This window comes from Cyclopterus lumpus, chromosome 6, assembly GCF_009769545.1.
Source record: "Cyclopterus lumpus isolate fCycLum1 chromosome 6, fCycLum1.pri, whole genome shotgun sequence".
In the NCBI taxonomy this organism is placed as follows: Eukaryota; Metazoa; Chordata; class Actinopteri; order Perciformes; family Cyclopteridae; genus Cyclopterus; species Cyclopterus lumpus.
This window is the reverse complement of record NC_046971.1, coordinates 23724539-23796627: the sequence shown is the minus strand read 5'-3', so window position 1 is coordinate 23796627 and position 72089 is coordinate 23724539. Positions and strand designations below refer to the sequence as shown.

The 72089-nt window shown below is 40.9% G+C and overlaps 3 protein-coding genes across 3 annotated transcripts in view; all 3 read left to right on the top strand.

Annotated features, from left to right (window-relative positions):
• The first annotated feature begins 14732 nt into the window (after positions 1 to 14732).
• Positions 14733 to 38399, top strand: slc12a3 (solute carrier family 12 member 3). Its single transcript, XM_034535740.1, has 19 exons — positions 14733 to 15011; positions 15734 to 15874; positions 21420 to 21495; positions 21642 to 21737; positions 21947 to 22086; positions 22623 to 22733; positions 27346 to 27457; positions 27637 to 27767; positions 31660 to 31744; positions 33575 to 33732; positions 34126 to 34233; positions 34572 to 34695; positions 35293 to 35394; positions 35842 to 35997; positions 36117 to 36216; positions 36716 to 36827; positions 36980 to 37117; positions 38037 to 38143; positions 38262 to 38399. Exons 1-19 carry the CDS (start codon positions 14733 to 14735, stop codon positions 38359 to 38361), a joined length of 2376 nt encoding a protein of 791 aa, XP_034391631.1. The 3' UTR covers positions 38362 to 38399.
• Positions 38400 to 39874: 1475 nt separating this feature from the next.
• On the top strand, positions 39875 to 43665 carry LOC117732667 (solute carrier family 12 member 3-like). Its single transcript, XM_034535741.1, has 6 exons — positions 39875 to 40862; positions 40954 to 41065; positions 41488 to 41574; positions 42688 to 42820; positions 42977 to 43044; positions 43297 to 43665. The coding sequence occupies exons 1-6, from the start codon at positions 40715 to 40717 to the stop codon at positions 43436 to 43438; spliced, it is 690 nt and encodes a 229-aa protein (XP_034391632.1). The 5' UTR covers positions 39875 to 40714; the 3' UTR covers positions 43439 to 43665.
• A 17760-nt stretch (positions 43666 to 61425) lies between these two features.
• Positions 61426 to 72089, top strand: part of cetp (cholesteryl ester transfer protein, plasma) — a 42800-nt gene continuing 32136 nt past the window's right edge. Inside the window, exons 1-8 of the mRNA XM_034535209.1 lie at positions 61426 to 61477; positions 63652 to 66323; positions 66447 to 66601; positions 67136 to 67250; positions 67336 to 67467; positions 69439 to 69509; positions 70261 to 70348; positions 70458 to 70527. Of these exons, the coding sequence (XP_034391100.1) occupies positions 66253 to 66323; positions 66447 to 66601; positions 67136 to 67250; positions 67336 to 67467; positions 69439 to 69509; positions 70261 to 70348; positions 70458 to 70527 (702 nt within the window). The 5' untranslated portion in view covers positions 61426 to 61477; positions 63652 to 66252. The remainder of the gene's footprint in view (positions 61478 to 63651; positions 66324 to 66446; positions 66602 to 67135; positions 67251 to 67335; positions 67468 to 69438; positions 69510 to 70260; positions 70349 to 70457; positions 70528 to 72089) is intronic.

Here is a 72089-nt window from a genome sequence, read left to right as displayed (position 1 = left end):
TTGAGCACGGATCAGCCTTTGAGAATCCAATCATCGGGTTAATTTAAGGTGGCTAATAGGACATTTGATCGACTTAGTTGAACCACGTACGAGGAATAGGTCCCTGGTGAGACATTTATTTTTTTCCTCATTCCATGTTTCCTTTCTTGCAGCAATGGTATGTACTCTTGTCCATCTTTTCCAGAACAGATCAGCCAGATACAGAGTCTGTCTCATCTCCTTTTTATAAACACAATACTTTTTTCAAAGAGTCTTTTTTGTTCCTGTAGTCTCACTTTTTCTGCCAAACTGTCACACTCTTCTGGTTGTCTCTCTGACATCTCCTCTTTGTCATCAGAGAAAGTCTGAGTACAGTCTTAATTGTACTGTCTAATCAACGGTTCTTCCAACTTGTCGACGTCAACCCGATTAACAGTAGCAGTAGTATAGCCAGTCTTACATTGCTTTGCACTGTTTCCATGAAGAGGTCCATTAATCACCCAGTAGAGTTCTTACTGCATATGGTCCCTCTCCTAGACTGTTCATCACTTCCCATGGTTCCATTAACTTTGAGGCATTTGTGCCAATCAACAACTCAATATCGGTATTAATACGGGGAATCTATACACCTTCTAGGTAAGTCCACTTTGACAACTCTTCTTCAGTCATGATATTGGTTGTCGACACTGGCATTTTCTTCTGTGTGAACGTACTAGGAAACTAAAAAGCAAGTTTAGAGATTTCCAAGCCTTTCAGACTACAACTTGGAACAACTTCAACACAGTGTAACCCATCGTACGTAGATGAATCTTTGTTTTTCTTCCATTGATGTTCAGCCTTTCCATTAGTCCATTAGAACATCAATGGAAGAAAAACAAAGGAAGTACTGATACTTTCTGAACAGAAAGTGTCAGTACTTCTGCATCTGGAAATGCAAGTTTGTATGATTTTATTTCCCTTTGTACACTTGACATTCAGAGGTAAGATTAAAATGATGCCATTACTGCCCCAGCCCCTGAATGGCCACAAGTAGAGACAGTTTTGCCACTCAACGACAGTTCCTTTTGCTTCTTGCCTTATTTCCAATGTGCAGAATGCTTGGATTTCGGTTGCAGACTTCACAACATAAGCGTTCATTGCAATTCATACTCATGTGTCCAATGTGCAGGCAACCAAAGCAAACTCCTTTTTCTTTTATAAAATCCAATTTCTCCCGATGTGTTCTTTTTCTTAATTGTGGACAGATCTCGGATGCAGTTGCTCTCCATTTCTCTCTGAGCTTGTAAGGAAGTTTCTGTGTTGTTGTTTTCATGTTTGCTGGCATGTTGAGTTCATCTAAATACTGTGATTACTCCATAGCATTGCAACACTCTCGTAAGCACAATTCATACGCCTGTAGCCCTTTAACATCTTCTGCCTTAACAGCAGGCAATCCAATGATTTTGTCCACATAGGCAGAGCGGTGATCTTTAATTAATTTCCAAAGTGTGTTCGAAGAAGGTCTTTGGCCTCAGAATAACCTCTTTCAGGAGCCATATTTGACCTTTATTTAACCAGGTGAAATCAGTTGAGAACCAATTCTCATTTTCAATTATGACCATATGCTGGCAGCTACACACCAGATCTCGAGGCTGCCCCCTACTGAATTGCTCCAGGTAGTACAGTCTCCTCTGTTTTTAGCTTCCACACAATGCTCCAAAGCTCTGATGAATGGTCTAAATTTAAAAGGATCTCCATCGAAAGTAGGTATTTCTCAGTGTGGAAGAGACTGAGTTCTGTTTACGAGGAGTGCCCTTACTTCATTTTGTCTTTGTAACAGACTGTAAAGCTCTCCAGGTATTTGAGCATTGCCTTGAGATGGTATTGTTTGCTGGCCACCAGGATTTGCATTTGATTGATGTGATTATATTTGGTCAGATGTTTGCCACTTGTTCGGCTTAGTTTAGTCTGAATAGCTGCTTTTTTATGTTTGTTTGTTCGCTTCCATTGATGTTACCACTGTTGGCAGACAATGAATATTTCTCCTGAGATGATTCCTTTTGCTATGGTTTGTATCGTTCAGTATGAGGATTGAGTGGTGTTCCTTTAGTGAAATAAGATTCCATTCCATCTGAGTGTGCATTTGAAACATTGTCTTGATGCAACACTGCTAATTTAGCTGTAGATTCTGCTTCCTTTTGAGCGTTTGCTGGAAGCATTTAGTTTCAACATTTGAAATGCTATCCTTAGACTCCACATTAACCCCTTCAATATTGAGATCAATACTTTCAGTAGCGGGTCGACTTTCAATGTAAAGCCATTTGTTTACCTCCGTACTGAAGACCTTGACACTGAGCATTTTAAAGTTATACCACATTTCCTGCTTTCCCACCTCCACTTTAGGTAACAACATGATCAACGTTTCATGTTTTACTCTTGCTTCACCACAGAACGTTACACTTTTCAAATGTACCTACCTCTTTGACATAGCTTGTATCACCCATCAAACCCCAAATTACCTCTTTGAACTTGTGTGCTCTTTGAAGTTTCGTCTTTCTTTCTTTTTGCAGACTCATTTATTTTCTGTTAATTTAACAGTGCTTTTTAACGGAGTATTCCATATTACCTGCAGCAACCTGAGGCTCTGTGTCAGGTAGTTCTGAATCAGCAGCGTGTTCTTCCATTGTTAATGATGCAAATTCAATTCTGAATGTTCGCGTAGTTCATAGTCACCAGCGAAGTGTAAAGTCATGTGCGCACATAATCACAACAATGGCCATTTTTGTTGGAGGAACACGTACCTTTGGCCGGCATACAGGTGTTCCTCCGTGAGTGAACTGCCGCTCCAACTGCTCCAACCGCACCGTCGGCTAGCTCCTAGTACCTAAGGCAACTTCTACAATTGTTGTTGTTTAGCAAAAATTACAACTCAAAGAACCATACACATTGAACTTGTTGAACACCAGATGGATTTTTGAAAATGTCATTTCTTGGTTTCCTCATTATTGTACTTGGAATCATTTTGTTTTGCAGATATCCATTTGTATATTCTGTTGTGCACACAGGTTGTATCAAGGTAAAAACCTGAATAAACGGGAGGAGAAATATAACAAATCCAGGTTTTCACATATGGACACAAGCTCACTGAATGGTTTGATAAGTATTACATTAGTGTGATTCATATTCTTTGGCCTGCACACTAACCAGATCTCAACCTAATTTAACCTATGGGAGATTCTGGCCCTAGATGTTTGACTGTTATTCACCACCATCACCAACATCTTTTGGAAAAATATCCAGTAGAGTTTCACAGACTTGAAGAATTTATCACAAGCAGCATTGTAGCCGTTCTGGGGGCTCAGCTCTTTGCCATTTGCTTGTGTGTTTGATTAATTTAATATAGTTTGTCAAGCTGTTGTTTTTGTCAGATATATACATAGATATAAAACAGTACATGTGACATGTTGTAATAACTTTCCATCCTGCGATGGAACCATATGGCGGCCATCCTACCTGGGTCCAATATTAAACTTGCTTAAATTGGAACCTATGGCGAAAGAGGGTTATATTGTTTCTATCATCCTTGTATTTTTCTACCAATACAATATATCACAACAGAAAAGCATCGTAATTTATCAAAAGTAGATTTTTCTGAGCATTCATCACGCCACATTTTGTGGAGTTGTTGGGAATTCTCTAACTAATCAATAATTATGTATTTTTTGGTTTAGTTTACTTTGAACAACTTGCACCTAGGCACTGGTGTAGCCGAGGGTAATACATTGTTCCCCTTATCTGTGTTTAATGGTACTAATATTACATTCATAATATCTGTTCATATGTGTTCATTTTAGTAAATCACGCTGCCTTCTCATGGAAAGCAGTAACTAGATGAATAGTGACCTTGGCCCCGCTCTGTTACATTCATATTCCGAAAACTGTGTGTTTGTGTGTTGGTATGGGTGTGTGCGTATGTATGGAAGCGGTGTCTTTGTATTTAGTGCTGTGATAAAAATGCACTGTGTGTCTAAGAGTTAAACATAGTTGTAAATGACTGTGTACACAAAGGTCTCGAACAATTAAGCTGCTTGTATTGCTTTAACCCTAACCATTACATTTTAGCTGAACATGAAAGGAAAGAGACAAACATTTGCAGGGTTGGAGCAGGGATTTCCAAAGTGTGGTGGCTCTATGGATGGAACGTGAACTTCTGATGTTTTATGGTGGTTAAGTACTAAACCACAGATAAATAACCCTTTCTTCTGTCAGTTCACCGTGTGTGTGGACGTGAGAGTGGAGCTGAATACAACTGAACACTGATTTAGACATTTTAAGGCAACCAAAATTGTTACTGTTATCTTAAACCACACTATAAAAGGATTGGACAACGCTGTGGTAGCGGCCTATCAGTGGGAGCCACGCCCAAAAGCATACATACCCTGCTTTATGGTCTATATTTCTCTCAATGGGACGATAAATGAACATTGCTGCTTTTTTTTTAAAGAAAAATAATGCATAGTATACCTTAAAGTGTAAACTTTTTAGTGTCTATTTAAAAAACACTTTCTCAAAAAATATAACTAAGTTTTAAGATATTAAATATCCATCCATCCATCCATTTCCAATACCGCTTATCCTCATTAGGGTCGCGGAGCGCTGGAGCCTATCCCAGCTGACATAGGGCGAAGGCAGGGGACACCCTGGACAGGCCGCCAGTCCATCGAGGGCACATGTAGGGACATACAACCATTCACTCTCACATTCACACCTATGGGACATTTAGAGATCAATTAACCTGCAGCATGTCTTTAGACTGTGGGAGGAAGCCGGAGAGCCCGGAGAGAACCCACGCTGCCACGGGGAGAACATGCAAACTCCACACAGGACCGCTCCGACCGGGAATTGAACCCGCGGCCCTCTTGCTGTGAGGCGACAGTGCTAGCCACTACACCACCGTGCAGCCCAGATAGATATTAAATATAATTATATTAAATATAATTATATTAAATATAATTATTTCCGACAGTTCAACAGTGGTTAGACGAACACTTTTTTTTTAAATTGAAAATGTCACTTGCAAGAGATATATTCCAGTGGTGTTGTGGTATTCAAGGACCATTCTCAGACATTCTGTGGCTTCGGTGTATGAAAGAATGTTAATGTAAATTAAAGCTGCAAGCAGCATTGATTGGGCCCTCGCACCGTTGCGCATGTCAAGGATACTACTCAAGGATAACGTATAGTGTCTAGAAATAGACCAAAATTAACGCAACAATTACACAAATATCAAAATGGCTTAAGCATGGTCCCAAGATTTATTTTTAAGTTTACATGTGTTACAAATTGTGTATATCTAACGTAATGCGATCACTGCTTTGTCAAATTTTGTTGAAATGTTGTTGACATTTTGTAGGGGACACTATTGAGCCAAATTGCCATTTTGAAGGATTAAAATCATATACAACTACATTTAGGACATTAAATGTTTGTGCTATATTTAGAACATGTTTAGACCCTCAAACACATCTTTGTTTTTCATGGCACAGAGTGCGAAGCCACGGCAACAGGAGTTCGTTAACGTATAGCACCTATAGAAATCACATTGTCAAACATTCTGAGAGGGATGCCTTGGCTACATTTTGTAGGGGCCGGGAAAAAGTGTTACTCGATACCAGTTGTAAGAAGAAACAGTCAGATTTACTTTACAAATTGCAATCCCAAGTCTGCTCTTTGAACACAATGAGAGCCATCCTTATATACTTAGATAACGCATACTTAAACAGGAGTCTTCAGGCCTTAATGATGTCCGTGCCCTCAGGCGAATCTTCAGGCCATCCTTAATGACGTCTGTGATTAATCTTAACTTCTCCCGGCTATCTCGCAGATTATTGACATGAACCTTCTTCAGGCAAGGCCGTGAAAATACAATCGGTTACTAGGTCAACCATAGCGAGGGAGAGTTCACACAGAAGTCACAGACATTAGAATGCCTTGCATTAAACCTAAATTACATTTTCTCCAACAGGGCCCTATCGAGCCGACTTTCCACTCTAAAGCATTACAATCATATCAAGTAACTACATTTAGAACTTTAAATGTGTCTGCCAAGATTAGTTCCGTGTCAAGCATATGTTAGTCATTCAAAAGCATATTTGTTTACCTCGAAAAACGGTTACGCGTTTTTCATCAAGCTTTGTGGGCTGGTATTATGATCATCTTACATTTGTGTGGAAGTCACTTGATGTCGATCTGATTTACCTACTAAGAGAAGTGTGGTATATTCATCACATTTAGTTATATGGTTAGTAATTAAGTTAAAATGTCTACCCCACAAGTACTGGTCTAATTCCTTTACGCCATATATCAGTTCAAGAGCTTCTTTCTCTATTTAAGAACATTTTTTTCTCCGCTGGAGACGGTGTACGGGAGGCAAAAGCAATGGCTCGTACCTCCCTGTCTGGCATGGTGTGTTGGATAACTGCTCCGATGCCATAGGCAGAGGCATCGCATGCTAAAGTCAGTGGGAGACTGGGGTCGTAGTGAGCTAACACCCGGTCACTACTCAGCAGTTCTTTACAATTGACAAAAGCAACCTGTTCAACCTCAGTCCATTTCCAAATCACTTGTCCTCTGAGCAGTCTGTACAATGGTGCTAAGAGTGTGCTTTGCTGTGGCACAAAACTTCCATAGTAATTCACAAGTCCTAAAAACGCCTGGAGCTCTTTGACATTAGTAGGAGCCGGAGCCTCCTGAATAGCTCTCACTTTGTCCTTCGAAGAGTGTGTGCCCTGCTCATCCAGCACATGGCCCAGGTACTCTATTCGAGCTTTGCCAAACTCGCACTTGGAGCGTTTCGCTTGTAGTCCATTTTCTTGAAGCCGTTGTAGGACATGCTGAAGGTTGTGGAGATGTTCCTTCTCTGTGCATCCCATAATGAGCAGGTCATCAAGAAAATCTACCACTGGTAAGCCTTTTCATTAGATTTTACATAATCCGCTGGAAAATAGATGGTGCAGAGCTAAATCCGAAAGGAAGTCGGTTGTACACAAACAACTTTCTGTTAGTAGTGTATTTCTTGGAGTCATCATCCAGTAACACCTGCTGGTAGGCTGTAGCTAAGTCTATCTTGGAGAATATCTTGCCTCTACTAAGGGTTGCTAGGGGTAGCTTTCTGTTTCAACTGCCTGATTAACTGACACTTTATAATACCCACACAGGTGGAGTGACTTGTCTTTTTTTTCCACTGGCACATAGGTGCTGCCCATTCGCTCTGCTTAACTGGAGTTATAATGCTAGCTTCATCCAGCTTCCTAAGCTCTTCTTCTACTCTATCTTTCATAGCAAATTGAAGGGGTCTGTGTTTACAGAATTTAGGAGGTGTATCAGGTTCAACTCTGATTGAGGCTTTAATATCTAGTCCCCAACTCCTCTCTGAACAACTCAGAATATTTATCCAGCACCTCACTAAGCTTCATACAGATGCTTTATCTGCTCCCAGTTTAGCCTCAGTTTCCTTTGCGAATTTCTGCCACAGTGTTGTATGGGGTCAGATCAGTCTCAATAATTGCAAATGCACACAGAGACTTAAATGCGAACACAAAGATGTATAAATGCGCACAGAACAATTTACAAATATGTTTAATTTACAAATGCACACAAAAGGATTTACAAATAAATTAGACTCTCAAATGCACGCAGAACGACGTGTCTGTGTTTATTTATTTGTCAATCGCACTGCATTTGTTTGTGGATTGCTTCACGTGTGTGTGTGGATTTATGAGACTGTCCTGCCGTTGCTAGATCTGCAAATGCAGACCTATCTGTAGCCAATCAGATGTTGCCCTCATTTTCAACCAATCACATGAGCGTCATTCGTGTTATTTGCGCCTTAGAGGGGGCGTGGGTTATCTCCCTGGGTTTACTCCGTGGAAACAGTTAGAACTTCCGTCATCCACCGTGGACGAAATATCCACTATTTCGGCTTTATACTTGTTGTGGACATCCCACAAACGTCCGAACATCTAACGCCCTGGTGTTTGGGTTCATAACATCACCCGTGGGCTCACACAGCTCGGTGACTTTCACCGATGACGTCTGAATGACTGCCGCGAATGACTGCGGGCAAACTTTTCACTTTGCTCTATTCGCGCCGCGCCAAGATTTAAAAGATTAAACCAAACTTTCAATAACTTACAACAATGGGGGGGGGGGTGGTAACGCTACATTAATTGTGTATCCCTCTGAAAATTGCGCAACTGTAACGCTGGCAGCCTCGTGGGTAGGGGAGGGGGAGATGCGCTCATGTGATTGGCTGAAAATGAGGGCGAAAAAAAACCATTTGCGGATCTAGCCATGGCAGGGGAGTCTCATAAATCCACACACACGTGAATCAAACCACAAACAAATGCAGTGTGATTGACAAATACATAAAAATCCACAAACAAATAGAATCCACATAGAAATGCAGAAATGTATGTGTTTTTTCGTTTACAGAAACCTGGGGTTGTTCTTATTTTTCTCTTTTCTGGAACCAGCTTCCACTGTCATCTGAGAGGAGATTCTTAGAAAATGTACATTTCCTTAGAACGTTGTCACTTTCGTTATTTGTTCGCACTTGAAGTTCTATAAATAAGTGAAGGTATAGCTACAATATATAAATGATCTGTTGTAAGTAAAAGTCACTTTGTGGTGTCTGCACATATTTGGTGCTTTTAAATTCCAACTTACAGTAAACATTGTTTCTTTCAAGCATACTATCACTGCCGAGGTTCCTGTCAGTCGGGGTCGGGGCCAACATCGAGTGGTTGAACGTGGTAGTCAGGTCGTGGGTGGGAGAGCCTTTCCCTGGAAGGAAAAGTAGTTCAGTCTTGTCAGGGTTGATTTTCACGTGGTGTGCAGACATCCACTGTGAGATGTCAGTCAGGCAGAGATTTGTGCTGTTTTTCAGATTAGGGAAACAAGAGGATCAGTTGTATGTCATCAGCATAGCTATGGTAGGAAAAGCCATGCGAGCGAATGACAGAGCCGAGATAATTAGTGTACAGAGAGAAGAGAAGGGGACCCAGGATGGAGCCTTGAGGGACCCCAGTAGTGCGAGTGCAAGGTTCAGACACAAAGGAGGTTGTTGAGGTAAGATGAGGCAGTGCCTGAGATACCCAGGTCCTGAAGGGAGTAAATAAGGATCTGGAGGTTCACTGTGTCAAATGTCGCAGAAAGGTCTAGAAGGATAAGGACAGATGAGAGAGAGGCTGCTTTAGCAGTGTGAAGTTGCTCAGAGACAGCAGTTAATAAGATGGGTGAGAAAGGTAAGAAGGTCAGAAAAATGTAGAATGTGAGGGAATGTGGTCAAGGAGGCAGGATGTCGCTCATCCAGAATGCAGCAGCTCGACTGGTCTTTAACCTCCCGAAATTTACCCACACTACTCCGCTCCTCCGTGACCTTCACTGGTTACCGGTGGCCGCCCGTATCCGCTTCAAAACATTGGTACTTGCATACCATGCTGCGAACAGATCGGGTCCAGTCTACATCCAGGACATGGTAAAACCGTACACCCCACCTCGTTCACTTCGCTCGGCTTCTGCCAATCGGCTTGTAGTTCCGCCAACAAAGTCATGATTGTTTGCTGTCCTGGCTCCTCAATGGTGGAATGAGCTCCCCATTGACATCAGGACAGCAGAAAGTCTCTACAACTTCAGTCGCAAACTAAAAACACATCTTTTTTCGATTATACCTTGAATAGGGAAGGTAGCCCCGTAGGGGCACTTTAGCAGCACTTAAATGTGCTGATAGCACTTTGTAGTTTAACTTTATTGAAGAAATTGTACTTTCTTGATTCTTGTTGTTCTGAGGTTGTACTCATTGTTGAATGCACTTATTGTAAGTCGCTTTGGATAAAAGCATCAGCTAAATGACATGTAATGTAATGTCAGGCTTGCGGCGGTTACCAAGCTAAGAAGTTGATGGGGGTGGGGGGAAGAAAGCAAAGGAGATGAAGAAGTTGATGGAAGTGTAGTGTTTGAAGATGGATTAGTAAAGGAGTAGCGTATGTCATCTATCTTGTTTGTAAAGTAGTCAACGAAGGGGCTTGGTAGAAGGAGGAGGGGGACAAGGGGGTGTCAATTCAGGTGCTCATCTCTTCTTCCACCAGATCACATCACCTTAGTCCTTCAAAAGCTCCACTGGCTCCCAATACAGCAAATAATATGGACAGAAGCATTGTGGAAATCTGGATCGTAGTCCATGCCTGCTAATTATTTCTACATTTCTGTCATATTCATTGAATGTGTTGTAACTCTGTAATGCTGTTCATTCTGTCCACATGACATGTCATGTGGACAGAATTATTATACAAGTATATTAATAATTAGTAGGCATGGACCACGATCCAGATTTCCACAATCCATGAAACAGAAGAAGAGGAGAGGAGAGGGCCATGGCAGGAGGCAAGGCCACAGAGATTTCAGTAAGACAAAATAAATCAATGTGATTGTCTGATAATAATAATAATAATGCATTGAATTTATATAGCGCTTTTCATGATACTCAGACACTTCACATAATTATAACATCCTAAAAGCTAAAAATAAATAAATAAGAATAGCTAAAATACAGGTAAAACAAATAAAACAAATAGGGACTTTCTGAGTCGCTCGGACCCTAATAAAAAAAAAGTCACACATTAAAAGCAGTTTTGAACAGGTGGGTTTTGATTTGTGATTTGAATAAGGAGGCCCCGGGGAAGACCGAGGACACGCTGGAGGGATTATATCTCCCGGCTGGCCTTGGAACGCCTCGGGATCCCCCAGAATGAGCTGGAAAGTGTTGCGGGTGAGAGGGAAGCCTGGGTCGGCCTGCAGAATCTGCTGCCACCGCGACCCGACCCCGGATAAGCAGGTGATAATGGATGGATGGATGGAAGATCAGTGCAGTCTCGGATGAGTTTGGGGAGAGAGTTCCAGAGGGAGGGGGCAGATATAGAGAAGGCTCTGTCACCCCACGTCCGGTGCTTGGTCCTATGGGGGACAGATAGGAGATTGGCATCAGAGGAGCGGAGCCGACAGGATGGAGTGTGGTGGTGGAGCAGGTCGGTGAGGTAGGAGGGGGCCTGATTATGAAGGGCTTTGTGAGTGAGGAGAAGGATTTTGTATTGGATCCGTTATGGGACGGGGGGAGCAAGTGAAGGTTCTGGAGAACAGGGGTGATGTGATCACGGGAGCGGGAGTGGGTGAGCAGGCGAGCAGCAGAGTTCTGGATGTATTGGAGTTTGTTTAGGATTTTGGAAGATGTGCCAAAAAGAATACTATTGCAATAGTCAATTAAGGAGGTGATGAAGGCGTGGATTAAAGTTTCAGCAGCAGATGAGGAGAGTGATGGGCGGAGACGGGCAATGTGTTTTAGGTGGAAGAAGGAGGTTCTGGTGATTTTGTTTGATGTGATGTTCAAATGAGAGGTTGCTGTCAAACATGACTCAGAGGTTGCGGATGTGAGGGGAGGGAGACAGAGTGGAGTTATCGATGGTGAGGCAGAAGTTGTGACTGGTTTTGGTGAGAGATTTGGGGCCGATGATGATCATATCCGATTTATCAAAGTTGAGTTTGAGAAAAGTGGTTTGCATCCATGATTTAATGTCAGTCAGTTGGCAGTTGGTCAGAGTGGAGTGAGTAGTAGTGGTAATGGCCTTTTTAGAGATGTAGAGCTGGACATCATCAGCGTAGCAGTGGAAGAGGAGACCGTGATGACGTATGATGTTACCAAGATGGAGCAGGTATAGGATGAACAGAAGAGGACCAAGCACCGAACCTTGGGAGACGCCCTGAGACAGAGGAGCAGTAGAGGAGGTGCAGTTGTTGATGCTGATGAATTGTTGTCTGTTTGGTAGATATGATTTGAGCCAGGAGAGAGTAGTTCCGGTGATGTTGAGGGACGATTCGAGGCGGGAGAGAAGGATGTTGTGGTTGATGGTGTCGAAGTCTGCAGTGATATCCAGGAGAAGGAGAATGTTGAGGTGGCCAGAGTCTGAGGAGAGGAGGAGGTCATTGGTGACTTTGAGAAGGGCTGTTTCAGTGCTGTGCTGTGAGCGGAAACCAGATTGAAATGGCTCGAACAGATCATTGGAAATGAGGTGGGTTTTGAGTTGTGCAGCGACGACGCGTTCCTGTATTTTTGACAGGAAGGGAAGATTTGAGATGGGCCGGAAATTGCTCATGGTCTCAGGGTCGAGTCCAGGTTTCTTGAGGATGGGGGTGACAGCAGCCAGTTTAAGTGTGTCGGGGACTTATCCGGAGTTGAGGGAGGAGTTGATTATTGCTGTGATGAGTGGAGCGATGGCTAGGAGACATTCCTTGGTGAGAGTAGATGGTATGGGATCCAGGATACAGGTGGAGCTTCTCATTCCTGTTGTGAATGAAGAGAGCTCCAAAAGGGACACAGGGGAGAACTGAGAAAGGGGCTGAGGGATGAATATGGGGAGGGCGGTTGGAGATGGAAAGGACAATTTTTGTATTGAAAAATGAAAGGAAAGAGTTGCACTTGTCGACTGTAAAGGATTTGGAGGTGTTGTCCCTGGGTTTGAGAAGCTTGTTTATTGTTGAGAAGGAGAGCCTTTGGGTTGGCGGAGCCAGAGTGTATGAGGTGTGAGTAGTAGGTGGTCCGGGCTGAGATGAGAGCGTCTTTGTATTGTTGAAGGTAGTCAGAGTGGGCTTGGAGATGGACTGTTAAACCAGTTTTTCTGCAGAGTCTTTCAAGCTGGCACTTACGGGATTTCATTTGGTGGAGATCAGGAGTATACCAGGGAGCTGAGTGAATGAATGAGACCGTTTGGGTTTTAATAGGAGCAAGCTGATCAAGACAGGAGGAGAGTGTTATTGTAGTAATTTACGAGATCGGAGGGATTTTCAGACAGTGGGAAAGGGGAGGCTGACATGGTACTGGCAAGAGAGGCTGAAAGAGTTGTGGGGGAAATAGTTTTGAGATTTCTGAAGGATATGTTGCGCTTGGGGGGGCGGTAAATAACAGCAATTACCAGAGGAGTCGGACCAGAGAGTTTGAGGGCAATATGTTCAAAAGAATGAATGGCAGGAATGGGAATGGTGGTTGTTTTAATGTCCTCCCGGTGGACAGCAGCAACACCACCTCCCCGCCCCTCTGAGGTTTATCTGTGTATGTGAATCCTGTGGGGGTGGTCTGGTTTAGTGAGAAATAGTCCAGGGGTTTATGCCATGTGAGGCAGAGAAAATCAAGATTACTGTCCGTTATGAATTCATTCAGAATGAGGCTTTTGTTATTGAGCGGGTGTTGAGCAAGGCCAGTTTCAGGTGACGTTGCGTTGTGATAGGCTGTGAGGACTGAGGAAGGGGACCGAGATTGGACCGATTCAGGTGTGGTATGTTGTGATGACGTAACGAGGAAGTACGATTGCGACAGGACCATAGGGATGGGATGGAGTTTTGGTTGTAGGTGAACATGCGGCCAGAGCCTCTGTGTCAAGGATGGCCTCATACTAAATAATTTACTAATACAGCTTTAGATGACAGAGATCTGATATTTAGTGTCTTGCTCAAGGACACTTCGACATGCAACTATGAGGAGAGCGGGGATCGAACCGGGTTACGGGACGACCACTCCCCCATGAGTGGTCGTCCCGTACAGCCGACCCCCTAAGAGTGCAACTCTGCTTCCTGGTCTTAACACCAAGCCACAACAACAGGGGTATCAGATCAGGTAATATTTCTCTGTCAATCTGGAGGTTTTGATCCAATAGTGTATTTTTTTGTTTCATTTGTAGGACTTGTTGGCTTTTGTTGTTTGACCCATATAGAGACTAAAAGTCAGGATATTTCTCATGCTATTAGCCCCCTTTTTTATATGAGGGTGTCCCAAGATATGGGCCTGTCAGTGTGGTTTACATATGATGTGATGCATGATAATAAATGACATGTATATTTTAAAATGTATGTTTTTGGAAAATAGGGCAGTGTATTGCTGTCTCCATGAAAGAAAATAAAACGTAAAAAGTGTTCTTGTTTGAACTAGATCCTTCTTACATTATGGCAATGTTTTTTGTGTGATAGTTTCCCATAACAACTTAATTTTATAATTTTCTATTGAATGTATATTGGTCTTGTTTTAGGGAGGAAATATAAATTATTATTATTATGACATTAAAACTTTTTTTCTTAACAAGCATACATTGATGCAATTATATTGTCTAAATGAAAGTGATTTCATAGGTTGGTTTGTGTGCTTAATGATCTCCAATTATATAATGAGAAATAAAATGCAACTTCATGCAAACTAATCTTAAATTAATAAGAGATATATGCAATAACAAAGACACAAGCCTAACATAATATTAAGATGAGATGTGTGGAAAGATTCTTCTTTTCTCAAATCTGTTCATTCTGAAGCTTCTGGAAAAGGAAAATGTTGTAATTGTCAGACAACATTTTAAAAATACAGTTTATTTCCTGCATGGGCCAGCTCAGTCCAGAATAATGTTTTGGTTGATCCTGATATGTGGAATGTTCCATGCCATGCTTAATAGTTCCTGTAATGAGTATTGTTTGACTGTTTAGTGAACCAGTCTTCTGACATAGCCCCGGGCTCTTCCTTCATGGTAAAGGTCAAACACAGTATAAAACCACCACTCGCAATAAAGCCTCCTTCATACAGCTTAAATAACCGAATGGCCTCACCTCGACAGCTGTTGAAGAAAAGATTTAACACAAAACTTAGCTGTCACTTAAATACAGGAAACACAAATCTGCCATTCTGAATGGAGTTACCAGAAACTAGTGACAGTATTCATTTGGCTGCATACAGACCCAGACTTCCTCTTCAATCAGTCAATGTGAAGACAACACCTGGAGTGTTTGATGAGTCTGGTTACTATCACTGCTATGGGAGCAGTGTAGCATCCCTTGGATCTGATGCTCTAACTGGCTATGAGACTCTGGACGCCACGCCACACTATGACTTCTACGCCAACACAGAGGTGTTTGGCCGACAGAGGCGCTGCAGGCCATCTCTGTACCAGCTGCATGGCAACTCTGAGGTGAGGAGTCTTTCTCTGCAAATCTCAAATGACCAAAATTAATAATAATAAAAGAAATGCAGGTTTGGTTCACAATTTTAGCATCTAATTTAATTAGGTTTGATCTCTCCTTGACCTGACAATACTAGCTACATTACTATGAACAAAGGTGCTTTTAGCCCAAGTTTATATTGTAAATCAGAATCTTGCTACTAGAACTGCCTACTTAAAATTATTTTGAAACGTTTTTAATTCAGAAATCTAGTGTGAGACAAAGTCAGGAAAGGTGTTCCCAGTCCTGCTGTTTTGTTTGTGTGTTAGCATTTTAAGTTTGGACAACCAGTTTTATATACTTTATATTCTTTGATTGTCTGCAATAGCAACAGGCAATTTTCTTAAAAGAAAAAACTTCATTAAATATTAACTCGAATTTGGGATGAACTTTAGCTCAGCCGATAGTGTGCAACCCATGAGTCCTTGTGTTTAGTTTCAAAAATTACCTTTTAAAATAGATAATTCCATATGTTGAACTCATTTGTGTCATTCTTGATTTCTGGGACAATGTCTATTACCTCGAGTGTTGATTATCAACAACTTCTCAATGCAGAATAGTGCTTAATTCACAAGGAAAGTATTTCATCAATTTTTGGTGTTATCTGAATGTGGGTCTAAGATAAAAGATGTTAATTGTAAATGTGTGATTGGTGATTTTGGCCGATAAAGATAAACATTTATTTGACTAGGTTGATTCCAGACCTCCCTTATATGAGGAGACAATAGCTGAACACATGAGAGGAGAAGACGACAGCTCAGAGGAAGACGAGGAAGAACAAAAGGAGCCACCACCTGAACCTACTCGCTTTGGCTGGGTACAGGGAGTCATGGTAGGCAGGGTTAGACTCGTGTGGGATTTGTTGGATTTCTGCAGTTATGTGTATGTGCAGATTTTCTGTTAAAATGTGCACTGCATTTGAATTGAAACCTGGCTTGTGTTTGAGATGTGAATTAAGTTTCATCAGCTGAATGTCCTTTGACATGAAAAAAAAATGCAGTAATACTATTTATGAAACATTTACGATTAAATATTGTCATTGAAGGATGACCCTGCTCACCACTGAGCCACAGTCACCCCTAAAATATAGATACACACCACAGGTTAGATCAATGTAAAAAAGTGTGTGCAACAATTTCCTGATCCTGTAAAAAGAAGAATCACATTTTGATCTCAAGTTAAGAAACAATAATTGTGAAAACGTTCTTGAACTTTTATGCTAGAAAAACCACGGTGTCTTTGTAAAGTAATCACACTCCACTCAAATGTCACTTAGCTAGTGTCTCCCAAAGCATTTTTAGCCAACTCAAAGAACACTTTGATCAATAACTGGTCCAAAACTTGGATGGGCTGAACTAACTGCTGATGTAATGTGCTTTTTCCATACTGCATATCAAATTAGGACCATACAGTATATACTACTCACTACACACCAAGAATGACTTGGTGCCAAAAGAAGATGACCAAGAAACCTATACAACCTAATTGACTTTATGTATTCGATATAATTGGCTTTTTATAAAAATGTGCAGTTTCCAATGATAATTGTGTCCACTGGGTGTAAAAGAGACCCAACAATGAATTCAAAGACAGACAATTGTATTTTGAAGTAACATCACTGACCAACGCTGGTAGGGGCCCTGCCGACACTTGGGGAGTTAAGCATAGTGGTGCAAGTGAGTGAGAGAGAGAAGATGGAACGGGAGCTTTCAAGGGCGATATGGCAAAGGCAGGAGAACGGGAGGAGAGGAGGAGGAGCCGCTTCTCTGAGGGACACTGATCTACGGTCTTTTCTGCAGGACTGAGAGAATGACATTTGTGCTCACACTGTAAAAAAAGTCTGTATATTTTACAATGAAAAACCGTTAAATCCCAACAGTAATAGACCGTTAATTCAAAAAAGGTAATATTCCGTATCTACCACATTGAAACACCGTAAGTATATATATCAGCCCAAACCGTAATGTAAGCATGTATTTCTTGTAAAAAATAATTTTTTTTACTGTTAATTGTACTAAACAGTGCACTAATAACGGAAATACACCGTAATATGAACAACAATCAATACCGTAATTTTTACATTCATAACTTGTTTTAAATACATTCTGTCACTGTGCGGACTACTGTCCTGACAACTGAATTATAACGTATTATGAATATAACAGCCAGCCCTGTAATTTTCACATTTATTATTTGTAAAAAATACAGTTTGTCACTGTTAAATGTACTAACAATTGGACTTATTACAGTAATACACCGTAATATATACAACAGCCAACCCCGTAATTTTTACAAATTCTGTTTGTAAAAAATACAGTTTGTCACTGTTAAATGTACAAACAATTGGACTTATTACAGTAATACACCGTAATATATATATATATATATAACAGCCAACACCGTAATTTTTACAAATTCTGTTTGTAAAAAATACAGTTTGTCACTTAAATGTACAAATAATTGGACTTATTACAGTAATACACCGTAATATATATATAACAGCCAACCCCGTAATTTTTACAAATTCTGTTTGTAAAAAATACATTTTGTCACTGTTAAATGTACAAATAATTGGACTTATTACAGTAATACACCGTAATATATATATAACAGCCAACACCGTAATTTTTACAAATTCTGTTTGTAAAAAATACAGTTTGTCACTGTTAAATGTACAAATAATTGGACTTATTACAGTAATACACCGTAATATATATATAACAGCCAACACCGTAATTTTTACAAATTCTGTTCGTAAAAAATACAGTTTGTCACTGTTAAATGTACAAATAATTTGACTTATTACAGTAATACACCGTAATATATATAACAGCCAACCCCGTAATTTTTACAAATTCTGTTTGTAAAAAATACAGTTTGTCACTGTTAAAATGTACAAATAATTGGACTTATTACAGTAATACACCGTAATATATATATATAACAGCCAACACCATAATTTTTACAAATTCTGTTTGTAAAAAATACAGTTTGTCACTGTTAAATGTACAAATAATTGGACTTATTACAGTAATACACCGTAATATATATAACAGCCAACACCGTAATTTTTACAAATTCTGTTTGTAAAAATGAACAACAATCAATACCGTAATTTTTACATTCATAACTTGTTTTAAATACATTCTGTCACTGTGCGGACTACTGTCCTGACAACTGAATTATAACGTATTATTAATATAACAGCCAGCCCTTTAATTTTCACATTTATTATTTGTAAAAAATACAGTTTGTCACTGTTAAATGTACTAACAATTGGACTTATTACAGTAATACACCGTAATATATACAACAGCCAACCCCGTAATTTTTTACAAATTCTGTTTGTAAAAAATACAGTGTCACTGTTAAATGTACAAACAATTGGACTTATTACAGTAATACACCGTAATATATATAACAGCCAACACCGTAATTTTTACAAATTATATTTGTAAAACATACATTTTGTCACTGTTAAATGTATGATTCACTGGGCTCATAACATAAATATACTGGAAGATAAATTTAGAAGCCAACACTGTAATTTTTGCATTCATTATTTGTAAAAAATATAGTTTGTCACTGTTAAATGTACAAACAATTGGACTTATTACAGTAATACACCGTAATATATATATATATATAACAGCCAACACCGTAATTTTTACAAATTCTGTTTGTAAAAAATACAGTTTGTCACTGTTAAATGTACAAATAATTGGACTTATTACAGTAATACACCGTAATATATATATAACAGCCAACACCGTAATTTTTACAAATTCTGTTCGTAAAAAATACAGTTTGTCACTGTTAAATGTACAAATAATTTGACTTATTACAGTAATACACCGTAATATATATAACAGCCAACACCGTAATTTTTACAAATTCTGTTTGTAAAAAATACAGTTTGTCACTGTTAAAATGTACAAATAATTGGACTTATTACAGTAATACACCGTAATATATATAACAGCCAACACCGTAATTTTTACAAATTCTGTTTGTAAAAAATACAGTTTGTCACTGTTAAAATGTACAAATAATTGGACTTATTACAGTAATACACCGTAATATATATAACAGCCAACACCGTAATTTTTACAAATTATATTTGTAAAACAAACATTTTTTCACTGTTAAATGTATGATTTACTGGGCTCATAATGTAAATATACTGGAAGATGAATTTAAAAGCCAACACTGTAATTTTCGCATTCATTATTTGTAAAAAATAGTTTGTCACTGTTAAATGTACAAACAATTAGACTTATTACAGTAATACACCGTAATACATACAACAGCCAACACCGTAATTTTTACAAATTCTGTTTGTAAAAAATACACTTTGTCACTGTTAAATGTATGATTTACTGGGCTCATAACGTAAATATACTGGAAGATGAATTTACATTACATGTCATTTTAAAAGCCAACAATGTAATTTTCGTATTCATTATTTGTAAAAAATATAGTTTGTCACTGTTAAATGTACAAACAATTGGACTTATTACAGTAATACACCGTAATATATATATAACAGCCAACACCGTAATTTTTACAAATTCTGTTTGTAAAAAATACAGTTTGTCACTGTTAAATGTACAAATAATTGGACTTATTACAGTAATACACCGTAATATATATATAACAGCCAACACCGTAATTTTTACAAATTCTGTTCGTAAAAAATACAGTTTGTCACTGTTAAATGTACAAATAATTTGACTTATTACAGTAATACACCGTAATATATATAACAGCCAACACCGTAATTTTTACAAATTCTGTTTGTAAAAAATACAGTTTGTCACTGTTAAAATGTACAAATAATTGGACTTATTACAGTAATACACCGTAATATATATAACAGCCAACACCGTAATTTTTACAAATTCTGTTTGTAAAAAATACAGTTTGTCACTGTTAAAATGTACAAATAATTGGACTTATTACAGTAATACACCGTAATATATATAACAGCCAACACCGTAATTTTTACAAATTATATTTGTAAAACAAACATTTTTTCACTGTTAAATGTATGATTTACTGGGCTCATAATGTAAATATACTGGAAGATGAATTTAAAAGCCAACACTGTAATTTTCGCATTCATTATTTGTAAAAAATAGTTTGTCACTGTTAAATGTACAAACAATTAGACTTATTACAGTAATACACCGTAATACATACAACAGCCAACACCGTAATTTTTACAAATTCTGTTTGTAAAAAATACACTTTGTCACTGTTAAATGTATGATTTACTGGGCTCATAACGTAAATATACTGGAAGATGAATTTACATTACATGTCATTTTAAAAGCCAACAATGTAATTTTCGTATTCATTATTTGTAAAAAATATAGTTTGTCACTGTTAAATGTACAAACAATTGGACTTATTACAGTAATACACCGTAATATATACAACAGCCAACCCCGTAATTTTTACAAATTCTGTTTATAAAAAATACAGTTTGTCACTGTTAAATGTACAAATAATTGGCCTAATAGGAGACTTTTCTCACATTTTCTGGGATTGCCCTAAATTGCAGAAGTTCTGGGAGGAAGTAAAGAGGGAGATAAGTGAGATCTTGAACTTAGACAGTTCACAATCTATTGGTCAAAATTATACACTTGTATTACATATTGTTTTTTGTTGTTTTTTTTTTTTTGTATGGTGGTTGTAATCGTATGTAGTGTTGTATGACATACAACTGTCAAGTGACATGTTCTAATAAAAGTTCGAAAAAAAAAAATACTAATATTATTTTATACTAATTTTTTTCCAATCTTAGTTCTGATCAGAACTATCAAATATTTATTCATTTCAGAATTGTAACCCTTTAAATGACTTTAAGCTTTTGAGGTGATAAAAACATACACATTTATTATTTTCTCTATACCAAATGCTGTGCCGAATATTTACGAATTGATATACTTTTTTGTGGAATATTATACTTAGACTCACCTGTTCATTTCCTTACGGCATTTAAAAAAAACCCACATAAAATAGGCTACACTACAATCATAGTGTATTATGCTGCGTTTGCACCAAACGCGTTGCGAATATTCAAAGTTGAAATATTTCAACTGGCGAAAAAATGAACACAGCATTAGAGCTCAGGCTGGAGAACCGTATTATCTTTTTTGTTAGGTTGACATTTGGGAGTGTCTAAATTCTATTCTTTCTATATCTTTTTTTTCTCTCACTTCAAAAAAGCGCCCAAAACACTAATGATATTCAGGCTAGAAAGAGTAGTTTCCTGTAAAGAAAACCCTGTTGGTGTTGCACTTCAAATGCTGTCTTGGTTTAACCAGAACTTGTGTCTTTTTTAACTTCTGTCTGTAATTGTCTGTTTGTAGATCCGTTGCATGTTAAACATTTGGGGGGTGATCTTGTACTTGAGGTTGCCTTGGATCACTGCTCAAGCTGGTATAGGTAAGTCAAACAAAACCTTTTTAAGTGCTTGGTCAATTGTAGATGCAAATTTCACCCAACTATTTCTTCGATACTTAAATACTATTAGAGCGTCAATCTGGCTCACTGTTCTCCTTTTTCTCTTTCTCTGTGTGTTTTCATATCAGGTCTGACCTGGGTGATTATCCTGCTATCCTCCTGTATAACTGGGATCACTGGTCTCTCAACCTCAGCCATCTCTACCAATGGCAAGGTCAAAGGAGGTCTGTTTCATCAGTGATTCATGTGTGACACAACAACACTTGTGACACAATAATATGATTACAAAAAAATACAAAAGTTATAAATAAGGATTTTTCTGAGAAAAACTAAATGTGGGCTGTATCGGAAATGTTCAATGGTAATGATTCCTTGCATGATAAACACGCTTCCCACAGTACATGTTGCCTGCTATGCCCACTTTTTTCTTCAGGTGGGACTTACTTTCTGATCAGTCGTAGCCTCGGTCCAGAGCTGGGTGGGTCCATTGGTCTTATCTTTGCTTTTGCCAATGCTGTAGCTGTGGCCATGCACACTGTGGGCTTTGCTGAGACTGTTACAGACCTCATGTATGTAAGTAGGATGTGTGAGCCCCTGCTGATGCCCCCCCCCCCCCCCCCCACACACACACACTCTCTTTCTCCTTCTGTTTCATGGATTGTGGAAATCTGGATCATGGTCCATGCCTACTACTAATTTTTCATACATTTATGTCATGTTCAATAAATGAGTTGTAATTCTGTTCATCTGTACACATGACATCTATTGCTTCTGTCCATCCGGGGAGAGGGATCCTCTCTGTTGCTCTCCTGAAGGGTTCTTCCCTTTTTTACCTGTGAAAGGTTTTTTTCTATTTTTTGGGAGTTTTTCCTGATCCGATGTGAGGTCAAAGGTCAGGGATGTCATATGTGTACAGATTATAAAGCCCTCTGAGGCTAATTTGTGATTTTTGGGCGATACAAAATAAACTGAATTGAATTGTGTTAACATGGACGTGGAGCAACTTTTACAATGCAACAATACTGTACAATTGTACAGTAATCAAAATGTTCTTTCTCTTTAAACACACCTGAAACTTCTCTGAAACCTACTAACATTTTCTTTATTAGGAAAATGGAGCTGTCATGGTGGACCGAATCAATGACATCCGCATCATTGGCATTATTACAGTCACATGTCTACTAGGCATCTCATTGGCTGGCATGGCATGGGAGTCAAAGGTTAGCTCAAACAAATATACAAGACCATTGTGAACTGCCATGGTGATTAATAACATTACATTACATTACATTACATGTCATTTAGCTGACGCTTTTATCCAAAGCGACTTACAATAAGTGCATTAAACCGTGAGTCCAAACTCAGAACAACAAGAATCAAGCAAGTACAATTTCTTCAATAAAGTCAAACTACAAAGTACTATCCGTAAGTGCCATTTAAGTGCTACTGAATTGCTATCGGTAAGGGACATTTAAGTGCTACTACGGCATTTAAATGCTACCTATTCAAGGTATAGTCGAAAGAGATGTGTTTTTAGTTTGCGCCGGAAGATGTAGAGACTTTCTGCTGTCCTGATGTCAATGGGGAGCTCGTTCCACCAATGAGGAGCCAGCACAGCAAACAGTCGTGATTTAGCTCGAAATGAAGGAGCTACAAGCAGATTGGCAGAAGCCGAGCGAAGTGAACGGGCTGGGGTGTACGGTTTGATCATGTCCTGGATGTAGACCGGACCCGATCTATTCGCAGCACGGTATGCAAGTACCAATGTTTTGAAGCGGATGCGGGCGGCCACTGGTAACCAGTGAAGGTCGCGGAGGAGCGGAGTAGTGTGGGTAAATTTCGGTCGGTTGAAGACCAGTCGAGCAGCTGCATTCTGGATGAGCTGTAGAGGTCGAATGGCATTAGCAGGAAGACCTGCCAAGAGGGAGTTGCAATAGTCCAGCCGTGAGATGACCAGAGCCTGGACCAGAACCTGTGCCGCCTTCTGAGTGAGAAGGGGTCGGATTCTCCTGATGTTGTACAGCATGTACCTACAGGAGCGTGTTATTGCGGCAATGTTGGCAGTCAGGGAGAGTTGGCTGTCGAGCGTCACTCCGAGGTTCCTGGCAGTCGGAGTCGGAACCAGCACTGAGTTGTTGAAGTTAATAGATAGGTTGTGGGTGGGAGAGCCTTTTCCTGGAAGGAGGAGAAGTTCAGTCTTGTCCGGGTTAATTTTCAGGTGGTGTGCGGACATCCACTGAGAGATGTCGGTCAGACAGGCAGAGATTTGTGCTGCTACCCGTGCTTCAGATTGGGGAAATGAGAGGATCAGTTGGGTGTCGTCAGCATAGCTGTGGTAGGTGAAGCCATGCGAGCGAATGACAGAGCCAAGAGAGTTGGTGTACAGAGAGAAGAGAAGAGGACCAAGGACTGAACCTTGAGGGACCCCGGTAGTCAGAGGACAAGGCTCAGACACAGATCCTCTCCAGGTTACCCGGTAAGAGCGGTCGGTGAGATAGGATGAGAAGAGTGAGAGCGCGGTGCCTGAGATACCCAGGTCCTGGAGGGAGGACAAGAGGATCTATTGGTTCACTGTGTCAAAGGCAGCGGAAAGGTCTAGAAGGATGAGGACAGAGGAGAGAGAGGCTGCTCTAGCAGTGTGAAGCTGCTCAGAGACAGCAAGGAGGGCAGTCTCTGTTGAGTGGCCTGTCTTGAATCCAGACTGGTGGGGGTCTAGAAGGTTGTTACAGTGAAGAAAGGAGGAGACTTGGTTAAAGATAGCTCGCTCTAGAGTTTTGGAGAGGAAGGGAAGGAGAGAGACAGGTCTGTAGTTGTTGACTTCAGATGGGTCGAGAGTGGGTTTCTTCAGGAGAGGGTTGACTCTTGCCTCCTTCAGAGAGTTGGGGAAACAGCCGGTTGAGAGGGAGGTATTAATGAGATGGGTGAGAAAGGGAAGAAGGTCCGGAGCAATGGACTGGAGAAGGTGAGAAGGGATGGGGTCAAGGGGGCAGGTGGTTGGGCGGGCAGAGGTTACTAAGGTAAGAACTTGATTGGGAGACAGGGGGATAAAAGAGGAAAACAAGGGGGAAGAAGGTGAAGTTACTGGAGGTGTAGTTGAGGAAGATGGATTAGTAAATGAAGAGCGTATGTCGTCTATCTTTTTTGTAAAGTAGTCAACAAAGTGGCTTGGTAGAAGGGTGGAGGGAGGGGGGGGAACAGGGGGGTCAAGGAGGTTGGAAAAAATTGAGAAGAGCTTTTTAGGGTTAGATAAAGAGGATTTGATTCTGGATTGATAGAACAAACTTTTGGCTGCAGTGATGGACGCAGAGAAGGAGGAGAGAAGAGATTGATAGGCAAGCAGGTCACTGGCGTGTTTGGATTTTCGCCATTTCCTTTCCGCTGCTCGCATTGTGGCTCTCTCGGCGCGCACCGGTTCGGACAGCCACGGAGCCGGAGAGGACTTGCGGACCTTTCGAGTCGTAAGAGGACAGAGAGAATCAAGAGAGGACGACAGCGTAGAGAGAAGAGTGTCAGTGGCGAAGTTAGGCTGCATAAGTGCGAAGGAATCGGTTGAGGGGAGGGCTGACAGAACAGAGGAGGCCAGAGAGGAGGGTGAGAGGGTACGGATGTTGCGACGGACAGGTGCAGAGTCCGTTGTGGGAGGGTTGTCAGTTCCAAAGAGTGGGAGAGAGTAAGAGATGAAGAAATGGTCAGAAACATGAAGTGGAGTTACAGTGAGGTTTGCTGTAGAGCAATAACACATTGTTGGGATTTTAGAAATGTACATAAGAAGACTTATCTGATGTCCTGAATCTTTTCTCGTTGCAGAAGGTGAAGAATGAATTATTTATGAGGAATGCTTCTATTGCAGAGAATCAGATGAGATCAATACCACTTATACCTTTATAAAGCTGGAGCCAGCAGTCGAGACTTAAGTTAGCATAAATACCTGGGCCCTATTCCTCATACCTGGCTAACGTATTTAGCTGGATAATTTTAAGTCAGGCTTTTCGGTTCCACAAAGCAAGTTTGGCAAAATCACCATAGCAACACATCCAAAAATTTGAACCTGCTCCAGTGCAGGCTAACTTAAGTTAGCTGGATAAGCTTGCAGCTCCCTTCCTCAGAGATCCCATTGATGAAGGAGTGATATTAGTTAGATTATCGTTTTATAGGAAGAGAGTTCTTCGAGATCGCCAAGATCCGTTATCACGTCATGATGACTTCCTATACGAGTGCTATCCATTCTTCCCACAAGGAATCATTTATTTACAGACCTTCTCAAGCCATCAAATTGCCCAAACAAGGCAGATTTTGTCAATCGAAAAGGCTTTCACAGCATTAATGTGCAGGTGCTTATGACATAATTTTCCTCACATTACATTGCTATAAAAACAATCATATGTCTTTGACAATAGGGGTCATGGTGTAGGCTAATCATGTACTGTATACCCATGTAGTGTACAATACCCATGGACTGTACAATACCCATGGACTGTACAATACTCATGTAGCCAAATGGCCGGGCTCCGTCTACAACTCCAGAATATTGTAGAACATGATTAAGGTGGACTCATGAGAATAATAGAGAGAATCACACACAATTTATTTTCACTGCTTCAATTGATTGAATTTCTGATTATGGATAATACATACATACTGATCAGCCCATACACAGATTTGCATATTCAAACTCCTAGTTCTATATGGTCATCTCCACATACACGTGTATATATACATAGTACATGATACATAAGCGCATACAGTACATATATCCTCATAAGTATCTAATTTGTATCAATTAGATACTCTTTGGGCTTGTTTTTATCTACTTATTCTGAAAGAGTTGAAATTATTTTAGATCTCATTGGATGATACATTTCAGCAGGCACATTTAAAGAAATATAATCGAATTGTGAGCCTACGGGTGATATATATATATATATATATATATATATATATATATATATATATATATATATATATATATATATATATATATATATATATATATATATATATATATATATATATATATATATATATATATATATATATATATATATATGATGTTATGAACCCAAACACGAGGGCGTTTGATGTTCCGACGTTTGTGGGATTTCCACAACAAGTATAAAGCCGAAATAGTGGTTATTTCTTTCGTGGGGCATGGCGGAAATAACTGTTTCCACGGAGACAAACTACGGAGATAAGCCATGCCCCCTCTCCAGCGAAATATGAATAAACCACAAATAGTCAGGCGAGTAAACTCACGCAAGTAAAGCGCTGCGAATATTCGTGTGAACGCAGCATTACACATTTAACTTGTCTGATATGTTGCCATGCTTCTTGTCTAGCCTTCGCAGCGGTGGCAGTGTTGGATGTTGCCATGATTATGGTCTGGAATTCCTCATATGCGTTCATGATCATCTCCTGCTCGTCAGCAGAGAAAAAAGAGGCTCTTCCTTTTGAGTTTATTTAGAAAATCATGGATTCGGTGATCGATGCTTTCCCCTTTTGAAGTCAGACGGGCACGCGCAATTAACATGATTACTGAAGTCTGGTTCGAATTAACGAGATTGTTTGAGCGCGGATCAGCCTTTGAGAAACCGAGAACCTGATTTCAATCATCGGGCTAATAGGACATTTGGTCCACTTAGTTGAACCACGTACGAGGAGGATAGACGCATCATTGCGTTTATTTCAAGCATGCTTGGTACTAAGCATGTTCATCCTCGCTAGTGTGATAAAAACAAGGTTATGTGTTAATCTGTTGAGATACATTAGCTTGTTCTTGTATGTACATTTCTGTCTGCACCAACATGTTCACCGTATATATTCTGCCCTCCACAGGCACAGGTTTTGTTCTTCCTGGTCATCATGGTGTCATTTGCCAGTTACGTTGTTGGAACGATCACTCCTGCTTCACCACAGAAACAAGCCAAGGGTTTGTTTGGCTACAAAGGTGACTGTTCAGTCCTTGCTCAGAGTATCATATTCTTGAAGGCCAGTGCAAAGTTTCCTCTTTCAATGTAGAGCAATTTGATATGTGTGTGGTGGTTTATACACAAATCAAGGATAACCAATATTTTAGTCTCTCCCTTTCAGAGCAGTTTGATAAATTAACTATTTTAATTTCAACAGCTGATATCTTTGCTACCAATTTTGTACCTGGCTGGCGGGGACCAGAGGGCAGTTTCTTTGGCATGTTCTCCATTTTCTTCCCCTCTGCCACGGGCATTCTGGCAGGAGCTAACATCTCAGGAGATCTAAAGGTATATTAATTTGTTTCTTTCTCTCAATTTGTTTATTTTCTTGAAAAATCCTGAACTTAGAAAACACCGTAGACTGTTGTCAGTGGTGTGTATAAACATTGTGGTGACAAATGTATCTTACCCGCTGTCGAGTCTTTTTAAGCTGAAATGACGAATATATTGTAAAACAGAACTTATCTATGAAACGTATTCTTGCAAGAAGAGGCCCAGTTATACAGAGTCTCAAGTTTTCTGTAGAAGTGAGCACTCAAAAGAAGAAGTAACATAGAGTTATATAGGGAGTGACCAGGATGGGGGCTGTATTGGAACATGACGCTTCAGTCATGGCTAGGTCAGCTTGGTCGCAAGACATACAGATGTATACACACAACCACTGTTTCAGCTGAAAACCAATGTATATGGTTATCTACTAATGTTGTTGATGGATTCAAGTCAACATCTTAAGATTTTAGTGCAACGTATTTGAATTCTACATATACAGTATATTCTTACATATTATATATCTTAAAGTCTGACTGATAGTGACTGACCTCAACTGGTTGAAACCTGGCTATTACAATATAATTTAGCTTTTGATTAATCTGGAGGTTATGTATATGAAGGCAGTTTTCATATAAGAATTAGACATAGTCATCATTAGTTTGCCGACCAACAGCGACACAACAGACTGGAACTAAGTACAAGAGAAATCTGAATAAGACATCATTTTTAGGCAACCAAAAAGGTTACAAGTATCTTAAATCCCACTATGAAAGAATAAAAGCTGTAAGAGGAAAGCATGGACAACACCCAGACTGAACAACTGGGTGTCTACAGTACCTAACCCTACCTAATTACGAGGTTGCAATACCCTAGAGCAGATTCTTAAACATGGGGGGCCGCGGCCCCTTGATTGAGCCGCAATCCGCATAAACTCATGTTTAGAACTGAGTTCATAAATCAAGTGAACAGTGAGGTCAAGAGTAATGGCTATCATGAACAGTAACTTACAGAGTTAAGTCCTACTAAATGTTACTATAACATAGACCCTTTTGACATTTTTTGCAAAAATTCAAGTCTACAGAAAAAAGAGAACAGGTTTGTGCTGTGCAGTGATGGAATGCTACACTTTCTACACACTACAGAAAGAGGATGAAAGCAACTTCAATTGCGTCCTACCCCATGTCTAGACCGCAAATATCACCTCAATGTCCCACTGGCGTCTAAACAGCACTGACTTGATCTTATGCCTTGTTTGTGAATTTCAAAGCATTGAGCAGCAAATCTTTCTGCGGACATTATTTTGCAACTACAGCTTCGGATCTAAAAACAAAGGGCAAGATTAGGGGTTCACCCGATCAATACCACAAGTCAAACACACGGTATTTTTAATCACTTGGTGTCAGAGCTGGGACTGGACCTTCCTTTTTTCAAGTTATATGATGGTCAACCAAAAACACATTACTCGTAAAGATGCTAAATGTAAACCAGATATGACACTGCATTTAAAATATTTTTGTGTGTGTGTACAGTCATATAATTCATTTAGAAATAAGATGGGGGCATCATAAAAACAGAAAATAACTCCTTACATGGCAAAATACATCAATGTACATCAAAAGGGCAACACGCAAAGGACAACTCGCACAGCCTAATCGTTGCTTGAGTCGTTTATCTTCCAGTAAGGCGACCCAAATCTTCATTTTATGCGTCTATTCAGAGCAGATGAGTAACTGACAGGAAGTACTGAAAATTTGCTGGAAGTTATACTGTCGCCAGTGTGGTGGTGATGGTGGTTGGGAAGCACGTGAAGGGTGCAGGAAGATGATTCAATTTCATCCAACAACTTTAAAAATCGTGATTTCCCCTCCCTTTTCCCATTTCTATCTAATATTGCCGTCCAACTTAGGGCAAAGTAGTGTATTTTTTATTCTGTTGAAATGGACAGTTTAATAGATAGTTCTTGAACAATTGTAGGCAGCCTTTGCTCAATTGTATCCAGTGCTTTACCTGCCTTGCAGAAGTGGAAAGAGTTTTGCTAGCAGGCCTTGATGATGTTGACGGGGGCAACTGTGGGTCAGTGGTTAGCAGGTCTGTCTTTCAATCGGGGGGTTGGTGGTTCAGTCGCCTCCCTAGTCGATGTGTCCTTGAGCAAGACACTTAACCCTGCATTGTTCCCTCTAGCTGTGTCTACTGTGTATGAATGTAACATGATTGTAAGTTGCTTTAGATAAAAGCGTCAGCTAAATGACATGTAATGTAATAAATGTTGGCAACCTTCCACGGTCACCCTTGGAATTCTCCAAAAGTGCTTTGGTGGGCGGCTTTAGCTCAAATGGTTTTGATGTATACTTTTCTAATCGACATCCTCTTATACTCGGGCGACTGTGGCTTAGTAGTGAGCAGGGTTGTCCTTCAATCAGAGGATCAGCAGTTCGATCCACAGCTCTGCCATGTCGATGTGTCCTTGGGCAAGACACTTAGCCCCCATTTGCTCCCGTAACTGTGCCTATGGTGTATGAATGGTTAGCTAGTCCTGATGAGCAGGTGGGCTCTTAGCCCCTGCCATCAGTGTGTCAATGATGACAAGTAGTGTAAAAACACTTTGAGTGGTTGGAAGACAAACAGGGCCATTACCATTTGTCCAAAGAGGTCTGGAGAGTCCGTATATAAGAGCTTCAAGCACTGAAGCTCTTATAGAGCTATAACAAAATGTTGTTAAAAATACTACCAATTCCTAAATACATACAGACATACATACATAGAGAGATATTTCAGTATGTTATAATCAGTGTTGGGAGGGGTACTTTGGAAATATAAAAGGTTACATTACAGATTACTATTTGAAGTTAGAGAGGAACAATAATGTATTCAACGTACATGATAAAATGAATAGTAAACAGTCTTTGGAGATTAAACCCTGCCGTGATGACGTATATCAAAAGAGTTAGTGAATTTGTGGTTAGATCAGGAATATTCGCCGCAGATTCTAGACACTGGTGGTGGTCAAGGGATTTGCTGAAGATCAGATGATGGGATGAGGAGCAGCACTGGATATGGTGGAGACTGGAGATGAATTATGTGGAGGGTCACATCGGTTCGTACTGAAATGTCAACTGACCGCAGCAAAGAGGAAAACTGTTTTAAAATTGACAGCAACTATGTCAACGAACGTGATAGAATCTACACTTAAACCCCACATAAACCACCATATTCTGAGGAGATACAATACAAACTAACACTAACAAAAAGTAACATTTTCCATTTAGAACATAAAACAGGAAACTTCACACAATAATCAGTCCAGTAATGCATGTTTTGAATTGTAGGCTGTCACTATTGAAAGGATAGGAGGTTATAATAAGTTAAATGTATTGGCAGAGGGATTGATGACTGCTGTACATTAATAAATGTGTATAGTGTTTTAAATGTGATTTTTTTTTTTTTGCCTTTTGTAATAATCCATATTGAGAAGACTTTTATTGTTTAATTGTTCCTGATTTATTATCATAATATGTTTTGTGATATGATCTACATATACAATAAAGACTATACGATAATGATTAAATTCAAAAATATGTAGTACAAAGTAATACTATGGTAAAGTATTGGGGCGGCATGGCAGTGTAGTTGTTGACACTGCCCATCACAGCAAGAGAGGCCTGGGTTAGATTTTGTGTAGAGTTTCCATGTTGTCTGCTGGGTTTTTCTCTAGGTTCTCTGGCTTCTTCCCACAGTCCAAAGACATGCAGCTTAGGTTAATTGAGGACTCTAAATTTCCAATGGGTGTGAATGTGATGTTTGTCTTGGGATAGGCATATTGTCTAATGTAGAAACACGTCCGCCAAAACTCTGGGGTTAAGTTAATTGTTAAGAAGCACTATGTTTTTGTCTTATGTCCTCTTTTTCCTAGAATCCAACAGTGGCAATCCCCAGAGGAACATTAATGGCAATATTCTGGACCACCATTTCTTACCTTATCATCTCTGCAACCATTGGTACTGTATATCCCAACTGTATGTTAGACTGCCTTTTAGCTAGATATTGAGTTGGACTTTGAATCACTGTGTTGATGTGGTTTTGCAATAATGACTAACTCTATGTCAATTGTTTCCTCTTAGTTATTGTCTTCTTATCAAAAGCTGTAGAAGATTTAGAGTCTATGAAATAACTGCAACATTCTGCATCATGACCAAACACAAGAACATCTTACAATCACATCTAGTTAACAACTAGAGGAATGTTACCTATTAACCGACTGACTAATGTTAATTAAGTGCTTATTCCTACCTGGCTAAACCTGCAAAACCAGCAAAACATACACTCTTGAATCGAGACAAAACAATGCTCTCAAAATCTCTTGCTTTTTCTTCTCTCACTTTCAGTAGTGGCTGCCTACTAAACTAATGCTCTGTTTATGGCACTGTAAGGTGATCCTTTGCACATGGCATGCACAAAGGCTTTTTTACTCAATTGTTGCTTTATACAAAATGACTGAAGACGGACAACCAACATGAACAATTGAGAATCAAAAGTGTAACCACCAAAACTACACTACTTATTGCCTGTGTAAAGTCCTGTAAACAAGCAAGTCAAATATTAAATGTATTATGAAGAAACGAAGATTGAATATCCTGTAAACTATTCCATTTAGCTGCAAAATATTTACTCAAATATTTCCTCCTCCTGTTTCTAAAGCATCTAAAAACGAGTTGGCCTTATTTGTAAAATCCCTAGACATGGAAATAGGGTTTTCATCAGTGACATAATTGTAATAGTCAAGTGATCGCATGCTTTCTTTCTTAGCTCCTTTAGCATAGACCATACTTTACTAAAGGAAAAAAACATAATGCCTAGGCCACAATTTAGGGATGCACCATTCTTCGGTCCATGAAAACAAACAATATGCCTATAATGCACAGGTTTAACAATTATTTGTATAAAGTCATAAAGAATGGGGTTCATGTAGATGAATATGAACAGACAGTGACAGCCATTTTGTTTAATATCATCTGTATTTCTTTACTTTGAACATGTAACAAATAGTAAAAAATAGAAATAAGAATACTAAATCAAATGAACAGTAAAATATAGCAAACTGTCACTGCACAAATTCTAATTCTCAATAACAAAAAGCACTATAAATTATTAAACTTTTAAAAAGCTCAATATAGAACGCTTGAATCTACATTATTGTTCAAAGAAAATATTTATGTTAATAGTTTCATTGATTTTGCATGAGTGAATTGTCAGTTTCAACTGAAACAGTATTGATTGTTAAGCAGGAAGGAAGGACTTCCGGTTTCTCACATAAAGAGGGAAGCACAGAACGAGCTGTTTCTATAACCTGCATGACATGCTACAATGAAATGGAGTCATGTTTTAGTTGCGCTTTTTGTAGTCCTTCTTGGTTGTAGTTTCACCATGGCAGACCTACATCAGTCACAGCTGCCGTTGCATCCTACCTAAGCAGTTTAGGGAAAGAGGAGTCGGATTCTTTATACTCTGCAGTTGTGTTTTCCTAACTCCCTGTGAATTCTCCTTCACATCTTTCCTTCACTTCACGACGTTTCTATCGAGATCAAGAAATAGTGGTAACTATTAACATGAAATTTGCGGATAATTTAAATAGAATGTGGAAATGTATTGTACATTGATTTTATTTCTACTATTAACAAGTACCACTAATTACTGACAATATGCAAGAAATACTAGGATTTACAACACTTATTTATTTATTTTTAGATTTGAGGTTAAATCATCTTGTGTACGCCGTATGCATTTATTTTCATGCATGCTTGTGTCCATGTGTGTTTATTTCCTTCCAGGAGCTTGTGTGTTGCGGGATGCGTCGGGCCTGTTAAATGACACCCTGTTACCGTCCTCAACTGTCCAGGATTGTGTTGGTTTAGCTTGTCAATATGGATGGGACTTTTCTGAGTGTATCAATAACACATGCACTTATGGCATCAGTAACTACTATCAGGTCAGCACAAGCCCACTCACAGTATGCATAAATGTGGCTTTATTCTGTTGTCAATGTCAAGCCATGTTAGATATGGTTTATCTATAATTACCCACATTGTTTTCAGTCTGAATCACAATTATGCAAAGCACAAGCCAACTCTTTACATGTTATCTGGCTGATGAAGTCCTTTAGAATTTCAAACAAGCAAACATTTACCCTACTTTTGTGGTTGCAAAAATCGGAAGCATTCTTGTCTGCTGTCAGTTCTAAGACATTTATTTTACTTTTCTTTCCATGCAAGAAGAAGCTAAAACATATATGATGATTACACTGACAAAAACAGTAGATCACCTTTGTCTTCTGGTGAGAAATTTGAGACCAATAAGTAAAGAAGTACATTTCTGTTTCTAGTCGATGAGTCTGGTGTCAGCTTTTGCCCCTCTCATCACTGCTGGTATATTTGGAGCGACACTCTCTTCCGCTTTGGCCTGTCTGGTGTCTGCTCCCAAAGTCTTCCAGGTACACTAACACACACACACACACACACACACATACACTCACACACTTTATTTTGAGGGTGACTGTGGCTCAGTGGTCAATCCCAGGCTCCACTAGTCCATGTCAATGTGTCCTTTGGCAAGACACTTGTAGTGTTCAAGGTATGTAGTGTTAAAGTGCTTTGAGTGGTTAGAAGAATAGAAAAACAAGTACTTACACACACAAATACACTTGATGAAATCATTTTGTGAATTATTTCTTTTCATATGTCAGTGTAGCCTTTTCCATATTCCTGCGCATGTTTAAATACAAGCTTTCATTTATTATGCTGTGACCTAGAAATATGATTTTTCTGGTAGTGTCTGTGTCGGGACAAACTTTACCCTCTCATCGGCATCTTTGGGAAAGGTTATGGCAAGAATGACGAACCGCTCAGAGGCTACCTACTAACATACATCATCGCTGCCTGCTTCATTCTCATTGGTGAGGCTTTGAAGAGAACCTCTTAACCCAGGAGGATTTGTCCCAACTAAGTCTTATTGTAGATGTGAATGTTCTGAATTGAGAATGTGAACTGGAAAATGTGTAAACTGGAAGTTAAAATGAGAAAACTGCATCTTGTATGAGATGAAAGTGTACAGCTCTTTATCTAACAGATTGCTGTTGCTGCTTCTTCTACCTTGCAACACATTTTTTAAATGATCGGCTGAAAAAAGTCCCCATATTAAGTCTTTTGGCAAAAACATTGGTGACATACACCGCATTTCTTTTGACTGCTATATAAAATAAATAAATAAATTGGGTTTCGACAATAGGGCACTTGGTGGGCAGCCCTCAAGCAGTAAGAAATATTGGGTTTGCAATAACAGCTCTAAAAGTGTCAAGATAATGAATAGTAAAACTAGAAGATAGTATGTACAGTCATGCTGCATTGTTTAAATTCGGTGTGGGAATGAAGGACTCCGCTACTAACAATGAAAACTATTGTATAGAGATCTAATGTAGATACATTAAACTGCCATTGCAAAATTGGGTTTCACTTTAGGGATTTTTCTAAATTCCGTTGATTTTTCCCACCAGCTGAATTGAACACCATCGCTCCCATCATCTCCAACTTCTTCCTCTGCTCATACTCTCTTATCAACTTCAGCTGCTTCCATGCCTCAATCACCAACTCACCAGGTAAAAAAACTCATGCTTGATTTATTTTTCTGCAGCCATACGCATATGCACACGCCTCTGCATACTACTGTGGTGGATTGCGTATAGCATGTAGTTTGTTATTTATTTATTCTGTGGTCTTTATAGTTTTGATTCAATAGTTCCATATAGGTTTGTCCCAACACAACTCACACAATGTGGCTGAAAAAGGTTTATAGAGAAATTGGATGAGGTGCTCCTGTGCATAGAATTAATAAAGGTGACGTGTTCAGCCTCGTATATTACATTTATACAGAAACAATAACATTAAAGGTTTAGGAGGGTACATAAAAAAACATGAAAGCATTTTCAAGAGGTCTTTGGAGCATCGCAAGCCATCTCTAATTTTCTGCAGAAGTATAAATTAGGCATTCCTGGTTGGTCGAGAGAATGTGTAGACATGAGATGTGTATGTGTGTGTACCTACAGGTTGGCGTCCGTCCTTCAGGTTCTACAGTAAGTGGCTGTCGTTGCTGGGCTCTGTGATTTGTGTTGTTATCATGTTCTTGCTGACTTGGTGGGCAGCCCTCATTGCCTTTGGCGTTGTCTTCTTCCTTTTGGGATACACACTCTACAAGAAGCCTGGTAAACTCACAAACACAAAGCCTACATTTATACAAACCTCAAACAGTGTGATGTCAGAAACTAAACAGATGTCATCTTCTACTCCATTCTCCAACTATACTGCTCTTCTCTGTGCTTAGCTGTAAACTGGGGCTCCTCAGTGCAGGCAAGCTCCTACAACATCGCTCTCAGCCAGTGTGTCGGTCTCAACCACGTGGAGGACCATGTCAAGAACTACAGGTCAGTGTCAAAACACCCCTCATATTGTTTGTCATCTGTTGTCTACATTTTGAACAGGAATGCTGGTTTTGTTGTGTTATTGTATTTGTAATTTGGGTTTGATAGCTCAATATTTGGTGTTAAAGAAAATAGTCCTGTCTGTCAAATAGAACTATCAATTTCATTGTATTCATAAAACCTACAATATAAGGATATTTTACTGCAGTCGGTGGAGATTGTGGTCTTATTACAAGGAATATAAATGTTTCTTGGAAAAACACTTAATTGCTTTGCTGTCGGAAGTTAGCTGAGAAGATCCATAATAACTTCTATGATCACTTTAAATCAGTTAAATATGAAGCTACAAACAGCAGACAGTAATTTTAGCTTAGCATAAACTCCATAATAAAGTAAAAATAATGAATGGCTCTAAGAAACAATGTCATTTATTGGATTAACAAAAGTGTAGATGTGTCTCTGGGAGCTCTGCTCTAAACTGTTCAACATCTTTACCTTTCAGACCCCAGTGTTTGGTGCTAACAGGTCCTCCCAGTAGTCGTCCAGCTCTGGTGGATCTCGTCACCTGTTTCACAAAGGATCTTAGTCTCATGATTTGTGGCAATATAGTCACTGTGAGTCAGTCCAACTAAACATGCACAGATATACACATCACCTAGGGAAGTGTACATTTTTCATTAAGTACTATTACATTAACTGCCATGTATCAGTTGTCACAGCATTTTAGGAGTTGAAATCATTACACATTTGACCCTGTATTTGTCAGGATGGTCCGTCCGCATCAGTAGTGGAAAAGGCGAGCAGCGAAAGTCATGTTTCCTGGTTGAACCAACGGAAGGTCAGGTCATTCTACAGAGGTGTGGTAGCTAGAGAGCTACGATCAGGAGTTAACATGCTGCTACAGGTCAGAATTACAAGGTTACATGGTTTGTTTATTGCTATTGTCCAACACAGGGTTGTGCAACGTAATGCAGTTTGTTGTCACATACCCAACATATGTGCAGACTTGTCCATGTTTGCGATTGGTCATAAGCTGCAAACACAAACTTTTGTATGTGGTGTTTGTTTTATGTGATCGTGCTCACAGAAACCCTGGGTTGATAATCCCCGACATAGGACAGTTTACCGTGATCGCGGTTGTTAGTTGATCCACATTACCAAAATATATCCTTGGTATGTTTAACTCATTAGGTAGTACAGTACAGGAGTGTGAATAACTGTTAAGTGATGCTTAAGAAAGTTGTCTTGTCTCCATCTGTCTGTTTCCTCTCTACAAAAGTGATCTAACCATCATGCGTTGTACCTAAAACCAAAAACATGTATGTACCAAAACATATAAAATAATTACCTCCTCAGCAGTCATAAAAACAACTCCCAAAAGGGTTTAGAATGCACAAAATGCTGCTTTCACATTAAAGTGACAATGAGAACAGAATACAGCATTGTAGAGAGACTGCTTTGCATGACAATCTACTGGAAACAGTCAAATATCAAGACAGTTAAAAATGTAATCTTAGGTGATTACTCATTATCGTAGAATTAAATAAATTAAGAAAAGAAATGTGCAACAGCAACTGTCCCAAACCAGTTACTTAACATGTGGCAATGGCTTCCCTCGTGAGCACACATTCGCAATTGGATTAAAGCCAGATTTAACCGTGCCAGTTGGTATCAGGTGCCAGCCAAGTGAGATCAGTTATTCAGGGTTGTCAATGTTAGGTTATGTGAGGCCAGATGTCTCAAAGTGAACCTGAGGGATATGAACTTTGTGAGACAGGCGGAACTCATCTCTTCTTCGTGCCCTCTTGTTAACTATCCACCAGGGGGCAGGTTTGGGTCGTATTAAGCCAAATGTTTTACTGATGGGTTTCAAGAAAGACTGCTGCAGTGAAACACCTCAGGCTGCACACAACTACATAGGAATACTACAGTGAGTACAGTGGGGATTAATAAACCTCATCCTGTGTGTTTGTGTGTGTACTTTTATTTTTTCCATTATATTAGCACTGATTATAATATTCTGCAATAAAGCTGTCCATGTATTTCAGTGATGCATTTGACCTGCAGTACGGCGTGTGCATACTGAGATTGACAGAGGGACTGGATGTCTCTCATTCATCTCAATCATATGGTGAGAGCCTGATTTGAAAAAAAACTTGTTGCTGCAGCAAGACTAATGTTAACAACGTGCATGGTGTTCACATTCAGCAATCATCATTTGAATTACTGAATACAAATTAATCATGGGTGTGAATGATGACAAGTAGAGTTAAAGCGCTTTGAGTGGTTGGAAGACTAGAAAAGAGATAAAGAGGTTATACATTTACCATTTCCATCAGGAAACTATTCAGCAAGACTGGAAGGAAGGGGGTAAATTGTGCCATATAGGTGTGCGCGTGCACACCTATATGCACGCGCACACCTATATGGCTAGATGGTTTATTGCGAGATGGAAAGAGAGGGTTGGCTTAAAGAGCCGGACAGGGGTCGAGGGATGAAGGGATGATTATAGGAGCAGGAACGAGAAGGGTAGAGGGGGTTGTGAAGAGAAAGTTGGAAGGGTGCTAGAGGGAACGGCGGGGATGGAGAATCGCGAGTGGGGGTCGTCTCTTCAGGAGCTCTGGCGGTGCAGAGTCCCCAAAAGATAGTTTCATAAAGAAGAGTGCGCGTGAATATTACAGATATGGTTAGGTTGAAGAGGGTATAGGAGAGGTACGCAGGGAGGACTGCCGGCCAAGCATCTTAAAGATGTGGTTCGGCTGGCTGGTGTCGAGATTTAAGTAGTCGTGGTTAGGTTCGTATGGACTTTTGTACGAGTCAAGTCGGAAGGGGAAGGTGGGTTGAGGCTGACTGTGTTGGTTGGTCTTGCTGTGTTTGAGGTGATAGACGATGGTGTCGGGAGGATGGAGATGTTGGACATGGTAGTATGTCGTAACGGATGGTGGTCGGAGTTTGAGACGGTAAACTCTGGGCAGCGCAGGAGGCCGAAGAAAGTCAGCAAGACCATGGACATTAATACTTTCTCTGTGAAGGGAAACAGCTAGCCTGAGCGGTGTGTATGGCAGCGGCAGGTGAGGAGGTCGGAAGGGAGAGGCAGGCGGTTAGGTGTGGAGTATGGTTCAGCTTTATGGAGAACTTTATATAGCATGGGTATGTGTGAGTGGGTTGAGGCTGGACGCGAAGCCCCAAAGGAGTTCTTATCTCTCCTTTTTTTACGATGTAACAGGGTTACTACACTTTCTATGCGTATAATGAAACTGATTCCTCACATTAGGGTGGTAAGCAGAATAATGTGGCAAGTTAAGACTACCAATACCGCAGCGTAGGATATGGTAGAATAATGGTAGTAGAGGGAGGAATGGTATCGACCATCGTAATAGTGATTAGACTGCTAATGAAGGTACACGATGGATGTCGGGCAGGATCACGGTCTGGATGTAATTGCAAAACATGGAAACGTGTGGGGCGAGAAGGCACAAAGACGGAGTCAAGCAAAGTTAGTAGTGTGTATTAGTGGAACATTAATTCATACCACCCGTATGAATTAATGTTCCACTAATACACACTATGGGGTGAGGCTCGTGGGGTGAAAGGATGAAGGGATGTAGCAATTAGGGTTGTGGTGTGAAGGGATGTAGATATGGGGGGTCAAGGAATGAAGAAATTAGATGGGGGGGGTCAGGACTGGGTTAGTTTGGTGCGAGACAATTTCTGATGATATTAGGGTTGGAATGGATGTACGTGAGATATGCGAGGGAAGACGGGCGGCCAAGGAACCTCGGGATATCGTTGGGGTTTGTTGAAGGCAGTGGACCTCGGATGACGGGCGTCGGAGGCTGGCGCCTATGCGCTGGATTTCTTGCACGAGGAACGGTAAGTGAGTCGGTGGTCAGGTTTTGCGACCTGGGATGGAAGGCTCGAATGCTGAACTGGTGCTTGAACTGGTGCTGAGCGATTTTGGAAAGGGCAAGCTGCGAAGACCCGACAATATTACTTGGGGTCACGCTACCAATTCCTTATTCGAGAGCTGCAAGCAGAATGTGGCTTCAGATGTGAATGTAACGTGGTATGTATAATGGAATTCCGCCAAACCGCAGGGCCGGGTCGAGGGTCGTAGATGGGAAGTCAAAGAACATTGCGGTGGAGACGAAAAATGCAGGCAAATATGACAGTTTCTTGGAGTAGGTGGGAAGTGGCTGTTTGTGTGCAGAGCCGCCGAGAGTGGTTATCGATGCTCTGGGGATGTGGGGAATTGTTTAATTGACAACGGTTGTTTTTGTTACTGCCGTGAATCAGTTGCCTGGGCGTGTGACGAAAAATTATCTATTTTTTACTCGCAAATATTGTATTAGTCACAAGCGTGGTTGTTGTTACTACTTAATTTTAGGTGATTGAACGCTGATTAAAACATAGTTGTGAATATTAGATTTAATTTCTACCAATCAACCCCCTTAAATGTTATACACCTTTTCCTTTAAATACTCAGAAATTCAATATATTTATGTCAATAAAATGTAAAAAAAATAACAATTTGTTGTGTATACAAAAAGCTTCTCTTCCCATTGGAGCAGAGCCTCAGCGTAGTACGGTGTTCCAGAAAAAACAAGGAAAGAAAACCATTGATGTGTACTGGCTGTCTGATGACGGAGGTCTGATCATCTCTCTATCCATCTATCACTTTCTTCTCTTCTCTAAAGAATGTTATCATAGGTTTCCTTGTGTGTGTGTGTGGTTTACCAGGTCTGACCCTGCTGCTGCCCTACCTGCTGACTCGGAGGAAGCGCTGGGCCAGATGTAAGGTCCGCGTGTTTGTGGGGGGAGATGCAGACAAAAGGGAAGAGCAGAGAGAAGAGTAAGCACTTGGATTAATTTTGTGTCTTTGTATGCATGCAATTAAATAGAAGGAAATGCAGAATTGCATATGGAGATGAATAGCCAGTTATCAAAGGCTTAGCATTCATATTGCAGAACAAAGCAGGACATAGAGCGAAAAAACAACATAACTAATGTAAAGAAACACATTAATAATGTTATACAGTTCATTTAAACTTGTAATAACTCTTGTTATGGCCACATGGTGTTGACAGAACCAAGCTATTAAACCAACAGTTGAAATGGCTGATATGTTATGTTTACACATCCAGCAGCTTTTCCTGCTAAGACGACAACATGTAAGTCATGATTAAAAGGGTATTGCTGTGGTTTACAAGTATGTGAATCGGTGAGAACATTTTCAACTTTATGTTACAATACATATTTCCGTTCTCTTTTCAGGATGTTGGCACTGATCAAGAAGTTTCGTCTTGGTTTCCATGATGTTGAAGTGCTTCCTGACATCTACCAGAACCCCCAGACTGGAAGGTGCCTGATTTACACTGCGGCTGTTCTTCTATGCTGTGTTTATGTTCTGTGACGGTTGGTGTGGGCATCTCTTCTGCATGCAAGCCATACATAGCACTGCTGCGGATTACACAAAGCATATTCGTTATTTTTTATTTTAATCTGTGTTTTTTAATTCTTTGTTATCTGGTCTTTGATTTATTTAATAGGCGTGATTTAATACTACTACTACTACTACTACTACTACTATTAATAATAATAATAATAATAATAATAATAATAATAATAATAATAATAATAGGGGGGGAATTGAATTGATCTGAGGTACTGGTGCATAAATCCTCCCTCCCGCCTCTGATGACCAGTTAAACTTCTACGGCGTCTGCAGTTTATGGCATGCGGAAGCTAAGTGCAAGCTATTGTTTGAAAGAAGCAAAGCCCAAGCAAAACGGAAATGATCTATCATCCTCCAATTCCACATGTGATTGGGTTGAGCTGGGTTTTCCAACTGGGAAAAAACCCAGAATGCCAGGGGCTTTCACAGCTCTCAGACAGTTTTTTGCTCATTTAAGATATCTGAGAATATTCACCACTAAACAATATCAACTGATTATAAGCATTCTGCTTCACCACCTGATCTTGAGGCCTAGTGATTAAAAGGTTCCCTGTGTTAGATATTCTTTAAAACCTAATGATTTCAGTTCTGTCCTTAATATGTACAGCGCTTTTCTAGTCTTCCAACAGCTCAAAGCTCTTTAACACTGCATGTCATCATTCACCCATTCACACACTGATGACAGGGGCTGCCATGCAAAGTGCTAACTGCCCATCAGGGCCCTAACTAACCATTCACACACCACAGGCACAGTTTGTGGGAGTAATTGTGGGATTAAGTTACCCCTGCTCTACCACTGAGCCATATTATAATGGAGGATATATACAAGAAAGTGGGTCAATTACAATTGTTTCCCCAAGGGTCAGCGAGCAGGTAGGTATTAACATGTGACTATGATGATTTTTTTTATTGTTTTATTAGAGAAAAAAAATCTTCATAGTAAAAGAGTAATCATTTTATCCATACTTTATTACTTACTGTCTGCAATTACCCACGATCACTTTCTTTGTATGCTTTAGTGTTGATCAGTTTGAGAACATGGTGGGTCGCTTTAGACTGGATACAAATCAGGACTCTGATTCTGGGCCACCAAGACAGCAGGAGGAACCGTGGATGATCACTGACAAAGATTTAGAGAGGAACAAGGCCAAGGTTTGACACACACACAAGAAACACGCACACACTGATGAAACCGGAATCATACATATTTTGATACAGTGAATAAATAATTTAGAACGAAGAAACATTCAATCGAAAAAACCTTTTTTCTTGCTTGACTAAATTGTAAACTTTCTCTCTGTGATTCAGTCTCTCCGTCAAATTCGTCTAAATGAGGTTCTGCAGGATTACTCCAGAGAAGCTGCTCTGATTGTAATGTGAGTAATTATTCTTGTTAGAGCGAGGGCATCTTTATTCAAATGGTGTGTAATCGCGTTGTAAGCTAACTGCACCATTGAATGTCTCTTGATTCTTGGTTGTCACTTTTAAAGCCTGTCAGCATACAGACAAAATACAACTATTTTGCCTTTAAAAGTAATCACTTGTGGATGCATTGGACTTATTAGTAGACAACCCCAAACTGTTCACATTAAACGGTCTTTGTTATTACTATGTATGTCTCCTGACAGCACCATGCCGGTGGGGATAAGAGGAGTGTGTCCCAATACTCTGTACCTGGCGTGGCTGGACTTCTTGTCACATGATCTGAGACCTCCAGTCCTGTTGGTCAGAGGAAACCAGGAAAATGTCCTCACCTTCTACTGCCAATGAAATGTCTCCTTGAGACCAATAAACAGATACTGACTCACAAACTCACCAATATCCTGACATCTTCATCTTGATTTAAACACGTCAATGCCTTGATGACTATTGATCATCTAATATCTGATTCATGTATCATGTAATTACAATGTTCTGTCCCCTAATTCAACAAATGAATGATGACTACATTTAGGTCCTGCACATGTATATCACTGTAGGGAGTATATTTAAAACTAAAGCCCTTATTGATTGTAATTGTTAATAAACATTATTTGTAATGATTGACAATTATGAGCACAACCATGCAACGTATGGTACAGGAGTGAGTTACTGTAGTTCAATTTTCATTTTATTACAAAAGACTATGAAAGATAACAGCTAAACAACGGGCCTTGTGTTATATGAATAGACTCGGTGTTTGTGTCAAAAGGGGACATTAACAATTACTATTGCAGTAGAAAATAAGTTTTGTATAAGACTATACAGACATAACCTTCATCAATCTACCATACCAAAAAGTATAATCCTCTAGGGTCCATGTTTTTGACATACTGCAATTAAAGTACTGTAGTGAGTATGACACACAGAATATAAATGAAAGGAGAGAGAACAAAGCTACTAAACTGTCATTGTTCGATTTCAAACATGCTGAATACGACTTTGATACTTCCGGGTAATTTTGCTCAGTTAGGAACCTTCCTAATAGTCCAGCCAATTTAATTTGTCAAGTCAAATATTGATTTTAGAGAAAAAGATATAAAAAATAAGAAAAAAGGAATACAAATAATTGTAGATTAATAAAACAATTAGGGACATGGAGGAACAATCACAAATTAACTAATAAACAAAGTAATTGTTAAGAGACTTAGTGCAAGCTATCCAACAGGGGAAACGGGGCGGAGCTATAAAGACCGGTAAAAAAGTCAGATCAGATAGAGCGTCAGGTCGGAATGAAAAAGAGACGTCTACGAGCCCGGAGAGGCAGCCGGTTTTTCACCTTTTAACTAATGGAGCTTTGCTTCATTTGTCTGGAGAACTAAAATAACTTGGATACTGAACCTAACGAAATAAAAGGAGGAAAAAAGTCAAAGTTGTTGTGTCGTGAGTGAAATCCAGTTTTAAATCTGTGGTAGATGACTCAATTCCTATCAAGTGGGGAAACTGCAAAGGTCCAAAAAGCGGAAACTTGACAGTGAAAAACCGAGGACCAAAAACTGGAAAAGCAGGAAAAAGAAATCTGGGAGCTTTGAGCTGGAAAAGCAGGAGCAATAAACTGGAATCCTGGGAAAAGCAGACAATCAAGTTGAAATATATAAAGCATCAAAGTAGTATTTACCTTCTCAACTGTAATTAACAACGGAGTGGATTCAAACATGATGGATCAAGATACTGTGAAATCAGTCGAGCAACTCAAGGTGAAGCGAACTACAGCAAAAAGATTGTTTACACGTCTGGTCAACAGTATTACCAGGACCTACGAGGACATGTCTGAAGAAGAGCTCAGAGACAGTTTCAATAATGTCATAAGGGAAGCTGAGAAAGTCATGGGTGCGAATGAAGATGTGGAGACTGGATCCATTACAGAACTGGAGGCGGAGCTGAAGGCAGATGAGGATGCTGTGTTAACTAAAAAGCAAAAAGCCGACATAGAAGACTTTCAATGAGTGTAATGGAAAACTAGGGGAGGTCAAAAGTCTGATTCAGGATACACTTTGGGGCAAATTCGGGAGTGCTGAATTGTCAACAGCATTGCAGGCAGCAGAGGAGGAGTGTGACCATGCTGCTGCTGTGCGGCCCGATGGTGGCCTGGAGGCATATGACTTCATGCTCGGTCACCTGCAAGGACTGGGAAAGACCGCAAAGGACGTTTACAGTCGGTGGAAGCGATGGATCCCACCAAGTGAGCAAGAGGACTTTCGGATCCGTGTGAAGAGGCTGGAACTCCTCCTTCCTAGGTTGATTTCCATACATACAGTCTTGGAAAGAAGAGGAGAGAGAAAGGCCACTTGGGCCCACACCGGCCACCATCAGACTGAAATCGATAGCCCTGCCAAAGTTTACTGGGAATAAACGTGACTTCCAAAGGTGGAAAAACGACTGGGAAGCACAAAAACAGGGTGAGCCGACTGGTTCAAGAGAGGTGAGGAAGTTTCAACTACTGGACAGTCTTGATGACAAAATCACAAGAGACCTTCGGCTTACCACCTATAACACTGCAGATGACATTTTCCGTGTCCTAGAGAACCGCTATGGCAATAAAATTGCTATTGCTATCGATATAGTGGAGGAGTTGCAGAGAATGCCAGCTGCCAGAAGTCATCAGCCACGGAAAATAGTGGAATGAATCCAAGCTGTGGAGAAGGCACTTTGAGCGACCTTGGGGACACAGGTGCAATCAAAAATCCTCTGGTAACGAAGTCAATAGAAACTAAACTTCCAGAGACTCTGAAAAAGGAATGGCTCGTCTATGTCGCTGACAGGAGAAACGCAGTGGCAGCAGAGAATCGGTTTGACAGTCTCTTGGCATTCCTCAAAGTGCAAGAGAGCATATATGAGCAGCTCAAGCAGCTAAGGGATGAAGAGCCAAGTAGAAAAGAGACCAGAACTGAGCCACGGTATGCTATAACCAAGTCTACCAGATCAGAAGATGAGCATTTAGGGTGTGCAGTCTGTGGTGACAGAAAGCATAAGAGGAAACCCTACTTCTGCAACCAGTTTTGTGCGCTGAAGCTAACCGAGAAGAAGGCTGCAGTAAGAAAGTTGGGAGCATGCAAGAGGTGCCTTGACTGCAAAACTGACTTTCTATGTAAAAACCAAGTCTGCAGGGATGAGCGAGCTCCTGAGCATCATTACTCTCTGTGCCCAAATGCTGCGGTGAAGAGAAGTAGCATCGGTGAGAAAAAGCACAGCTTCAGCCCAGAGAGGGAGAAAACCAGGAGGAAACATACGGAAGATCAAGAGGAGTTCTTCAACAAGCTTTCGCCAGAATTGGCAAAGCAATGTCGGGATGTGTTCTCCAACACTGCGTCAAGAGCCTTCAGTGCTGTAAAAGATCCACCAAGCCTTCTTGTGGAAAGTGGTCTACAAGAGCTACCAGTGATTGTGATGCTCCTCGAGGTCACAGCAAATGCTGGACAAAAAATCGGGACATTAATTTATTTGGCTTCAGACACAAATTATATAACCCACAAGACTGCAAGCAAACTGAACCTCAAGAGTGAGAAAATTACACTTGTTGTCCATAGAGTTGGAGGGATGAAGGTTTGTGTGGAGACTAAGCGTTACCTTCTAAGGATCAGAGTGAAGACTCCCAAGGGCACTCTCAAACCTCATCAATTGGTTTGTTATGGACTAGACAGCATAGCAAATGTCCACAAAAATGTGACACCGGAGCAGCTGCGGGAGATGCCAGCCAGGCGGCAAAGAAATGACACTTGATGAGGAGAGGGAGGTCGAAATAATTAAGCCTGTCAAAGGGAATAGCCACAGTAAAGAACCACATTGGCATTCCAGATATCCTTGGTTAGAAGATCCAGCCTCTCTGCCTAACAACAAAAGGACAGTTGAGGCTACATTTCTCAGAACAGAAAGACAGCTAGCCAAGGAACCAGAGTGGAAGGTTGCCTATGCTAATCAATTGCATGACATGGTTGACCGAAGGGTGGCAATCAAATTGTCCAAGGATGCAATAAATGACTGGAAAGGGCCAGTGTGGTATGTGAGTCACCTTATTGCTCCTAACCCACACTCTGTCACGAGTCCAGTGAGACTTGTGTGGAACAGCAGCCAGAAGTGCAAAGGTGTGAGCCTGAATGACCTGCTGATGAAAGGTCCAGATGTCCTCAACCCAATTCGCGCTGTCCTGCTCAGATTCAGGGGTGGCGTACATGCTGCTCTGGGTGATATAAAGAAGATGTACAACTCTGTTTGGTTGGAGGACCGAGAGGTACACCTGCATAGATTCCTCTGGCGAGACTCAGAAGATGAAGAGCTGACGGAATATGCAATCACAAAAGTAAACATTGGAGATAAACCAGCGGGGTGCATCGTACAGCTGGCAATGCGTGAGACTGCGAACCTCGCACATTTCATCCACCTCAATGTAGAGCGCCTGGTGCTCCAGGAAGACAGCTACGTTGATGACATTCTCACATCCCACAATGATCTGGACCAGCTAAAAACCATCACAGCAAATGTAAAGGAGATCCTGGAAGCTGGAGGTTTCAAGCTCAAGCCTTGGGTCTTTTCTGGGCAAAGTGGGAGGACGAGTTGGAAGGACAAGCTGGAGGAGACCAAGACAAAGATTTTGGTTCTGCCAAACCAAATGAGTGAGGAGGACAATAAGGCGCTCGGCCTGGGCTACATGGCAGGAGAGGACAGACTCCATGTCATGGCTTCAATCAATTTCTCAGAGAGAAAGGAAAAGATGAGGAGTGGCCATGACCTTCATCAAGGACAAGTCAGAGACCAGATGCCAAATCCCCTTACACGAAGAGAACTGCTCAGGCAAGTTTCAGGACTGTATGACCCAGTCGGCCTGGTAACTCCTGCTAAGCAGAAAGGAGCTATTCTGGTGCGCCGGGCGTTCCAGTAGGCAAAGGAAGCGGAGTCGGATCAGCACCAAGCAGTGACTGAGCAGAGAAGACCACCTGCAGGATCAGCAATCCTAGGCCTTGTGGATATCAAGCGGTTCAGTAGCTTGACTAAACTGGTCAAAACAATTGCATTGATCTGGAGAGCCGCAAACAAGTTCATTGGATAAAAGAAAGCCGTAAGGAGCTCAAAGTGGGAGGCAGTCTCTTTAGCAGGCGTTGTCTCAGTGAAAGAACGAGAAGATGCCCTGAGAGACATCTTTCTTACAGCGCAAGAAGGCACAACCTTCCCAAGCACCATGACAGACAGACTGGTAGTCTACAAAGAGAAAGATTCTGAGCTATTAGCTTGTGGTGGCCGAGTGCAAATCTTCAGAGAAAATCAAGTGGGGGTCCCTGTCTTACCCTATAACACATGGGTGTCCACACTGCTTGCTCGGGAGGCCCACAAAGAGAGTCATGATGGAGTGTCCGGAAACCTTCTTAAGATGAGAAGGAGGGCATGGGTCATACGGGGAAGGAGGATTGCCCAAATGGTTGTTGATGGCTGCATGATCTGCAAGAAGGCAAAGGCAAGGAAATGTCAACAAGTAATGGGTGACTTGCCACTGGAACTAACAGAACCTGCTGCGCCATTCAAATTCACAACCATAGACCTCTTTGGACCGTACCAAATCAGGGATGATGTGAAGAAGAGAGTAAAACTAAAAGTCTGGGGGGTGGTCTTCTGCTGCATGGCCAGTAGAGCCATCCACGCAGAGTTAGTGAACACACTATCGACAGAAGGGTTCCTAATGGCCTACCAAAGGTTCACAGCGATCAGGGGGCATCCAAGGAAGATCTGGTCAGATGCAGATACCAATTTCATTGGAGCAAAACCAGTCTTGGAAGAACTGTACAGATTTCTGGATGGCTTGAACAAAGCAGCCTTGCAGGAGACCGCGGCCAAAAATGGGACCGAGTGGATGTGGAAAATCCACCCAGCCGACTCTCCACACAGAAATGGTGCTGCAAAAGCTGCTGTACGCATCGTAAAGAGAGCACTCCAGATGCTTGGGAAGGAGTCTGAGCTCACTTACAGCGAGTTCCAGACGACTCTTCACATAGCAGCCAACCTGGCAAATGAGCGCCCAATTGACGCCAGAGGACAGAGCCGGGAAGACTGTATCCAATATATCACAGCCAACATGCTCCTTCTTGGACGAGCATCTCAAAGCGGGGATGTCCAAACGTTTGACTTTTCTAGCTACCTCTACAAAAGGCTCAGGGCAATGCAGTCAGAGGTGGCCAAGTTCTGGAAGCATTGGAGCCAACTTGCTGCTCCCAACCTATTTGTGAGATGCAAGTGGCACACTACAGAAAGAAACGTTACAGTTGGGGACATTGTCTGGCTAAGTGACCAAAGTGCGCTGAGGGGGCAATTCAAGCTTGGCAGGGTCATCAGTACGTATCCTGACAGTAAAGGCATCGTGAGGGCCGTCAACATCAGAATCTTCCCAAGGTGCAATGTTCCTGTGTCAAGATCTACGAAGGAAGCAAGAGCAAGTCATCCGGCCTTGAGCGAGCAGAACAGGAAGGTCCAGGCTACCATCCTGCACAGAGACGTCAGGCGGTTGGTTGTCTTACTACCTGCTGAAGAACAGAACAACATCTGCAGATGACTAGGAGAACTGAATGAGAGAGTTTGCCTTTAAAGTTGGTGATCTACCCAGTGGTTCCATGGGAAGATCAAGTGGGAGGTGTCAAGTCAAATACTGATTTTAGAGAAAAAGATATAAAAAATAAGAAAAAAGGAATACAAATAATTGTAGATTAATAAAACAATTAGGGACATGGAGGAACAATCGCAAATTAACTAATAAACAAAGTAATTGTTAAGACACTTGCAAGCTATCCAACAGGGGAAAGCTATAAAAAAAAAAACGAAAGTAACAGCGATCAGATAGAGCGTCAGGTCGGAATGAAAAAGAGACGTCTACGAGCCCGGAGAGGCAGACGGTTTTTCACCTTTCAACTAATGGAGCTTTGCTTCATTTGTCTGGAGAACTAAAATAACTTGGATTCTGAACCTACCGAAATAAAAGGAGGAAAAAAGTCAAAGTTGTTGTGTTGTGAGGGAAATCCAGTTTTAAATCTGTGGTAGACGACTCAATTCCTATCAAGTGGGGAAACTGCAAAGGTCCAAAAAGCGGAAACTTGACAACCATTAATAATGGAAATAAAGGCAACATAATTTATTTGGGCACAGATGTCTTCTATTTCCACTATCAGAAGAGACATTTTAATTATTTAAAATGCTATTATACCGTTTTTGGACATAAGGAATCATTTTGAATAGGTTACGACTTGATCGGATACAATAATTATGGAAATTATTTCGGCATGTGCACCTCCGGGTGGTACAGTCGTTTTTACAGCTACAACAGATGACATCCAGTAGTTCTGATGGAGCGGCTGGTTGGTTGGTCGGTCTGTATTGGCAGATATCTCCCGTTTACAACCTTCCTTCCAAAATCCTCTGTTCTCATATTGATGCAGGCATCTTTCCATTCCATAACTTGATATTATACACAAAGGCTGTGATACTTAGAGGAGCCAGAGGTTGGTGGTAGACTTTGGGGTTCCACGGCGACGGTGTCTTTTGAAACCTTGTCACCGAACCGCCGGTATCGTAAGTCAGTGTTTTTCAACCTTTTATGCATCAAGGCACACTTAAGACACAGAAAAAATCTCACGGCACACCAACAACAGGAAATGATATGCAAATCAAACCCAAACATAGTTTCAGCATGAGCATAATATACTCTAAGAAATCAGGGAAACGCGTGTTCTATTTGTTGTGTTTTATTAAACTTAACATCATCCTAATGCCAAGATGGCACAGGCTTTATGCCCAGGTACAGATCATTTTATGCCTGTTTCATAGTGTTGTCACGCAAACGAACAAAATAGTTTGGATCCTCGTCTTGGAGCGCAGGGTGTTAAGCTTGCTAGGGACCATGGCACTGTTAGCTAGCTTTTCCCCACACACAACGCACAACGGACTCGGTGCGGCGGGAACCCCAGTGAAGGAAAATCCAAATGACAGATACTCATCACTGTACTGTCTTGAGCTCACTGTTTTAGCCTTCTTTTGACACCCACTTGTACTGGGCTCATCATCTGGATCAAGTGTGGGGGGATCTTGATCAGGACCTAGTTTTCTTTTCAAAAATTTCTCCATTAGACTTTTATGCGTGTACTGTAACTATCTCTCACCACTGTGTGTGCCGCGGCACAGTGGTTGAAAAACACTGTCGTAAGTCGTCTAGTCCTTCGTCTTCGGCACCACCATACATTGACACCAATGCCTTCTCCTGCTGCAATGATCGCCTCCTTTGCTTGATCAGGTTGACTGAAGACTTTGGCCTCAATTTTCTTGACTGCCACGCCCTTCCCTAAACCAAACAGGCGAGAGTTAGTATCACAGCCTGAAATTGCGTGTACAAAGAGTAGATGATCACAAAATTCAGGACCGAGCAACTCCCTGGATTGTTCTATGCACCAGACTCTCTTCTTTTTGGTGCATTGTTTAGGCTCTGGTGCCATGAACAACTCGTGTGCCGCCATTTCGACATGGTGCAGTAGGAGAATCAGCAAGTCTGTGTCAACCCCGATCAGTACAGTATCTTTTGTTTGGGCAGAGGCAACTGCTGTTTGTACAATCAATTCAATTCAGTTTATTTTGTATAGCCCAATATCAAAAATTATTGGGAAGATACCTTCAGGAGAGCAACAGAGGAGGATCTCTCTCCCCGGATGGACAGATGCAATAGATGGCATGTGTACAGAATGAACAGCGTTACATAAACACATTACATGAATATGACAATGTATGAATGGACCTCCAATCCATAAAACAGAAGGAGGTAGAGAGAAGGGGGGGGGGGCGATCAGCAGGGGCCATGGCGCATCAGCAGGGCCAAGGCAGGAGGCCGGCTCACCAGGCAAGAGGCATGAGACACAGCCAGGTCCAATGTACCCTACGAGACATGAAGTCACAAAGACTCCGGGGAGGAAGCAGAGTTAGTAAGGTGCAATGGAAAGATGTAAATTCATTCATCGTGTCAGGCCTCTGTGCGTCTTTACACTCCTCATTCGCACCTGCTCTATGATGAGGTCTGTGAACAGTCCTCCCCAGTATCTGTCACTACGCTTCACTACATGATACCCTTCCTCGAATTTCTGATGGACATCGGGGTTTGTTTCGGGCAACATGGTAATCGTTTGCAGATATATATATATACACACTTCACATATCATTTGTGTCCAGCTGCTGCAAAGTAAGGTAGCATTTCACGTACTGACTGAAGATGCAATCTCCAGTTTCCCGTTCACTCTGCTTTGAGAAACCTTCGCAGGATATCCACCATCTCCATATACTGTAACCATAAGGTTGCTGTGCGCCCAGACATCGTTTCCTTCTTCCCATTCACTTTACTTTGGAGTCGCACTAACGCTTCTAATGAACACACCTCTTCCACAGAGAATGTACACAACATTGCTGTCATACTGTTCCGCAACTGCAGTCAAGTCAGTTGTGATTGTGTTTAAATCCTGTGTCTCGTCATCATCATCTGACCGTTACGGATTTTGTAGAACACCTACAGCATCGGAGTCATCCGCTTCCTGGTTAGTTGGTACTGGAACGTTGTATGTATCGACCACAAGAATGGTATTGGGTGCAGCATCTACCAGCAGGTGACCACAGACTGCCTTTGACACAGCTTTGCCAGTCAACATGTGGCTAACAGTGTTGCTAGCATATGCAATCTCGAGGAGTTCCTGTAGTCCTGAATCGGCCATCATGTGTCCGATACTGAAGAAGCTTATCTGCATATGGAACCTACCAAGCCTTAGAACCATACACTTCAGATCACTGTCATCGGGCTGAGACCGGATAATCATCCTCGCTTTCCAATATAAGGGCTGGTCAAATGTCAGGACTGGAGTGACATCCTATCGCTTTGCCTGAGCTGTAATCAAATGCAGTGTAGAGTAGATACATGATGTATCGCCTGGATCAAAATCAATCATTGGCAAGAACATCACTGAGGCCTTTCCTCGGTGTTGACTATGATGCAACATCTGCATCATACCAGCCCATACTGGTCTTGGAGAATGAAGGAGTAGTGAGCTCTTCCATAAGACATCTAGCTGTGCTGTTGGATCTTCTGCCTCCAACAATACAAAGGGTAGATATGTAAAATATGGTAGTGCTGGAGGGATCTTGAAGTATCGAATATTGATGCGGCCAACATCAGCAATGTCTGCAGCGGTCACATTTGCTTTAGGAATATGCTTCTTGGCTCGTATTCTTGGTGTGACTGCAGCAATTATACCCATTCCATGGAAGGTACCTGTACCATCAACAGTGGCTAGATTGTGATCCACATTGTCAGCAATATATTGCATAGTATGTTCTGATGTGAACCCAGGAATGTCAATACCTGTTGATTGGTGAAGATTTGCACGCAAAATATGATAAGATATGGCTTTTTGGTGGCCATATTGGATTTTCTTCCATGCCCATTGCATCCAATCAAGTAGTTACCTATTCTAAATGATTCCTTAGGTCCAAAAACCGTATAATAGCATTTTAAATATTTTTCAAATATCTCTTGTGATAGCGGAGATATGAGAGATTATAGATTTATGGCAGCCATCTTGGATCTTTGCGTATTTAACCTATTTCCGCAACAGTATTTTTTTAGGACTTTAACTATGTTATTCAGGACACTTCATAGAAGACCTCTGTGCCCAAATAAATTCTTTTGCATTTCTTTCCATTTCAAAAGTTAGTTTGCCTGGACTATAACCAAAAAGGACTTGTGAGGATTGTTGTCTAAACAATGTTTGTTTTTTGTGTGTTCCGCCCACAGCCGCGCCTCTCTCCGTGAGCACAGCTGATCCTCGTCTCCCGTAATTGTCTCCCCATAAATGTCATCCTCGCCTCCAGTGTCAGTCCGTCCGTTTTCCAACCTGATATCCTCGTTCGTGAGTAGCCCGTCAGTTTCCCTGTGAGCTTTCCTGTTGGAACGACCTCCCGCTCGTTCCACGGAGATCACCGGTGAGTTATATGTCCTGTGTCGAGCCTCTGGTATCACACAGTCGACCCTGCCACTTTCCGTCGCGGATCAGAGAGGATTACGTGCCGTTAAACAGCCATCTTCCGACTCGGATCGGAGAGGATTACGTGCCGTTAAGCAGCCACTTTCCGGCTCGGATCAGGAGAGGACTTTGTGTTTGTTTAAGGCCGTCAGCTTGCTGCCGCTACCATCAGCCGCTTCTCGGAGCGCAGGAACGTGCCTCGCAGTGACAATCGCATATGTTCTCTGTCTGCTCTTGTCTACACGCGGACCTAGTTGTTTGTTCTTGTTCACCATCTCTGCAATACAACTACTGCTCTAAGAACTCTGCTGTCCTGTCGCTGCATTTGAATCCGTGAATGTACCACCATAACAGGACTATTCGACCACAGCCCCCCACATGGCTCAATTAACTCACCTAAAAGCATAAATATGATTTACGACAGCTTACCTGTCATAACAATGGGTGTTCCCAGGAAATATGGCTCCACCCACTCACCTCGGCAACTTCTTTTTAAAAATGTTTTATTCTTTAATCAACAATTGTGTGGTATATTGGATCGAGCTGAGTGCTCGATTGTGTTTGTCTTTGACTACTGACATGTAGTGTGATTAGCCCGCCAGTAAAAGATTGACTTGTACCGCATCCTCGTCTCCGGGCATTTGTGACTAACGGTGAGTTAGTTAACCCACGATTAGTACAGCTATAACAGTGTACTATACTAGCAGCATAAAGACACAACATGGTGTCAGAAGACGGAGTTATGGAATAATTCGATGGTATTTTAGAAGTTAGCTAAAAATATTTTAAAAAGTGCTGGCAAGTGCGAACATGGAGCAGTTCAAGCCGCCACCACCGCTGATACTTACTGGGAATATAGCTGAAAACTGGAGAAGCTGGGAACAACGTATCCAGCTGTATATGACCGCTTCAGGTATGTTGGATAAGGAAGAGACGGTTAAAATAGCCGTATTGCTCCACACTGTCTGCGAGGAGGTGCTGGAAGTGTACAATACACTCACCATCATCCCAGATGGAGACAACGTAACGATGGAGGAAGTTCTCCAAGCCTCCACGGACTACTGCAGCCCTCGAAAGAACGTGGTTTTCGAACGCCATCAATTCTGGTCACACGCGATGTCAGCAGGAATATCGGAGGACAGATTCATCACAGAGCTATGCCAGAAGAGCAAAGACTGTGAGTTTGGCAGAAATGTAGATGACATGATTAGGGATAAATTAGTGTTTAGCATAAACGATATTCGTCTGAAGGAGAGACTGTTGCGTGATAATGCACTCACTTTGCGCAGAGCCATGGACACATGCAGATCAGCAGAGCTCGCTAAGTCATAACTACAAGCGATGCAGACGTCACAGGTTGTCCAAGACACCTCAGTAGATGCTCCTTTTAAGCCCCATGGCACCCAATTAGGGGGCAATTTACACATTATAGTTAGACTGTGTAAAACATTACAATAAACATGAGCAAATATATTGATGTTATACATCAAATTAAACAAGAGAACTTGGGCTACAAGAATCAGTAAGCCATTTCCACACAACTCAAACACCAACTGAAAGAATTATGAAAATATCATAATCATCATTTTGGCAGGAGTCAGCCCACTCAACACGTTTCCGGAGCTAGCAACCCGTAGCTCGGTGCTATCAGAAAAAGCCAGATAGCAAAAAGCAAGAGGACTCCACACAGATTCTAAATATCTTTCCAAATCCTTCTGCACTAAAGCATCTCCGAGATATGAGCCAAAGAACACAGCTCACATTGATCGCTTCAGCGCTTTACAGTCACAAATGTTGCTTATCTTTGGCTTTAAAAAAAAGAAAGAATGGACAACATTTTTTTTCTTCTAGTAAACAAAGACTGCTATATTTGGATGTATTGAACACCATAAGTAATATACAAGTGAAATATATGGTTTGGTACATGAGAAAATTCAAATTGCCCAAATGCCGATTTCGCCTAATTAATTGTACTAAAACCTCTCTAACTTTGTTCTGCTTTACTTTTTTCAAAGTCAAACTTTGCAGAGAGACTGGTCCCATATTGTGCTATGATCTCTGTGGTTTTTGCTGTGCATCCTTCCAAGAGATAATCATCCTGAAAGTGCTTTTTCTTTCTAGGCGAACCTGGAAATTCAACTTTTTGTCTTTCATCTTTATTAACTCTTAACCAGTAACAAATATAATAATATTTACACATCTGAACAAAAGCACACATGATTTGCTTTTATTATAACACCAACATTATTCAAATAGCCTTTGTGGTTTGAGAGATACACCCTTTATAGTTTGGGTATGTTATTTCGAACAGAAACCTAGAAAATAGCTTGGGGTTTAAAAGGTTAAGGAAAGCAACAGGGCAAACTCGCACGGGCAGCTTGAACAAGAGCAAATGTTGTGCCCAGCTTATGGTAAGAACAACCATTTTTCTAAGGTATGTAAAGATGGCACTGAGAAAAGCAGCAACTACAAGACAAAGACAATAAATAATTTGGAGAATGAAGTTGACTCCTTATACATAGTGTTGAGGTTCACCGTTACCCTGTGGACAGTTCCTGAAAGACTCACGGTAGACTTGTAATTTTAAATTTAACAAGAGTTTTAATCAAAGATCACTACACAAGATACATGCATAGGCTTCAGCGAGCACGAGAGCATAAGCTGTCGGACTCCTACGAGAAGAAGCCCCGAATGAAAGCATGCAACAGGTTATACAGTCTTTTGGTGAGGGAGGAGTCCTCTCCCTATTGGTCCGTGCGAGTGCTTCCCCGGAGTGATGTCATCTTCTGATTGGTTAGCAGAGTGCGGGCGAGCAGGTGGGCGTGGACTGGGCCGGTCCTTCGGGGAAGTAACTTGTTCATTACCCTCCCTAATTCTTGCCACAATGGGATGTAGTTGGTTCTCACCCTGAACTGTACGTTATCTTTCTTGCTACCATCTGTTGGTTCCCTCCTGGTTCCGGGGAACTGTATGCTCCTTTGTCTTAGTGGTCTGGGATGTGTGTGCGTCTAAGTTTCGTTAGTCATTTTCTGAGAAACGACTTGTTGTTTTCACCTTGAGTGTCGGGGAGCTGTATGGTCCTTTGTCTTAGTAATCTGGGGTGTGTGTGCGTCTGGGGTATGTGTGTGTGTGTGTGTCTGACCTTGAGTGCCCTCATATCATAGTGTCTTAGTAGTCTGGTGTGTGTGTGTGTGTGTCTGACCTTGAGTGCCCTCATATCATAGTCAGTAGTCCCGTTTGCCATACGCCAAGCATTAATATGAAATGGATGCCGCACACCTGGTTGCGTGCTGTAAGATAAGCAGTGAGGTTAATGTCCCTTACAACAGTGAGGTTCATCTTTTTAACAAGGTTTAACTGTGAGGTCATTAATTGATTACCCTTTAAGTGTTAACTTAATATATAATTGGTGACTTTATCATTTCTTAATAGAGAGGAACAAGAATTCGTGATACCTTCTGAATTAATTCATGCATTAAAATCGTCGTGAGTACGCAGTCGTATGTTGCGTTCCCTTATTACGAAGTTGTTTCTTAAAAGATCATAATAAACACATTTGTAATCTTGCTCAGTAGCTTTGTAACTTCTTCAGTTCTTTCATTTGCAACCAGATAAGACTTTGTTGAATGCGTCTCTGGCTCTGTTGTTCTGCCAAGGTCACTCCGGCTGATGGCGAGGGAGAGGAAGACAACACCATTCACTGAGACAAGACAGTGAGGTTAATATTTTTAACAAATGTGAGGTTAATATTTTTAACAAATAATATTTTTAACAATAGGCATGATTGGAAAATACAAAAAGAAAGCAGCTCACCAAGCTAAGGCACTGTATGGCATGAAACAGCCACAGTCAGAGGCGTAGCAATTAATTTCAAGCTGGACACAGGCGCCGATGCAAATGTGCTTCCCATGCACATGTACCGGCAGCTACCTGGTCCCATTCAGCTCGAGCCCACAGAGACTGTCCTAATTGCATTTGGTGGAGCCCGCCTACCCACAGATGTTGTTGCTTCTCTAAAATGCAACGGATGTTGCAGCTGCAGTTGTAATGTAAAAAACAATAAGATTGTGCAAATTTTTAGTATCGATACTTCATTAAAAAAGCGTGCGATCAGAGCTCACGCACTGTTCCGCTCCTTGTCATGCTGTCTGCACGCAGCGAGTGATCGCTGGGGAGACATGGCATCAAGTGCCGGAGCTTTTGCCAACCATCCTTGGCTTTATGGAAAAAAAGATGCCAGAAGTGAAAGGTGTAAAGTACTTTGTCTACATTGCAGATAGTGAAGGAAAGCCCACTGACATACAGTTTGCTAAACTTGTTTCAAAGCCACACAGACCAAGGAGTTTTCATCTCAAACACACATCTGTAAAGTTATTGAAAGATATGTTCAGAACCTCGGGTCCCGTGGCCGCAGGAAATCCATGATTCAATGAATTAAAGTTTAACAATATTTAATGGCAAAGATAACATTCATATAGCGTTCACGATCGTGGAGCTGGTAAGGGAGCGCTCTCCACAGACGGACACCTCACTGCTCCCAAGGCCTCTATTTCTCAGCCAGGCGCAGCGTAGAGCCCGGGGCTGTCTCAAGATCCCGAACCAAAGAACTCTGACTCCAGAACAAAGGTTACGACTATTAGTATGGTCATGCAAATTAATTCACAGTTAGTTCTATTGGCCAGTTCAAAGAATGCCGGCGTTCTGTTCGCTAAGCTAATTGATTGGGGGGGGGAGCTCACACTTCCGGTCAAGGACAGGAAGTTCCCCTTCAGAATAAAACCTATTATCCTGCCTTCAGAACAAAAGCAACATCTCAGGTTTCAATCGGTATCCATTTTAACTATTGCCTAAACAATAAAACATAATTCATTCTCATGCATCATACAGTTAATCATTACATTTGTCATCAACAAACAAAATAATAAAACAGTGATGGCGCCGTGCCAACAATCGACTGATCCAATCTCTGTAATAGGATGTCATGATCAATGGTGTCGAATGCAGCACTAAGGTCTAATAATACCAGTACGGAGATGAGTCCTTTATCTGATGCAATTAGGATGTAATTTTCACTAGTGCCGTCTCTGTGCTGTGGTGTTTTCTAAATCCTGACTGAAACTCCTCAAATAAACTATTCTGATTTAGAATGTCACACAACTGATTTGCGACTACTTTCTTAAGGATCTTAGGGAAGGTTAGAGATCGGTCTGTAGTTAGCCAACACCTCTGGATTAAGAGTGGGCTTTTTCAGGAGAGGTTTAATTACAGCTACTTTGAAGGAATGTGGTACATGCCCTCTTAGCAAAGACACATTAACAATATCCAACAGAGAGGTGCTAATTAAAGGCAACACGTCTTTAAGCAGCCTCGTTGGGATGGGGTCCAAGAGACAGGTAGACGGTTTAGAAGTAGAAACCGTTGAGGACAATTGGTCTAGGTTAATGGGAGAAAAGCCATCCAAATATACACCAGGGCATACAGCCGTTTCCAAGGCCACTCCTCTTGATGACAGATCGGCACTGGATGAGGGCAAGAGATCATCAATCTTGCCTCTAATAGTTAAAATCTTTTTATTAATGAAATTCATGAAGTCATTACTACTGAGGTCTATTGGAATACATGGCTCCACAGACCTGTGACTCTCTGTCAGCCTGGCTACAGTGCTAAAGAGAAACATGGGGTTGTTCTTATTGTTCTCTATTACTGATGAGTAATAGGCTGCTCTGGCATTATGGAGAGCCTTTTTATATGTTTTAAGACTATCTCGCCAAACTAAGCGTGATTCTTCCAGATTGGTGGAACGCCATATGCTTTCGAGCTTTTGTGAAGTTTGCTTTAGTTTGCGGGTCTGAGGGTTATACCAGGGAGCAAACCTCCTTTGCCTTACTGTCTTTTTCTTCAGTGGGGCTATCGAGTCTAGTGTCATTCTCAGTGAGCCTGAAGAAATATCAACAAGATGATAAATCTGGGACAGACTAAGGTTAGCACAGGAGTCCTCCGTCACATTGAGACATGGGATTTAATCAAATGCAGAAGGAATCGCTTCTTTAAATTTAGCTACAGCACTGTCAGTTAGACATCTGGTGTAGAAACTTTTGACTAATAGTGTACACTCCGGGAGTATGAACTCAAAACTTATGAGGTAATGGTCTGACAGAAGATGGTTATGTGATCTGTGGGAAGACCTCCAAATGCTCAATGTCAATGCCATATGCAAGAACAAGGTCGAGGGTGTGGCCAAAGCAGTGAGTGGGTTTCTGTACTCTCTGACAGAAGCCAATCGAGTCCAATAATAAGATAAATGCAGCACTAAGGCAATCAATATCAACATCCACATGAATATTAAAATCTCCTACAATAATAACCTTATCAGTTTTAAGGACTAAACTTGATAGAAACTCTGAAAATTCTGATACAAATTCTGAATATGGACCTGGTGGCCGGTACAGTATAACAAATAGAATTGGCTGTAATGTTTTCCAGGTTGGATGTGAAAGACTAAGAACAAGGCTTTCAAATGAGTTGTAGTTTAGTTTAGGTTTAGGATTCATCAATGGGCTTGAGTCAAAGATGGCTGCTACTCCACCTCCTCGAGAAATGTGAGTATTAATATGACTTGGAGGAGTTGATTCATTTAGGCTGACATATTCTTCATGGCTCAGCCAGGTTTCAGTAAGACACAATAAATCAATGTGATTGTCTGATATTAAATCATTTACTAATACAGCTTTAGATGACAGAGATCTAATATTTAGGAGTCCACATTTAATTATCCTGTTTTGTTGCACTATTGCAGTAGTGTTGTTAACCTTTATGAAGTTATTTTGTATGACTCCTCTTCTGGTTACTTTTGATTTAATTAATTTAAGTGACCGTGGGACAGACACAGTCTCTATAGAGTCAAGGGTGGGTAACTGCTCGGATGGAAGTGCAGAGAAGGGTGGAAGACTACAACTCTGCTTCTGCTTCCTGATCTGAACTCTGGGTCATGGATTAAGTCCGTTAATCAACTTCGCCATGTTTGCAGAAATGAGACGCGCTCCATCCCAAGTGGGATGAATGCCGTCTCGACTCATCAGATCAGGGTTTCCCCAGAAAGTCTGCCAGTTATCTATGTAGCCCACATTGTTTGCTGGGCACCACCTGGACAACCAGCGGTTGAATGATGACATGCGGCTATACATGTCATCATTGATCAGATTGGGGAGAGGGCCAGAGAAAACTACGGTGTCCGACATTGTCTTGGCATAAGTACACACCGATTCCACGTCGCTGAGTGGGGAAAACTGGTTCGAAACATGAAGAGGTTGGTGGTGCTCAGTGGGCTTCTGTTTAGACTTAAAACTCCTTCGAACAGTCACCCAGCTGCTCGGGGGCTGCCGGGGAACAGCTAGCGGAACCTACGGCTAGTAGCTCCGTGCCGGCTATGGGAGGGGGCGAGCTAACTAACGTAACTGTCTGAGCTTTGATGGTGCGGAGCCGTGCATCTAACCCACTTAGAACTGCCTCCAACCTAGCAAATTAACTACACTTGTTGCATGTACCATTATCATTAAGGGAGGCTGAGGAATAGCTATACATGAGAAACTCTGAGCAAGCGGGAGGGCGAGAGGAGGAAAACATCGCAAGCTGCTAAGCTGGCAACCGGAAGTGATGCAATACGCTTACCGGAAGAGAGAGAGCGATGCGTTCAGGGAAGTCAGCTTTTTAGGAAACATATTCATGTATGAAAACATATTCATGTATGACTCAATTTTTACGGCTGCTCAAGAGTGAGTGTTTCATTTTGAAACTCTTGGTTCACCTGATGTCTCAATTAAAGAAAAGCAGATACCCTAATTGTATGTTAATAAAAAGAGTGTTGCACTCCCTTCTAATATATAAAGAGAAGATACAATATCAATTAACAAATGGAGAAAAAAAAGAGAAAATAAAAACATTTTTTCATTGTTATGTACAATTTCTCTTATTTACAATTTCACTATCTTCCTAAGACCTCTAACATTCCATGAAATAATATTTATTTTAGTGAATTAATATTTATTTAGCCAATTTTTTATTCATGCCACGTGATAAGGTGAATGAATAGTGTGCCTTCAAAACAAACAAACAGAACAAATAATAACAATGGGAAATTGAGGCAACATCGGTAGGCCTAGCCTACACCCTGTGCGGATAAACACGCACATCCCCCCTCCCTCCCTTCGTCCGGGTCCCGATTAGACTGAGCCCTGATCCTCTGGAGGAGCAGTATAGCAACCAGCTATTTTAAAGGAAAATATAAAAGAAAAATGTAAAAAGTAAATAAGTTGGGCGTTCTCCGGCGAAAGCATACAGATGGAAATATTTTCATTTGTGATCTTAATATAATAAAGTATCTTAGCAGTTAGCCTATCAGTATGTACCTGTCCTATGTCAATAATAATAATCGTGACTTGCCATCAGTTCAAGCTTACCACAACAGACTCTCAACAGACAACATTCAGCAAAAGTTCTCTGATATTCGTTACTCTTCAGGTGATTATCCCTGCTATGTATCAGGATCGCTGTTGTTATCCTTCTTGATCTTCTGGATGAATTCTTCAACTTGAGATGGGGAAGGGAAGTGGTGCCAGGTTTTTCCGTGTTGAATTCGCAGTTTTGCTGGGAACATAAATCCATACACCATATGCATTTGGCGCAGGCTCTGTTTCACTCCGTCAAAAAGTTTTCTCTGCCTTTGGACCTCAGTTGAAAAATCCGGGGAAAACATGAAACGGCTACCATCAACTTTGATTACATCTTTCAGACGTGCTGCTTTCATAACTCGGTCTCTGTCGGTCTAGAATTTCACCAGGATAGTCCGTGGTTGTATTCCGTCCGGACTCTGCTGATCCTGGGTCTGCAGTGGTATTCTCCCCAGCCTATAGGCTTGCGTGACGATTACCGGTTGTTGTTCTTCTGCTTCTATGTTAAGAGTCTTGTGCAGCCATCCCGATAAGAATGTTCGCGCATCTCCGCTCTCCGCTTCCTCGGGTAATCCAACCAGTTTTAGATAGGAGCAGTGGCGGATTTAGCAGTTGCGTCATAATCGATTAAAACACTCCCGCGCTTCCTTTTCAGATGTTGATGAAAAAATACAACAAATACAGACAAAAGTTTTGTGAAATTCATGGGAGCTACCAGTGCCGTTTCCATAGCTATTACATTTCCCCGTATTACTCTACTGCCAATCTTTTCTCTAATCCCGGACTCTTATCACATCATCACATACCATCATCGTAAATGTTTTGTTATTGTCTTTATGTCTATTACATCTGTCTTTAGGTGTATGTCACTATATGTATTTTATTTTTAATATTTAATTTTATGTATTTATTTTATTTTATCACTTTACTTCACCTAATACAAAATACAAAATTGATCCGTAGTTTTAAATTATTATTACTTTAGCTGAAAAACTAACTAATTTATATGATGACTTTGTTTCCTGTCACTCAGGTGGAAGAGAATGGTGACAGACAAAGGGTAGAGCCTGCTGTTGCAGTGGACGGATCAGATGAACAAAGACCAATGACGGCAATTTCAGTGCTTCCTCACAGGGTGACAGTCATGTGCACAGTCTGGGTTTTCCTCAAAACATTGTTTTCCTCCCTCTTACCTGAGTTTCCTCAAGGTATTGCCAACTGACCACTGGCAGACGACTGATAGAGACAACATACTTTCTTTTCTTTTTTTAAATAATCTTTCTTTTTCTAGAGATTGTTGTTCCTTGTGAACAACAATCTCACAATCTCTGAAGATAGAAAGAAGATGATTAGTGCTTCCAATTTAAGAATAAATAATATCAAGGGCACTGTACATGTGCATATCAACAATGACTGTGACCTTCCTATTTACAGTAGTTCAAGGAGCTCCTATGTGAAATGTATCTTTCTTTTGAGTGTGAAAGACAAAGCTAAAACATCGTCAAAATAAAACAATGCCAGCCATTTTCGAGAAACTAAGGAGACAAAGGACTAGACAACATTCTTAACAATAATGCATTGTCTATGGTATCCCAGCTCTCCATCTGACCAAATATCTGTCTACTGATTGTGGGTTTTTACCCCACATCAAGGTTATGTAGACGTACAAGTAGAGTTACCTGTATGGGTATCCCTAATCAATGAAACAACAATAGTTGGCAGCTACGGATCTTTTTTCTCCCAGGGATAGATTTATTTTGGTCTTTAAAAACCATCCATGCACGGAGCCTGCGTTTGATTACAGCTGTATGTCAGATGTTGTTTTAATTTGTTTGACAGTTTGCTTCTGACTATGGTGGCATATAAAGCCCCAAAGGAAATACACTGAATTGATAGCCTTACAATGTCTGTGCAAAACAAAAGCTCCCAACTTTTATTTTGTTTGTATCTTTAAATACTCAATATTCAAAATAACTATACAAGTGGCATGAACTCATTGGTCATTTTTCTATTTATATATAGTTAATGATGATGAGACTAGATAAAAGTAGACTAAGGACAAAATCCACAACATTTATAATACATTTATAATATAATAACATTTTTTTTACCATTATTGTGCTTTGAATGAAGGTGATTCGGACAAATAAGACTGCAAAATCCTTTATATATATGGAAGTTAATATATTTGCCTTCTTCATCTGAAGATTTCTAAAATAAATATAATAGAGAAGGCTCAGAGTTGTTTTTTTTCAGAGATGTGGCTCATTTTAAATATCAGGTCATGTCTAAAGTCCTATTTAAACCAAAAGGGTTCTAAGCCAAATTAGTGCTGAATCATCCATCCATCCATTTTCATCCGCTTAGTCCGGGGTCGGGTCACGGTGGCAGCAGGCCCAGCAGACTGACCCAGGCTTTCTTCTCACCCGCAAAATTTTCTAGCTCATTCTGGGGGATCCCGAGGCATTCTCAGGTTAGCTGGGAGATATAATCCCTCCAGTATGTTATGGGTCTTCCCCGGGGTCTCCTACCAGTTGGACGTGCCCGGAAAACCTCCAGAGGGAGTGCTAAATCCATTGTAGTAAATATTGCTTTAGTAAAAAATTGTTTATTATGTCAGAAGCCCTCTTTTACCTTTCAGCCTATTTGAAGACCATCTGCATAGTATTCTCTAATCACCAATGGGATTGCATATGGGATAATGAAACTACCCAACAGCATTCCTCCTTTAACTTTCCTTTTCAAAGTGTTTGTTATTAAGAGAGCTTCACTGTCACAGATCAGATGCATTCATGTCAATTACTTTTCAATTATGATTTTATAGAGTTATGTATTGAGTCCTCATCTGGTGTTGTGTTTTCTTATATTAACTGATTGTAATCAGTGCATGTATTTTGATCTATAACAAGGAATACATAGGTTTTGCTTTCATCTCTCAACAACACCACCACCACTGTAAAATAGGGTGTATTACACCTTTTAAAATGGTGAAAAAGTACTTGTCTACTGCATGCTGGGAAGTTAGGACTCTGATTACCTTTGAGGAATGACAATAGTTTGTGACGTTGGTCACCATGTACAATTGGAATTTTATGAGATGTACTGTTTTGTTTGTCTTTCTGATAACTGCTTATAAGTAGATGTCGTAGAACAAAGTGTGTTGAGAAATACTTTCATTAATATTATTATTTTTAATTAATTAATGTTCTCAATTGTAATGGTTACTTATTGTGTTGATTTGTTGTAGATGGTCTGTGAGGATAGTGTTTCTACTGATTTCAATACCTTAGTTACTCCGTTTCGTAATTGTACCATATGGAGTGCTGAGATTGCAGGACTGCCAGTTTATGTATCTACCCAAGGTTTTTTGTAGAACTGACGTCAGAGAAAAGGTTGTACTTTGACCTTGTTTGACAGACAAATCTGAGCTAGTGTTTGCCGTTAAGTGTGAATCACTAAAGTTGTGTCCGTCTCTGATTGGATGATGGACGGGTTTCCACTAGATAGTTGCAGTACAGAGAGCCCTCCCTGAAAGAGGAAAGAAAAAAGGTTTGTTGGCATTAGTGTCTTCTCAGCAAAGGCCAAGGAAAGTCTAAAAAAAGGCTGGCTGACATTTTGAAATTCATAGACACATATGTGTGAGAGCAGAGCAGCCACAACGTATGGGAGTTGGAGTTTAAAAACTGTCAAGACTCCGGAACTGAGGTGAGATTTGATAAGATACTACTCAGAAAAACTCTGGAAAGAAACTTACACTTACAAAGATAAAGGTAAAATGCCCATAGGGTTACAAACCGCAACAAACTCTCACAGAAGTCAATTATCCAGTTGCACAATGCCTCGTGACGTTTTTCCACCATTGCTGCTGCTGCTGCTGTTCCTTTCTGTGTTTGGCGCGTCCCACATCTGCCTGCAGGACGCCGCTTCAGCCTACAGATTCACTGGAGCTGTATGTCGCCTCACCTACCCTGCAGCTGTTGTGTGTGAGTGGGATTTTGACCCTATTTATGATGTTCTTTATTCATCTATTTAATCAATGTAACATTTCATCCTTTTGTTAAACAACGTACCTAAATTGCTGTGATAAGGAGTTCTTAAAAGATTTCACACTAGTGGTAGTGGTTTTCAAAATCAAAACCACATTTCCTAAAATCACTGATGGTTCCAAAAATAATGAAAGCTTGGATTGTTTTCAATTAAAATAAGTTGGAACTGATTTCTGCCATTAATCTAAGAGACAATTAAACATACTTCCCTCTAACTTTTAGCCTGGGTCAGTATCAAACACTGTAAAATAGTGTAGAAGACTGCCATGTTTTTAGACATGTTTTTAGCATACCTATGGTTCAATTGTGAAAGATTAATGATTTTTCTATTCCATTGGGTTACCTTGTTTCCCTTATTCCATTTTGGCCTCTTTGTATATGTTCTCTATTATGAATACCCAGTTATTTGTTTCCCCACCTGTCTGCCATGTACCTGTTTTTGATCATATTGTGGTTATGTGCTTCTGGCAGTGAATGAGAAAACTACTAAAGTGATTGAGGCAGCATTCCAGCATGCCAGATACCCAAGTGTGAAGGGAGAGAAATCTCTGCTTTTTATAGGCAGAGTCATATATGGTCTGGACAAGTAAGTGGACAGACACGATCACACACAAATAGACATGTACAAAATGTCTTAACATCATGTAATATTTATGCATTGACCCACCTAGTTTGGAGATTCACAACCTGTCAATTGGTCGGAGTACATTTGAACTGCATCCAGGTGAAGGCATCGGCTTGGAAATTGGCAATGTGTCCGCAGTCTTCAGAGGGAACATCCAGTATGGATATGGCAACTGGCTGTGAGTCTGAGTTAATGTGTGATCAGCACCAACCTATTTGTACTCATTAATATTCAAAATCCTGTGGTTATGAGAAAAACAAAAATAGTACTAAATTATCGCAATATGATATCTATCCATCAAGAAATATAGTGTGGCATGGTGTTATGATATGACTTAACTAAGGCGACTTGTAAATATTTAGTCCTACTTATTTAGTCCTACTAAAGTCTGGCCATACCAGGAAGTGGCACTGCGAAGTAATCTGAAATATAAGGTAGGGTAAAAACCCTTGAGCTTCCAGTCATCCTGGAGATTTGGTTTTTCCAAGGTGGTTAGTTTAATTTAGTTGAGTAATTCACTGGAGTTGTATGAGTTAAACCATATAGATGGGCTCATTTTGAAGAGTTAGAAAGCTTGCTATTCTGCCAATTAGGAAAAGGAGTAGGTTTAATTTAAATCATCTTCTATTGTTTGCAGTAGGGAAATTAACATGGTGGACGCGTTTGAGTGGCCCAGTGATCCTGGGAGCTAAATGGACTATACTTGTTCAGCGCTTTTCTAGTCTTCCGACCACTCAAAGTGCTTTCACACTATTTGTCATCATACACCCATTCATACACTGATATGGTGGCTACCATGCAAGGTTCCACCTGCCCATCAGGATTAGCTAAGGACACAGCAACATGGACTAGTAGAGCTGGGGATCGAACTCCTGGTGGCAGCAGGCTAAGCAGGTTGACCCAGACTTCCCTCTCCCCCGCAACATTATCTAACTCATTCTAGGGCATCCCGAGGTGTTCCCAGGCCAGTTGGGAGATGTAACTAAGGTGTTCTGGTACCGGGTACACTTATGAGCCACCTTATGTTCGAACATTGTGTTGGTTATGGACAAACCGTGGCTAGCACAGAAGTCCAATAACGAGACACCACTCTGATTCAGATCGGCCAAGCAGTGTACCAATCACCCCCCGCCAGATATCTGTCATTGCCCCTGGGAAACAATCATATTTAAAAGAGACAGCAGCAGGATAATAGGTTAACGATGTAATTGTGTCACTGGGCTATTGGATAGACAAGGCCAGGTGATCTAAACAGCTAATATCATGATTGACAGCCGCGAACAATGACAGCTAGGAAATTGTGAGTAAGCCTGCGTGAGCAGTGAATGGCAGACGTATAAAAAATAAACTACATAATCTTCCTGAGTCAACATCCTCCCTATCTATATGCACGTCTGGGTCTTCACTGATCTGGAAACAACAATGAAGTCATTGACAGTTACAATGGGTCAGTGGAAATGCAGCCTACCTGGACTGCAGCTTGAAATGGTACACAACTATTTTCTAGGGCGTTGTCAATATGTAGACGTGTTTTTGAACCAGCACAGCAATAAAAGTAGCCGAAACATGCCATAAACATTGAGAGAAGCTAGACACATTCCGTTTTTCTCTGTATACATCATTATTAACATAGAAAATACAGGTGAGACAGTCACTTTTGTATTATTATTATTATTATAAGTCGAAAGTTGTTTGCATTAACAACAAAACACACCTTGCTCAATTCAATACACCCAAGGGTTTTGCTGCGATTCTTTAATTGGCCAGTGCTATGGTGGCATATGATCTTTATAGATACTGCTGTGAAAGATTATTCAGCTATTGTTCTGACTTTATCTGACTGGTCATCCTGCAATTGCCTTGCAGAAAAGGGGTTGGGATCACATTCTCACATTTTGGAATAACGTTTAAAATTCAGTTGGTGCTAAAGTGTAGGTCATTGCTGTTGTGTTCAGGCACTGCATTTCCCACATATTACAAATCAATCAAACAGTGACATTTTAACTTTTAGACCTCTCCCTGTTGATTCATCTCGAGTTTATGTATGTTGTTCTTTCAGCCATAGTGGCATCACTGCCTTTGTACCAAGAACATGTTCTCAGTAAATTGATTTGTATTAATTTGTCATTTGTATTTTGTTTTCATCTAGTGTCAGCATTGCACAATCAATTGACTTTGAAATTGAATCTCAGATTGACCTTGGAATCAACCCTAAACTTTGTAAGTACTTTATTTGTTTGTACGTGTTCATGGATTGAGGCACAATAGAAACTGCCCTAAAACAGTGCTTGAATTGTACCACTAGTCACTTCGGATTTTTATTAACAAGAGAACTCATATTTCCCAGTGCATACCATTATCTCCCGGTTAACCCAGGTGCACCTTTGGAAAGCCAAAAGGTGAACAGTGGCAAGAGTTTTACATTGAAATGGATTCCGTTAGATACAGTCACCAATGAGAACTGACATGTACTTCATTCAAACGCAACACATGTTGCCTAATCCTGAACTAAATTGGAAGAGGGATGTAGCTTCATTTATTGTTTGACCCCTGTCTCCTTACTGAGTGAGAAGATAACTAAGGTTACTATTGTGTAACCCTAGTTCTGTTAGCACAGGCAGAGCCCTCTGCTGGACTCTATGGGTAATCCTTTCTTCCAATCACAAGCACCCAATCGCCCACTGAAAATGTGACATATCTGGGGAGGGGGGGAGTCTATGTGAGTAAGAACTGGTTACTTCAGATCTGTTGTCATTGTATCGTTACTGTAAGGGAGACACATTTTTTTATTTGTGGTGTAGAGTCCAAAATACTTTTTTAGAAGGTAGGCAGCTGCTGGCTCAGTATAATTGAACCTTTTTGTTCTATTTCAAGGACAGCATACTATAGACAAATGCCAACCAACTATCTTTAATCTCACCTGATATGGTCTCTCATCTGTTCTTTTATTTCTGTTTGGCTCCTATCTCAGACTGCAGAGAAGGGAAGGTAGCAGCAGACACATCAGACTGTTATCTTCATTTTCACAAGCTCCATCTGCATCTGCAGGGTGACAAAGAGTAAGTTATAAAACAGAACCCTGATGGACTGTCAACAGCACAACAGAATAAGCATCTGCAATACAAACCCAGTGTCTGACCATGCTGTGTGTTTGCTATTTTTGGTCAGACCAAACTGGCTGAGGAAACTCTTTACTGACTTCATCACCTTTACTGTAAAACTGGCCATAAAGGGACAGGTGAGGACGAGAGAAACATAACTCAATTTACATTAATATGTGTTCAGCCCCATAGGGAGAGTAATGTTGATTACAGTGGCGGGCCGTGCATTTCGGACCCAGGCCTTCTGTGCCGTCTCGACTAGAGCTAAACACCCTAATCACCTCATTATGACGCCACAGCTACAGGTTATTATTTGTTTTGTGTAAACACCTCATATTTGACAAGTGAAATAAAATGTTACATGAAGCGCAACACCTACAAATACAACTGCAGAGTGCAGATCCATAAATACGCGCATGACGGGCTGCTGCGTCATTAACGGACAATGCAGTCACATCAATGTAATTAACACAAGGACAAGAACAAATCCTTAAAAGAACCAGTCACATTTATTTATAATAAAACATGACGAAAAAAATCAACAAAACGGGGGGACTGTACACTACAGTGAAAATAACGAGGCATTCAAATATTATTAACATCGGAAGTATTAATAAACTATATAATAAAAACAACACCATAGACACATTAACACAATGCTACTGCAGATGTAAAAAAAAGAAGAAAAAAGCAGTGAACTCACCAGATGCTCACTTAAAAACAAAGTCCATTCTCCTCTCTTTTTTGAAGAAAGAGTTCGATGACGCGGTTATAAAGTGCGTCAGTGCGCTGGAGCTCCACCAGCAGGTCCCTCTCAATGGCCATGGACGCCAGTGAGGACAGCCGTGCCTCCCCAGTTACGTTTCTGGAGTACGTTTTGAGGCGTTTTAAGGGTGAGAATGTCCGCTCCACAGTGGCAGTAGATGCTTTGACGGTCACCGCCAAACATGCCAGTCTGTATAGTTGACCCATGCTCTTCGCCAGATTGTTCTGCTGAAGGAAAGCCAGTAGATCAGCAGGACTTTTGCCTTCAAAGTCAGCCATGGCGTACATTAGTCAGTTCTGTTTTAAGCCATGGCAGATCCTCAAACAGAGGTCCGTGACTCTCCTTTAGGTTGGAGAAGGCCGAATCCGGGAATTTCTTCCTGTATGCCTGAAACTGCTGGAGGTCGAGGAGGGAGAGAAACATTAATTTCTCGTGGTCTTTGAACCGATTTTGGATCTGGGCAAGAATGTTGTCCAAGATATCGTTGTGGAGTTTCTGGTACCACGCACAAATGTTTCCCTCCGCTTGGCCTCTCAGTGCTCTTGGGGCACCTGTTTCACACACAGTGGAGTCAAAAATGTCAGCAAACCGTCCCTTTTCTGTCTCAACAGTGTCACAAAACTCATCCACTCTCTTCAGACAGAACTGTACGTCGAGTTTTTTGTTCTGTAGTATTCCAAAAAGCACATCTGAATACTTGAAGATCCCATGGAAAGTGGACAGCAATAAACAAAACTCAAAGTTCTCCAGATGGGCTTTGTAGCCTAAATTCCAACGATTCATCGTCGTACTCGTCATGGTGCTCCACAATGCAATGAAAAAGCTCCTGAAGGGCAGCTCTCTTTTCAAAGACCTTGTGGACCAGTCTGGAGCTATATTGCCACCGGGTTGGTGCCACACAAGGAAGACTCCGCTGGCAGATATCATCGAGCA

Bases quoted from the DNA above. Each gene is read 5' to 3' on its own strand.
- slc12a3 (XM_034535740.1), top strand. From the start codon at position 14,733: ATGGAGTTACCAGAAACTAGTGACAGTATTCATTTGGCTGCATACAGA. The intron at 22,087-22,622 runs GTAAGTAGGATG...TTTCTTTATTAG, and splicing joins CTGTTACAGACCTCATGTAT to GAAAATGGAGCTGTCATGGT. The intron at 27,768-31,659 runs GTATATTAATTT...TCTTTTTCCTAG, and splicing joins ACATCTCAGGAGATCTAAAG to AATCCAACAGTGGCAATCCC.
- LOC117732667 (XM_034535741.1), top strand. From the start codon at position 40,715: ATGTCAATAAAATGTAAAAAAAATAACAATTTGTTGTGTATACAAAAA. The intron at 40,863-40,953 runs GTCTGATCATCT...GTGGTTTACCAG, and splicing joins CTGGCTGTCTGATGACGGAG to GTCTGACCCTGCTGCTGCCC. The intron at 41,575-42,687 runs GTGCCTGATTTA...TGTATGCTTTAG, and splicing joins CAGAACCCCCAGACTGGAAG to TGTTGATCAGTTTGAGAACA.